Source organism: Mus caroli, unplaced genomic scaffold (assembly GCF_978045245.1).
Source record: "Mus caroli unplaced genomic scaffold, Mus_caroli_1 scaffold_3, whole genome shotgun sequence".
Classification (NCBI taxonomy): Eukaryota; Metazoa; Chordata; class Mammalia; order Rodentia; family Muridae; genus Mus; species Mus caroli.
This window is the reverse complement of record NW_028227258.1, coordinates 133369574-133441662: the sequence shown is the minus strand read 5'-3', so window position 1 is coordinate 133441662 and position 72089 is coordinate 133369574. Positions and strand designations below refer to the sequence as shown.

The following is a 72089-nucleotide window of genomic DNA, read 5'->3' as shown; positions in this document are numbered from 1 at the left end:
TTGGCCATAAGGAAAAGAGCTGTATTAGGGGAAAGCTTTGCTCTCTGCCTGTCTCTGATCTGGATGCTGATCTTCCTTTGCTTTGGGTTTTAGCCCAAGACTAGAGTTTACTCATTAGCTTTACTCTTTCTTAGTCTTGGGGCTCACACTGAAATTCCTGAGTAAAATGAGCAACACTGGATCTGTCACAATATGTTGTTCCAAGTCTAGAAAGATACTAGAAAGATACAGGACACAGTCACCATGGCAGAGACACCTAGACCAATGAATTAGAATAACAGACATAAACATAAGCCCATGAAGCTATGACCTCTTGGTTTCTGACAAAGATAAAAAGCATACACTGAAGATGGCCTTTTCAACATATACTACTGGAGAAACTCAACTTCTACATGTGGAAGAACAAAACTGCATCCACATTCAGAAAAAAAAAAAAAGTCACAACAGATTAAATGCCGTAAACGCAAGACCTAAAATGCTAAAACTGCTGAAGGAAAACACAGGGAACCACTTCAGGTTAGAGCACAGGCAGGAGCTTTCTGAAAGGTACTCTAATGGTCCAGGAAACAATTCCAATGGTAATAAATGGAATTGTATAGAAGTAAAATTTCCCCTGTAGAGCAAAGGAAACAATGTGAAAGAGACAGCCCATAGAATGAAAGAAGCCACCTACACAACTGATGGAGGAAAAATATTCAGAATACATAATCCAAAAACATAATTCTAATCCACAAACAGGGCATATGACATGAATTTCTCAAAAGACAGAGTATAATAAGGCCAACTGAAGCATGGGAAATCTGCCATTATCCTTATGTATCAGGGAAATGCATATCAGAACCACACGGATTCCACCCTAATTTATCAGAAGGGCTGTTGTTGTTGTTTTAATGCAGGTGAGGATGTGGGAGAAGAATGGGAGAAGAATATCAGCACACTACACAGTTGGAGGGAACATAACTAGTGTAGCCACCTCTGAATTGAGTACAGAGGTTCCTCAAAATGGAAAGAATGGGGACTGGGCATGCTGATGCGTACCTGTGGTCCCTGAACCTGGGAGGCAGAGGGAGCTCTGGTCTGCATGGTAACCTCCAGGTCATCCAAGGCTATATAATGAGACCCTGTCTCAAAACAATAAACAAAACAAAAGGATGGCTGCCCCAACATCCACTCCTTAAAAAGCTAAGATGGAACTGAATCTGAGTTAGCTGTACCACTACCGGGAATACTCACAGGAACCTCCATCAGCATCCTCCAGAGATCCTTGTCCATTTATGTCTATTGTAGCACTACTCACAACAGCCAGCACAGACAGCCATCAGCAGGTGAATTTATAATGAAAATGTAGGATAGAAACACCAAGGAATTTTGTTCATTTACAAAGAAAAATAACATTCTATCATGCTCGGGAAAATATATAGAACTGGAGGTGATCATATTAAGCAAGACAAGCCAAACCAGAAGAACCTCTCCCTCATCTGTGAAACCAAGACTACACACAGACCAATAACACAGGGACTGTTAGGAAGGGAGCAGTACTGTTTGGGTGTGGAATAAAAGTCACGGGGGACCAAATCCAGAGGTTAGTCATGGTTCCCCAGTTGAGGGATGGGGCCACCCACCCATCTCCAAAATTTTAAGCCAGAATTGCTCCTGTCTAAAGGAAATACAATGGAGAAGAGTGGAGCAGAGACTGAAGGAAAGGCCATCCAAAGGCTGCCCTACCTGGGGATCCATCCCACATGCAGACACCAAACCCAGACACTATTGCAGATGCCAAGAAGTGCTTGCTGACAGGAGCCTGATATAGCTGTCTCCTGAGAGGCTCTGCTAGATTCTGACCAATACAGATGCGGGTGCTCACAGCCAACCATCAGACTGAGCACAGGGACCCCAATGGAGGAGGTAGGGGGAGGACTAAAGGAGCTGCAGGGGCCTTATCTGGCATCAATGAGAGGGGAGGTCCTGTGGAGGCTTGATGCCCCAGTGTAGAGGAATACTAGAGTGGTGAGGTGGGAGTGGGTGGTGGGGTGGGGGAACACCCTCATAGAAGCAGGGGGAGGGGGATAGGATAAGGAGTTTGTAGAGAGGAAACCCGGAAAGGGGATAACATTTGAAATGTAAATAAATAAAATATCCAATTAAAAAATAAATTACAGTATTAAAGTTAAAAAAACTCATGGGGGTGGTGAATATAGCCCAATTACCTGACATACTTCAGCAAAAACATGATTGCAAGCCCTACAGCCTTGTACACAAATATACACTGATACAAATAAAGAACATGGGCTATCACAGGAAGCATCCATTCTGCTTTCCATGAAGTTGCTCAGAAGTACTTTCCGTCTTCCTCATATGAAAGTTTGTGGTGATGAATCGTTTGCATTCCTCACCTCAGTGTATGGGTTTGGTTTTTTAAATCGTGATACAAAGTAGAGGCACACAGTATGAGAAACCCTCAACTGAGGAAATGTCTCCATCCGATTGGCCAGTGGGGACATTTTATAGATTAATGGTTGGTATGGGAGGACCCATGTCAAGGGGGCAGGGTCATCCTTGGGCAGGTGGTCCTGGTATGTACAAGAAATCAGGTTTAACAAGCAATGGAGGAGAACCAGTAAGAAATATTCCTCAATGGCCTCTGATTCAGTTCCTGCCTGGCCAGTCCTGTATATTAGTCAGAATATAGAGGTATAGAACTGTCAAAGTTAGGGTTACTATTGCTGCAACTTGTATGTGGGGGGTCACTTACACTTCCATAGAGCAGTTCATCATCAAAGAGGGAGGGCAGGATCTCAGGTAGGGCAGGATCCTGGAGGCAGGAGCTGATGCAGAGGCTATGGGGAGGTGCTGCTTACTGGCTTGCTCCTCATGGCTTGCTCAGCCTGCATTCTTATAGCACCCAGGACTACCTAGCCAGGGGAGGCACTGCCTACATGGATCTGGTGATCAACTAAGAAAATGCTTTACAGCTGGATCTCCAACAAAAAATTAGTCAATACAAGAACTAATAGTATATATATATATATATATATATATATATATATATATATATATATGTATGTATATATATGTGTGTATATATGTATACATATATATACGTGTGTGTATATGTATACATATATACACACATACACACACACACACATATATATATATGTATTGCGTAAAAGTGAAACAGCTCTCTGGCTGTGAGTTGCTAGCAGCTCTGTTGGCCAGCAGTAATTGGTCTGTGCTCTGGGTGAGTATGGGATGGCAATCCTAGAGGACACTAAGATGGAAGGGGGAATCCTGTGCTCTTAGTGGAGAAAGTCACTCCCTCCAGGCCCCAGGGAACAAGTCTGCCATAGAAGAACAGAAGTCCTTGTTCAGAGGTGGAGTTGGTGAAGTCTTTCTCCAGAGAGCAGGGCTGCCTGCTGCCAGTGGGTCCTCCTCCAGGGAGCAAGAGTACCTTGGAGCTACCTCTACCTCCAAGCTAAGCTCTGGCTAAGACAGGGAGTGGAGTGACCAAAAAGCCTGTCCCCAAGGTACATAGACCCAGGCTCTGACTGGCAGGGTGTAAGCAAATGAGGGAGGAAACAGTGAGTATTATGGCTCCATGGAGAACCTACAACCAAGAGGGATCTCATGCAAGGCCACGTTCCATCTCTTTTCCACCTACCCCCACCCCTTGATGATGTGGCAGAGGCAGACTCCATGATACGACTCCATGGTTTTCTGTTTGTTCCCTGCTGCTGGTTCTTGTCACAATCAGCGTTTCTGTGTCCAACGTTCCTATCTGGGATCACAGCCAGGGCCTCTATCATCTTGCCTCTTTTTAATATATTTTTTTAAAATGTCCAATTTTAAATTTCAGTCTTATCGTCTCTTATTTATACTTCTTTGAGTTTATTTTTAGTGGCCATACAGCAACTACAATGTATATTTAATTTATACCTGCCTCCTGACGTATGGAGTCAACCCTCCCCACTTTCCATTAAATGTACAAACTGTGATTTTAAGACATGTGTATGGCACAGTGGGAGACATCAGCTTTACTCTTTTCAAAAACAAAGCAATTAGATAGTTATCCATGAATGAAAATATTCACTGAAGGGCTCAAGGGTCCAATTAAGAACCGCAGCAACCAAGTGGGGCAAAAGAGGAAGGCGTGCCTGGAATAGACTGATGGGCCTGTCATCATGGAGAGTGACATCTGGTGAAGGACAGAGGGAAAGGAGGCTGTCAGCATCTGCCCATGCCACCACATTCCCCAGTGGCCTGTTCTAGAGCAAAAAACTACCAGTTTTCATCACCCGAGATAACCAAAAGCCACTGTCACCATGAGCTCCATGAAGAAGCTACCACTGTTCAAAGAAGCCACTCTTGTGCCACTGAAACACTTTACTCAGCTCTATGTGGAGCCTGGGTCTGGAGCTGTGGTATTTCTACATAGACCCATGCTGCAGACACTAGAGCCTCTGCTGTTCTGAGCGAGCTTTACCCTGGACCACACAACTGTCACTACTCTGAAGATGCCCAGACCACAGGCCACGGTGCCTACATCCCTCCGACATCACAGTCACTGTCACAGCAAGGCAGCCTGCACTGGTGCCTAGAGCCACTGTCTCTGCCTATATACGTGCTCTAGACTCTGGATCGATGCCTCTGCTGAATGTCCCAGCACCTGAGGTGTGAACCTATTCTAGCCTCCAAAGCTGTAGGCTGTGTACTATAGGCTGTGTAGCTGTAGGCTTTGGATGCCGGTTCAACCATATCCCTATGAGCACATGCTCCTTGCACAGCATTACCAGTTCAGCAGTAAGGAAGCATGCTGCCTTCCAGACGCTTGTACTACCCCTCCCTCTACAGCTCACATAGGCATCACTCATCAGATGCTGGCACAATCACTGCCCATAAGCTGGACCCAGCGCTAAGAGACACCCCAATCATGAATTCCCCTATGGGAGAAAGAAAGTCAGAATCCCAATGGCCTTCACTGTTAAAGGCCTGCAGAGTCTCTGCTGCCATGCACACCCTTATGGACACTCAGAGCCTTCACAACCAAGGACCTGTGCAATCTTCATCAGTCTCAAAGGACAAAGCTGCCTAGAGACTACACTATTGTTCCCTTGCATGCACCAAGGCTGGCATGTCCTACCTAGCCAAAACCCTCACGCAGTGTGCTTAAAAGCCTATAGAATCTGTTTCTCCGTAGCACTTTCAAACATCCGCACTGTTATTTATCCCTTCCTCCCTCTCCTTTCGACGACTTGCTTGAATTTAGTTCACACATATTTTTAATCATGTGTCCTGTTGACATTGTGTATTGTATGTTTTTCATGTCAGGTGATAGTCTATAGCTTCAGGATTTCTGTTTGGTTATTTTAAACCATTGTTTCTCTGGATAAATAGATGGGTCAGCAATTCTGAGTGCTTCCTTCTCTTGCAGAGAACTGGAGTTGGGTTGCTAGCACCCATGTTGGTGATTACCCTCTGAAACACCAGTTCCAAAGGATCTGATGACCCTTCCAGCCTCCATAGTCACCTGTACACACACACATACACATATAGACACACACACTAAAAATTAACAAAATCCTTAAAAATATTTCTATCTCTTTGTTGGAAAAAATGCACATTGTTTTTGTGATTTTTGTTGTTTACTTTTGCTCCTTAGGTGACTACTAGGCTACCTTTAGTAGTCATTTTTGATTAACTGTCAAGCAATTTGTCACTTTCCATGTTTTTCAGGTTGGTTACAGATAAAAACCATTGCATTCCTTTGGTGCTTTCATATTTTGTTTTTGTTTTTTGTTTTTTCATAGTTCTTATTGCCACATCTGATGTCTGTGGATTTAATGGAGCAGTTGTCTCCTTCAGGCCTTGTGGACTGGTTTCAATGGGAGAGACCTTTATCTACACATGGAGCAATTCCTCCCTGGGGACCAGCTCTCATAGCATCTGAATGAGCTCTGGGAACTGACAAAGGAAAAGAGCGATTGCCAATCATACACAGCTATAAAACCCATAAACCACAACAATGAGCAGACCAGCAAGACTTCCCCTAGGATACTAGAGCGGCACTATTATTCTGGGGTAACAAACAGCTACCTAATTGGATCTAAGGCTCATTCTGTAAGAGAAAATTCTGCCATAAAATTAAGACCTAAGTAAAATGAGAAATATCTTTTCTTCATGGTTAAACAGACTCAATATTATCAATTCTCCTTAAACTGACTCTTTAAAAACTAAATATAACCCAAAATAAGTCTGATTAAGAAGAGCAAAGTTAAGGAAATGTATGTCTGGTACTGTAATCCTAGACAACTACTCATGGCTAAACATGTCATAGACCCCAGAGAAGGACCTACAACTGCCATTTTCACAAACCAATATAACTTCTAACTGTATTCTAACTAAGTATCCTTCTACACTGAGATTTACAGAATATTTCTGCCATAAAATTAAGACCTAAATAAAATGAGAAATGTCTTTTGTTCATGGATGAGCAGGCTCAATATTATTATGATATCAATTATCTTTAAACTAAGTTACCATAACAAAACAAGTTTGATTTTTAGAAAAAATGCAAATGTGAAAGGCTAACATTAGATATTCTCATGAATTATTTTAGAACTACAGCAATTAAACCAAAACAATATTGGAAGGGGGAGGGGGAAGAGGGAAGGGAGTGGGGGGAAGAAGGAAGGGAAAGGGGGAGAGGGGAGAGGGGAGGAGGGGGAGAAGGGGAGGTAGAGGGGGGAGGGAGAGAAGTATAGCTTTGGGAGCATAACAGAAAGAGTAGAAGCAAATCTACACATATAAGATAACTGATGTTGGAAGGTTAGAAGCAGCTTAGTGGAGAAAGCAGAGCCTTTGTAGTGATGAAGACTAACAGGATATCCACCTTTCTAAATTGAGTTCATATCCATACCTTGCACAATAAACAAAAAGAAACAGAAAAAGGGAAAGAGAAACAGAGGGAGGGAGGGAGGGAGGAGAGATAAAAATTCATTACAAAACAGAGATAAAGATTCCAAACAAAATAAAAAAGACAGTAGTGAAAGACCTTTGGGAAAAGCATGCAAGAAAACCTAGCCAAGCACAGTAGTCCCAACTACTTTGGATGCCTAGGGAAGACAGAGATGGTTTAGAGTCCATACATAAGAGTCCATACTACAGCTCAGGTCCCAGTAGCTACATTGGTGAGCTCACACGTGCCTGCAACTCCAGCACCTGGAACCCTCTTCTGGCCTCCAAGAGCATTTTTACTCATGTGCTCTTCATGCACACAAACACATGTGCACATAGACATAAATAAACAATACAAATAAAGCTGGGCAGGGGTGATGTGCACCTTTAAGGCCAGCACTCAGGATGCAGAGGGAGGCAGATCCCTGAGTTAGAGGCCAGCCTGTTTTACAGAATGAGTTCCAAGACAGTCAGGGATACACAGAGAAACCCTGTCTTGGGGTGAGGGTGGAGTAGGAGGAATGACTGAAAAATAAGTTCAAGAACTACTTGGGCTATGTTATAAGTTCAAGGCCTGCAACTTATCTCATTATATCTTGAGACTTTGTCTCAAGATAAAAAGGGAATAAGGCAAAGTTTAGCAGCACAGTGTTTATCCAGCATGCACATATCCTAGATTCATTCCTCTAGAGTAGACATAAAGTCTATGCATAAACGTACAGGTATGTGTATGCACACACATACGAAGAAAAAGTCTGATGCCAAGAACAGAACACATGTAAGAATAAACTAATAGGGGCTGAGAGGGTGGCCTGGTCAGTGAAGTGCTTGCCATGGAGGTGTAAAGACCCGAGCTTTCCCCAGCACCCACATAAAGACAGGCATAGTGGTGTGCACATGAAATCCCAGGGCTGGGGAGATGGAGAGAAACACATCTGCCCAGATGGCCTAGCTTAAGGTCAGTGAGAGGCAGTGCCTCAAAACACAAGGTGAACAGATCCTCAGGCCTGATGGATGCCCAAGGTTAACCTCTGCGCACATGTGCACATGCATACCCACACATACATGTGCACACAAACACCAGTACACACATGCTGAGCAAACTAACAAATCAAACTCTATCACACATAGCCTGAGTTAGGGATATAGCTGAGTGGCACCGCTCTTGCCTCGCAATGCATAAGGTCCAATGTCAATCTGTAGCACCACTAAAAGGGCAATGGGGAGAAGGCTGTGTTCAAGGCCAAGAGAAAGCAGAAGGGCTAAGCCATGGGCTAGAAGAGAGGTTTTATGGCACACATCTGACCCAGAGCTCATGGGAACTATAAGGAAACAGCTAAATAAGAAAGTAAATGCAGATGTGAGCAAATGCTTCAATCTGCTAGCTACAGGGAAAGAAACAGCGCCGTCATGATTAGGGGAATACAAACAGTATACCAAAAATGCAGTGTATCAGTTGTGTCTCTGTGATAAAAATGCCATACCTCAAAGCGAGTTAGAGAAGAAAGGGTTTACCTCAGCTTACAGTTACTGTCCATCATGTAGGAAGTCAGGCCAGGAATTCAAGGCAGGAACCTGGAGGCAGGAGATGAAGCAGAGGCCATGGGGGCATACTGCTTCCTGGCTTGCTCTGCTTGCTGTCTTACACATTCAGAACCACCTGCCCGGGGATGATGGCACTGCCCATACTGTGTTGGACCCTTCTACAGCAATCATTAAGAAAATACCCCAAATGGGCTTTGCCAACATGATAATCTGATGGGAGCATTTTCTAAATTGAGACTCCCTCTTCTCAGAGGACTCTAGTTTGTGTCAAGTTGTCAAAACAAAACAAGAACCAAAACCCAAAACCAAACCAAACAAACAAACAAACAAAAAACCCCTAACAACAGAGTAGCTGAAATAAAGATATCCAGTTATTACAAATGCTGACAAGAATACAGAACCCATGCTCACGTGCACAGCCACTGTGGAGAGCCCCTTCTGAATACAGGATCCAACAGCCCCAGTCCCAGTTAAGTTTTTCAAGAGAAATTAAAACCTAGTTTGTACTAATTTCATACACAGTTGTCTATAGCTTTATGAATAATCTCCAGAAACTGAACAATATCCTGCAGCCAATGGATAAAAAAACACACTACTTAATAAAAGAGAACACAGAATTGATTTGTGTAGCTAGATAGATTAAATGTAAATGCATTTTCCCAGACAAAAGAGCCAGACAGGTTGAGGAGACTATTATGGTTCATGACTCCATTTATCTGGCATTCTGGAAAACACAGGACAACAAGCATGGGAAACATGTCGATAGTTGCTGAGGATTGGAGGTGGAAGGTGTCTGATTACAATGTGACAAGAAAGGAAGCTTTAGAGTGGTGTCACTAAACTGGGCAGTTTATATTTACCATGTATCACAGAGGAAACATTACTCTTAGCCAGTATTTAAAATTCAATCAGTATTTTGGAGAGTTCTAAGATCGAATGCAGACGATAATGAAAGAACATAACAAGACTATAAGTATACAACTTCACTAGGCAACCTCAGAAGAAAGGAGCTAAACAGCGTGGAACCTGTAGGGCTAACAAGACAAAAATCAACTATGATTTAAAAAAAAAAGTTATGTTTCTCACAAGAGTAGATGCTGGCAATTTCAAAACTACTTTACAAATATATTAGAGTTAAACAAGTGAATATATTGTAGCTGCTAGGAACCCTGTGTCTTGCTGTCAGAGAAAGAAGCAACTGGAGCACAGAATAAACCTTGTATTAGCCAGAAATATCAGTATGAGCCATGCTTAATAATAGTTGAGAAAATGAAATAATTATGTCTAGATGTATGTACAATGAAGAAGTGGCTCAGCTAGGCTATTGCTTAAACTTTCTAGAAAACCCATTTCCATGACTGGCCTTGGTCTGCTCCTGGAGACTGAGTCCCGGAAACGCTTTGATGAGCATATTGCCTCCTGGCAGCTCTGAAGCCGAGCACTGTTGTGTTAAGACGATATGTGCAACAAATCAAAGCAATTCGTGCAATCAGTGTGATTTATGCTAAATGCTTTCTTTCCAGACATTGAACTTTAGAAACCACTTAGTGTACAGAACTCTGTACAGCGAATCAGAACTCTGATGTCTAGGCTCAGGCAGACTTCCCTGGTAGACAGCACTGTGCATATTACTGGGCAATTGTGGTGCATGCCTGGAGCAATCAGCTTTGCTTTCTAGGGCCAATCTCCTAGGAGACGTTTCCCACTAAATTCCTCCAGACTTCACTTCAATGTGTTTTTGCCCTTTGCTTATTTTGATTTCTATTCATGAGCATCATGAGCTCTGTCTGCATTTTATAAGTACCTCTAGCAAAACACTGAATCTAGGTACTTGTGGGAGTGTCCAACCCATGGGAAGTAGACATAATGGGCTTAATACATCTACCTTTAGTTCTCTTGCACTGCCCATTGAAAGGGTCTAGAAGCATGCCTAGTAGCAACAAGATCTTTATAAGCAAATGCCATTGTTTATCATACACAGACTATTTGAATATTTGATCATAGGGCTGGGCAGGGAAAATACAAGATGCATTGAATACAGTGAATAAGTTTAGGAAGGGAGGAAGGAAGAGAAGAGGAGAGTGAGGGAGGGAACGAGGAGGGAAGATGGGAGAAAGGGGAGGCAGGATGACCAATACCCTATCCCATGGCCAAAATGAATAATATTTTGCAGTTTAAACAAAGAGATCAAGAATCTTAGTGCCTAAATGCACACAAAGGGATTAAAAATGAATAGCCTTGAGCATATACTGCTCTAAATGAATAAAGGTAATCTGGTGGCAAATCTTTACAAAAGAATTTGAAGGGCCAGTAAGATAACTCAGTGGGTAAAGGCATTTGTCACGATGACCTGAGTTTGATCCTCATCCCACTACTAGGATTACAGCTATCTATCACATATGGCTTTTTCATGTGGTTTCCAGAATTCAAACCAAATCATCTTTCTAGCCAAAAATGTTTTGTTGAAAATTTTTTTTTCATATATTTTCATAGTTTCCCCTCCCTGGTCTCTTCCTAGATCCTCCCCACCTCCCCACCAACCAACTGCACACTTTCTTTCATTCTTTCCCTAAAAAGCAAACAGGGCAATAAACAAACCAACAAGCCAGAATAAAACAAGGCAAACAAGTAAACAGAATTATAAAAAGAAAAAGCTGTAAGAAACACATATATACACAGACATACACATGCATGTACATGCAGACACACACATGCATGTGAATATACATGCACACTTACATGTGTACATACACAAAACCCATAAAACCACAAAATTGAAGATCATAACAGAGAAGCAAAAGCCAAGTTAAAGTAATAAGAAACAAACATCTGCAGAAATATCATGGACTTGGTGTCTGCTGCTGAGCCTGCAGCCTCCCTTAACTGTGGCTTAATACCCTGTTAGGCTCCCTTGGAGAAAACTAACTCTTCCTTTGTGAGTGGCTGACAGGAAGAGCTTTGGGGTTAGGGATGGGGGCTTGTGTCCACTTGCTCTCTCAGCACTAGGATGTCATCTAGCTTAGCCCTGTGCATGCTGCCACAGTCCCTGAGGTCATAGGTGTGACAGTCCTGTTGCGTCTGGAAGGCACTGTTTCCTTGATTCTCCTATCCCCACTCTCCCATCCAAAACTTTAACACTTTTCCAGAACACGCTTCATTTACTTCCTGCTGTTACACATACCTCCTGTCCGGATACAATCCATTCTAGAGCAGTGGTTCTCAACCTTCCTTAATGCGGCAGCCCTTTAATTCAGTTCCTTGTATCATGGTGACCTCAACTATAAAATTATTTTCATTGCTACTTCATTTTGTATTTTTGTCTTGTATTTTGTATTGTTTCCTATTATCATTTTGTATTGTAATGTAAGTATTTGATATGCAGGATATCTGATATGTGGCCACTATGGGGGCCACAACCCAAATGTTAAGGACCACTGCTCTAGAATATGCTGCAATGTGTTGTCATTTTTGCTTTAATCAAACATGATTTAAAGAAATCAAGAAAGAATAAGATCCTTTCTGTTTACCTATATAGCCGTCCTTTCAGAAGCACCCTCCTAGTACATTTCTATCTGTTTCCCCCATCAAGCAGTTTATAACTCTCATCATTGTACTTATGAAAATACCACTTAAAACTGATTTTATGTAAGGTTTTATGTGAGTGTTCTCTAATTCGCCCGCGAATAAGGACACCACACACAATAGGGTTCTTCTGCAGCAAGCTTTATGCGTCTTGAGAGGGAGAGCATAAGCTTCACAACCGGAGACCCCAGGCAGTCCGAGCCCCTCCTTTTTATAAGAAATTCTCCCTGCCTCGGACGTGGCAAGCCATGATTGGCTCAACACTGATTGCCCCATCCCTGAGGCGGAGCTGCCCGGGGCGGGGATTTCCAGCACAGGATGTTTACGAGTTGTTATTGAGGAAATGACTCAGCACAGGATGTTTACGAGTTGTTATTGAGGAAATGACTCAGCACAGGATGTTTACGAGATAGTACTGAGGAAATGACTCAGCACAGGATGTTTACGAGATAGCGGCGCTCCACATCTCCCCCTTTTTTGTCTAATAAAACCAACTGGACACCCAGTATGAGAGGACGGGAACATTGGCCGAATCCTCTTACTCAGAGATGTAAGAACTATGTCCGCAAGCAACAACTAGGCTTGAGTGGGACCCGAAGTTGCTCCGACCTGTCCCTCTGCCATTTTTTCGAGGAGGGGAAGACTAGGGCAGGAAACCCCCACTAGACGGCATATTCCCCAGGTGGGACGGGGGGACCACCTGTGCGATGCATTGCTCTACAATCCTCTAGGGCTGCTGAAGCTCACCCGCTAAAGCGCGGGCAGCCAGCGACCAGTGGTGCAAATCGATTTTGTTTAAGCGCCGCCAACCATACCTGTGCAGATTGCCCCTGCTCCAAGGCAGCAAGCGCCTGGGATATCATGATTTTATCTCTATTATTTTTCTTATATAATTTGCAAATTAACCATAAGCTAGATACCGATCCGAAGCAAAGGAGAATTCCAAACAAACCCACCCCCACCCATTCCTTAAAATAAGAAACAGCAGAAGAAATCCATGACGAAAAGCCTTCGGTCAAGGAGAGGTCAAGTCTGGTGGAATTGATTTAGACGATGGCCAATCTAAGTTTCTGGAGGGTTTGATCAAAATCAGACGTCCAATTATATAGCAGCTGTTGGGACAAACTCTTAGAAAGATTAGCGGCATATGTGAAATTATAGCATCATGTTTTTTGCCTTGTTCAACCCTTCCTCCGACACGATTTTTTCATTGGACAGGGTTAGGCCCAAATGTTGCATAATGTCTCTCCCCCAAAGGTTTACTGGGAGCGGGAGCACATAAGGTTCGAATTTACCCTTTTGTCCCTCAGGAGCCTTCCAGGTCAAACTCATTGAGCTTATGGCAGGGCATGAATGATATCCCAGACCTTGTAGAGAGTGGGACGATTTTGTAGTGGGCCAAGCTTTTGGCCACCAGTGCGTGGATATAATGCTTTTGTCTGCCCCGGTATCAAGAATACCTTCAAACCTTTTTCCATTTACTTCGAGGCAGAGTTTGGGCCTTTCATTCAGGGATACAACAAGGTAAGCTGAATCAGTTCCTGACGACCCCATCGTTTTGGGACTGGGGCCTGGGGAGTCCTCCCAGAGGGTGTCGGGGAGGAGCAGCAATTGAGCTATCCTATCTCCTGCACTGATGGAAAACACACCCCTGGGGCTGGAACATAAGACCTGTATTTCGGGGGAGTGTAGATGGTTAACAACCCCAGGATGGACCACTAGGCCCCGTAAGGTGAGTGATCCTCGTCCGAGGATAAGGCCCATGGTCCCAGGGGGCAAAGGTGACATTGGCTCTATAGGTACTGGTTGGATACTCATTTGGGGCATTAGTAGGAGGTCGGAGGCGGCACGCAGGTCCACCCTTGTGGGTCTTCCTGGGTCGCTTCTTCCGCCCTCCCGGATGTTCTGACAAACCGGTTCCCATATCTTTGAGGGCCCTGGGACCGTGGGCCCAGTGACCCGTTTTTTGACACATTGGGAGCAGGAACATTTAATGGAAGCAAAAGCCTTCCCTGTATATCTCGCACTGAGCGACATTGATCTGCTCTGTGGTACCCTTTACCACACCTCGTGCAGAGGGTCAAGACCCCCCCTTTCTTGTCTGGGGCTTTGCAATCTCTTTTGAAATGTCCAGGCTTACCACAATTAAAACAGGTCCGTTCACCGGTCTTCTTTTGTGGAGGATGCTTTTGTGCTAACATGATGGCGGCCGCGAGGCCAGTATTGCTAAGTGGACCTCCAAGCTCTCTACACACTCTTAGCCATTCTTGCAACCCTTTTGATTTTCTAGGAGCAATGGCATTCCTGCATTCCTGGGTGGCTTGTTCAAAAATCAGTTGCTCAATAAAGGGTCCTATCCCCTCTGGGTCCCCAAAGATTTTTCCTGCCGCCTCCACCATGCGTGCGACGAAGTCGGCAAAGGGCTCCTGGGGCCCTTGAACAATTTTTGTAAGCTGATTGGTGGTTTCTCCCTTGTGATTAAGTGACTTCCAGGCCCGTATGGCTGTGCTGGAAATCTGGGCGTACGCCCCCCAATGGTAATTAATTTGATCTGCGGCCCACGGGCCTTGGCCTGTTAAAAGGTCAAATGTCCAATCCCGCTGCTCTTGCGTAAGGGCTATTGCGTTGGCCCTGGCCTGGGACTGGGCTGCCTCATGCCACAAGGCTTTCCATTCTATGTATTGTCCCATGGTAGGCAAGGCGGCCTTAACCACCATTTGCCAATCACTAGGTGTCATGGCAGTTTGTGCCATTCTTTCAAGAATCATAATAGTAAAATTAGCATTGGGACCATATTTTCTTACTGATTCTGCAAGATCTTTTATCTGACTATAGTCTACAGGAGCGTAGATTCTCCCCCCTTCCTGTTCATAAACAGGAAACGCTAAGTGTAGCTTGCGGAGGATCCTTTGGGGAAAAAAGGAAGTTGTGGATGACCGGGCCTCATAAGGTGGGGGAGCGGAGGGAATGGCGGCAGCCAACAATCTCCTATCCTTAGAGAAGACACCGGACGCGGGCTTACTTGACTCAGGTCGCCCACCTTCATCTGGGTGATACCTTTCTCCTTTATATCTAACTGCTTCTTCTTCTAACTCGCCCTCTTCCTCCGAGGTCAGCTTACTATCCTCGGTTTCAGAAGAATCCGAGGTATCTCTTAGGTGGAGGGCAGCCAGTTCTCGGGTCGGATATAACCCGGGCCTGCTGCTCCCCTTCTCTCCCTTTCTATTTCTCCCGGGAGGTCCTTTTTCACTTCCCTTTTTTGCCTTTTTTACGGTTTTTGTGCGCACACCCATCCTCTCACTACGCTCGGATTCTGACATACCTTCCTGCATAGCTTCTAAAACCTTTTGCCCTTTCTTTCGGGCTAGGAACCATACAACCAAAGCCACGAAGACGATAATTAAAGCCTCGGGCAATCCCTCCCACGGCCCAGTTAGTTGAAGGGAGTGCGAAAGGGTCAGGTAAAATTCAGGCATACCTTTCCGAGACGTAGTTCCTGCAGTTCTGGACCCTCCCCGTCACCGAGGGATCTCCGACGGTGCTCACGATGTTCTTTGTTTTCCCGGGTTTTCGGCACCAGATGTGAGTGTTCTCTAATTCGCCCGCGAATAAGGACACCACACACAATAGGGTTCTTCTGCAGCAAGCTTTATGCGTCTTGAGAGGGAGAGCATAAGCTTCACAACCGGAGACCCCAGGCAGTCCGAGCCCCTCCTTTTTATAAGAAATTCTCCCTGCCTCGGACGTGGCAAGCCATGATTGGCTCAACACTGATTGCCCCATCCCTGAGGCGGAGCTGCCCGGGGCGGGGATTTCCAGCACAGGATGTTTACGAGTTGTTATTGAGGAAATGACTCAGCACAGGATGTTTACGAGTTGTTATTGAGGAAATGACTCAGCACAGGATGTTTACGAGATAGTACTGAGGAAATGACTCAGCACAGGATGTTTACGAGATAGCGGCGCTCCACAGTTTTAATTGGTTCTTGTTTCCAATTATAAATCCAATTAAACATATTAAAAATTATTGATCGTACGGTAAAGTTCAATACACTTAGCTTTTGAGAGGGTTTGCCTGTATGGGCGGGTGGGAAGGAAGCACAACGCAGGTGTGTGCACTCTTGTGTGTGTGTGTCTGAGTGTAGTGAGGACACCATCTTGAGTGTCATTCCTTATCATCCACCTTGTCTTTTGAAACAGCCTCTCACTGGCCTCAAACTCACTGGGTTCCCTGTAGGGACTACTTGATCTCACACAGTTTCTCATGTGTGGCATAAAGTGCCCTCTTCATGTGGCCATGAAGGGCCCTCACCAGGAGAGTTGCTTGGAATCTCAGCCTCTAAAACTGTGTGCCGAAGAAATCACTTTTCATCCTAAGTGACAGACTCTCAGCTACTTCACGGTAGCAATGGAAATCTGGTTAAAGACTCCAGTAAAGAAACAATCAGGCCACCTGACATTAAACCTGCTGTGTTGAGACCCACCTATTGTCTGCTTGACTCCTTTCTGCCCCATCTTCCTCCATTTCCCTCAGCTGCTGCTCGCATCTCATACTCCTCCGTTAAATTCCAATTGTTTTCTTTAACTTTAAAGAAAATCAGTTTTCTATTGCAACTAATCCTCCTGAGCTGAACTCATAGAGCTTGCAAATGTAAAATGAATCTGTAAATATATTTGCAAATATAAATAATATATGTATAGCATGTAATAATTATATATTATATGGACATATAATATATGATATAATATATACTAAGATTAGGACAGAAAACAAAGTTTAGACTTAAATTTGTGTTGAGAGCCAGAAGATTGAAAAAGTAGAAAGGGGACTGTGAGCAGGGAGTGAAGCGGAAACTTAAGGGTTCTATGGGAAGTCAATTGTGTTGGGTGGTGTTCTGCTGAGGCATACACGTGAAGGAGTTTTCCTGAAGTGGACATGGGTGAAAAGATGTTTCTGTAAGGCAGACTCAAGAAGGAACGTTTCACTGAAGCAGACATGGGTGAAAGGATGTTCTGCTAAAGCAAGCACGTGAAAGGATACGTGATGAAGGACTCTTCACTAACTACACACATGTATTGGTCCACCTTACATTGTGTAGTTGAGCTGCATTGTCAGGACTCCATAGAGAGAAATGCACCAAAATCGTCCAGTTGTATGCAGTGGCTTTCTGCTGCTTCCTTGGACTCAACCAATTGCAGAGTGATGTCAGCTGATACAAACTCATGTGGAGTTTGCTAAGACAGACTCATGCCATGAGACTCATGCACTGAGGCTTGCTTCCAGGCTTGCCTCTGCATTTTCCCTCAGAAGTGCTTCCCCCTACCCCTACCTCCCCCTCCTGCCTTGCAGGGGGTTCTTTCTATCTCCCTGGCCCATGCTTAAATCATAGAAAAGAGGTAATCAGAGGTCACAAACAGTTATGGCTGGCCATAAAACTAGTTCCTGATAGCCCCTCAAAAGTCAATCTTTAATCCCCCTCTCAGCCTCTTGATTCTGCCCTACCAAATGGTATTCTGTCTGAGTTATGACTTACCTAACTCGCCTACCCTCCCCTTCACCCCAAACATTCAAAGAATTTCTAACTGCTCTGTATATAAGTCTTAAAGCACCTGAGCTTGGGGTCAACATTGCGGATCTACACTGTGGGGAGGTTTGAGATCCACATCAAGACTGGAAATAAAGGACTCTTATGCAAACTGCAGTGGACTTCACAGTTCTTGAACTCTCCTGGGATTTGCCTCGGAATTGGAGCATAACAATACAATAGACTGGTTCTTGACTGTTTCACAAAAGCCCACTTGTTAAAAGCTCCACCAGGCTAGCAATGGTGGGAGGCAGTGGGAGGAAGCCTTGAGAGTGGGGCCTTCAGGTCACTGAGGATGCCCTCTTGAAGGAGTATGCCTTCTTGTGTTTCTAGGCCATGACACAGTGTGTCCGTTGTACCACACAGTCCTCCTAGCACATAGCCTCATCTTAAACTTAAAAGCAATGACGTTAAGGTGTTAACTGACATCTCCAAAACTGTGAGCCAAAATAAACCATGTCTCTTTATAAGGTGACTGTACTATTTGCTATAGTGACAAAAAGATAATAAACTGATTTAGTTAATGCTATTGAGAAACCTGTGCCATTCTGGTGTGTGTGTGTGTGTGTGTGTGTGTGTGTATCAATACTGCAGAAACTGTGATATAATTCAGAGTTAGAAAGATGACCCTTGAACAAAGCCTTGTTAAGGAGTGGCTGGAAAAGCTAAAGTGATTGAAATTCCGTCTTCTCAAACAGCAGTTTTTCAACCTGTAGGTTGTGATCCCTTTGAAGGTTAAATGATCCTTTCACAGGGGTCACAGAAAACACAAATTCATAACATTAGCAACTTTTACAGTAGCAACAAAATAAATTTTATGCTTAGTGTCACCACAACATAAGGAGCTATATTGAAGGGCAGTAGCATTAGGAAGGTTGAGGACCACTGATCTAGAACATTACCACCTCTCATCTGATACATACGTTGCTCATTATAACTGCATCAATGACATGGTTCTTTCTATAGAAATGAAAATGCTGAACACTTTCTGTCCCACAGGTCTCCCTTCCAACTGGGAGTCCTTCTGTAACATTCCCTCATCTCTGCTTCCTGTTTAACTTTGTTGTTCCTACAATTCTGCCTGCTTTCCTGGAGCCCCTGTCACCAGGGACCCCAGAGAAGACCCTGCTCTATGATCCATGCCAACCAACTCCCCGCTAAAGCACACTCAACAGCCATAACTGCACTCCATCTCCTGGGCTTCCATTTCCTGGCCCACAACTTTGGCAAAAGACCTTTACTTTCCTGGAGGTCATGACGGTTCTAGGGACCCCAGAGACAGGGTTAACATGGAAAATACTCAAAAAATAAAAAAACTGCACCCAAATGACATCTCAATTCTGAATATCTATACACCAAATGCAAGGGAATCGCAATTGTAAAAAACAAACAAACAAACATTACTACAGCTTAAATCACATATCAGTCCTTACACATTCATAGTGTAAGACTTCAAGACCCCATTCTCACCAATGGACAAGTCATCCAAACAGAAACTAAACAGATCACCATAAATGAAAGCTAGACTTCAACAACAGAAACAACAAAAAGCCTACAGATTCATGGATACTGAAAAACTCTCTACTGAGTGGCCACTGAGTCAAAGAAATAAAGAAATTAAAGATTTTCTAGGCCGGGCGGTGGTGGCGCATGCCTTTAATCCCAGCACTTGGGAGGCAGAGGCAGGCGGATTTCTGAGTTCGAGGACAGCCTGGTTTACAGAGTGAGTTCCAGGACAGCCAGAGCTACACAGAGAAACCCTGTCTCAGAAACAAACAAAAATTTTTTCTAGAATCAATGAAAATGAATGCACAACATATCCAAACTTATGAACACAATGACACTGCTGCAAAGAGGAAAGTTAACAACATTAAGTGCCTTCATAAATGTCATAGTCAGGGTTTCTATTCCTGCACAAAACATCATGACCAAGAAGCAAGTTGGGGAGGAAAGGGTTTATTCAGCTTACACTTCCATGTTGTTGTTTATCACCAAAAGGAAGTGAGGACTGGAACTCAACCAGGTCAGGAAGCAGGAGCTGACACAGAGGCCATGGAAGGATGTTACCTACTGGCTGGCTTCCCCTGGCTTGCTCAGCCTGCTCTCTTATAGAGCCCAAGACTACCAGCCCAGGGATGGCACTACCTACAGTGGGCCCTCCTACCCTTGATTACTAATTGAGAAAATGCTTTCCAGCTGGATCTCATGAAGGCATTTCCTCAAGGAAGGCTCTTTTCCCTGTGATAACTCCAACTTGTGTCAAGTAGACACACAAAACTAGCCAGTACAATAAAAAAATAAATACAAACAAAGAAAACAATACAAAGAATCAACCAACCAAAGAGTTAGTTCTTTAAGAAATCCACCAAGATAGATAAACCCTTATCCAAACTAACTAAAAGGCAGAGAGAGAATATCCAAATGGACAAAATCAGAAATGAAAAGGGAGACATAACAACAGACACTGAGGAAATCTAAAGAATCATTAGCTCTTATTCTAAAAATCTATAAGCCACAAAACTGTAAAATGTAAATGAAACGGACAGTTTTCTTTACAGATACTACTTACCAAAGTTAAATCAATACAGATAAACATTTAAATAGACCTATAACCCCTAAGCAGCCATTAAAATTCTCCCAACCAAAAGGCCCAGGGCCAGATGGGTTTAGTGAAGAATTCTATCCGACTTTCAAAGAAGAGCTAATACCAATACTCCTCAAATTATTCCACAAAATAGGGACAGAAGGAACATTGTCAAATTTATTTTATGAGGCCACTGTCATCATGATAAAAACAAAACAAAACAAAACAAAAAAAACACATGAAGACTCATAAAAAAGAGGACTACAGAACAATTTCCTTCATGAACATTAATGCAATTATACTTTAAAAAAATACTCACAAACTGAATTCAAAAACACAGAAAAATTGCCAGGCATGGTGGCACACTCCTTTAGTCCCAGCACTCCGGAGGCAGAGGCAGGCAGATTTCTGAGTTCAAGGCCAGCCTGGTCTACAAAGTGAGTTCTAGGACAGCCAGGGCTATACAGAGAAACCCTGTCTCAAAAACACCAAAAAACAAACAAACAAACAAACAAACAAAAACAGAAAAAACATTAACCACCATAATCAAGTAGGCTTTATCCCAAAGGCTCAGGGATGGTTCAATATATGAAAATCTATCAATGTAATCCACCATATAAGCAAACTGAATAAAACAACACACACACACACACACACATGCACACATGCACGCACACAATCATCTCATTAGATGCCAAAAAAGCTTTTGACAATATCCAATACTCCTTCATGATAAAAGTCTTAAGAGAGATCAGGGCTACAAGACATATACCAAGCCAATAGCCAACATCAAATTAAATGGAGAGAAACTTACTACTTACTACTTACTAGAAACCAATTCTAGTAAAATCAGGGGCAAGACAATGCTGTCTACTTTCTCTGGATCTATTCAACTCAGTACTTGAAGTTTTAGCTACAGCAATAAGACAACTAAAGATGATCAAGGGGATATAAATTGGAAATGAAGAAATCAAAGTATCACTATTCACAGACAAAATGATAGTATATGTAAGTGACTCCCCAAATTCTACCAGGGAACTCCAACAACTAATAAACACCTCCAGTAAAGTTGCTGGTTACAAAATTAACTAAAATAATCAATAGCCTTCCTATATACAAATGATAAATAAACTAAGAAAGAAAGTAGGGAAACAACATCCTTTACAATAGCTGCAAATAATATAAGATAACTCGGTGTGACTCTAACAAAACAAGTGAAAAAGCTGAATAATAAGGACTTCAAGTCCTTGAAGAAAGAAATTGAAAAAGATATCAAAAAAATGGAAAGACCTCCCATGCTCATGAATCAATAGGATGAACATAGTAAAACTGACCATCTTACAAAAAGCAATCTACAGATTCAATGCAATTCTTTCCCATCAAAATTCCAACACAATTTTTAATAGACCTTGAAAGAGTAATACACAACTTCATATGAAAAAAAAATCAAAAAACAAAAAACTCAGGATAGCTAAAGCAATCCCTAACAATAAAAGAACTTCTGGAGTTATCACCATCCCTGATATCAAGCTGTACTACAGAGCTATGGTAATAAAAACTGCATGCTATTGGAATAAAAACAGACAGGTTGATCAACGGAATTGAGTTGAAGATCCAGAAGTAAATCCACCCACCTATGGATGCTTGATTTTTGACAAAGAAGCTAAAATTATACAATGGAAAAAGAAGAAAGCATCTTCAACAAATCTCACTGGTCCAACTGGATATCTGCATGTAGAAGAATGCAAATAGATTTATATTTATCACCCTGAACAAAACCTGAATCCAAGAGGATCAAGCATCCCTCAACATAAAACCACGTACACTAACTAAACCTGATAGAAGTGAAAGTGGGTAATAGCCTTGAATGCACTGGCACAGAGACAACTTCTTAAACAGAATACCAATAGCTCAGTCACTAAGATCAACAATTAATAATTGGGACCTTGGGGGCTGGAGAGATGGCTCAGTGGTTAAGAGCACTGACTACTCTTCCAAAGGTCCTGAGTTCAATTCCCAGCAATCACATGGTGGCTCACAACCATCCATACGCCCTCTTCTGGAGTGTCTGAAGACAGCTACAGTGTACTTGCATCTAATAAATAAATAAATAAATAAATAAATAAATAAATAAATAAATAAATAAATTGGGACCTCATGAAACTGAAAAGCTTCTGTAAGGTAAAGGACACCATCAAAAAGATAAAATGGAAGCCTACAGAACGGGAAAAGATTTTCATCATCCCCACGTCCAACAGAGGGCCAATAATCAAAATATATAAAGAACTCGAGAAACTAAACATTAACAAACCAAATAATCCAATTTAAAAACAGGGTACAGATCTAAACAGAATTCTCAACAGAGAAATCTAATGGCTGAGAAGCACTTAAAGAAATGTTCAACATCCTTAGCCACTAAGGAAATGAAAATCAAAACAACTCCGAGATTCCATCTTACACACATCAAAATGGCTAAGATCAAAAACTCAAGTGACATGTCATGCTGGTAAGGATTTGGAGCAAGGAGAAGACTCCTCCATTGTTGGTGGTAGTGCAAACTTGCACAGATACTTCGAAAATCAATATGGTGATCCCTCAGAAAATTGGGAATAGATCTACCTCAGACCCAGCGATAACTGGGCATATACCCAAAAGATGTTCCGCCATACCCCAAGGATACTTGATCAACTATGTTAATAACAATTTTATTCATAAAAGCTAGAAACTGAAAAGAACCTAGATGTTCCTCAACTGAAGAATGGGTAACAAAAATGTGGCCCATTTTCACAGTGGAATGCTATTCACCTATTAAATACAATGTCATCATGAAACTTGCAGGTAAATGAATGGAGCTAGAAAAGATCATCCTGAGTGAGGTAACCCGGACCCAGAGAGACAAATATGGTATTTACTCACTAATAAGTGGATACTAGCTGGAAAATAAAGGATAGCCACGCTAGAGTCCGTGGACCCACTGATGCTAAGTAACAAGGAGGGCTTATGGGGGGTCAGGAGGATATGTGAATCTCACTAAGAAGGAAAAATAGAATAATGTCTTGAGTGAATGGGGAGAAGGGACTGGATGGGGCTGGAGGTGGTGATAGGAGGCATCAGGTCAGCGGAGGACAGAGGGAGAGACACCTGGAATGGAGAGGGGAGCAACTCTGGGGCAAGCTAGAAACCTAGGGCAATGGAAACTCCCAGGAATCTATGCCGGTGACCCTAGCTAAGACTACTAGCAATGGAGAATATGGAGCCTGAACCAGGTATGTAACAGTTGTGCAGGGTGCGACAACAATGGCACAGTGTTACAGAGGAAGAATCAAGGGACCTTCAAACCTGGATACCTCAAAGATGAGGACGGCAGGAGTTGGCTACCTTCTCTTCCCAACCTGGTCCCATAAAGCCAGCTCCCTCACCATCAACTCTAGTAAGAATGTATCACCCTGACAGTTATCAGGCATCTTGTTTGACCTTATAAGGTTCTCCGTTACCACCCCCTCCCAATCCTACAACTCCTGAGTATGTAGATGAAGCATCTTCCACCACCTCTTCCCTGGTACACAGGTACACAAAGCTTGCCCCAGAGACCCTGACATAAATATCCCTTTCTCCTCCTCAATAAATGAGCCAGTTCTCTCAAGCTATCCCTGGGTGTGTTCAGTGCCTGTGCCCTCACTGCCCACTGAAATCCTGCACAGCACTTACCCATGCCTGACTAAGCATCCCTCCCTCTAGTCCAGCTCAGTACACAATGGGCCTGGCTACCCCCAGGAAAAAGCAGACATGGGACAGGGGTGCAGCTTGGTCCTCGTGTGGGACTCCTAACAATGAGAGCAGGGGCTGTCTCTAACACTGTTGCCTGCTTTTGGGACCCTTTCCCCTAACTGGGCTGCCTTGTCTAACCTTGATAGAAGAAGATTCGCCTAGTCTTACTGCAAGTTGATATGTCAAGTTAATAGATTCGTGGGAAGCTCTCTGTTTTCTGAAGAGAAATGGAGGAGAGGTGAATGCTTCGGGGTGGGTCAGGGGGAAGGATCGGGAAGAGAGGAGAGGATGGAGGAGAAACTTGGGTAGGGATGTCAATTAATTAATTAATTAATTTTTAAAAAGAAAAATAATAAACCACTTTACAGTTTCAAATAAATAGATAAATAAATACTTGTTTACCGCCAAAGAAATTCAATATAGTTTCTTAGTTTGTTCTTTTCTTAATGTTGTGGTTTGAATTAGAATGACCTCCACTAGCTCATGTGTTTGGAAATTTGATCTCCAGATGTTGGAGTTGTTTGTGAAATATTAGGAAAAGTGTTGGGCATGGTGTGCTACTAGGGCAACCTTTGAGGTTTCAAAACACTCATGCCAGTGTGCTCGCTGCCTCGTGCTTGGATTTGAGATGTAAGTTCTCGGCTGTTTCTGCCATCTGGAAGCAAAAGCCCAGATAAGTGCTTTCTCTTCTAAGTCACCACACTCGTGGTCTTATCTCAGCGACAGAAACACACTCTTCCTTTGGATAGCCCTTAAACCTGTCAAGGCACTGTTTTAGATTCTCTTCTTATAGTCACTGTTGTACCGAATAGTTTTAATGTCAACTTGACATAAGCTAAAGTTGTATGGAAAAAGAGAATCTCGATTACAACACGTCCACTGGACTGGCCTATGGGCAAGCCAGCGGTGCATTTTCTCCGTTGTTGACTGATATGAGAGGACCCAGCTTACTGTGGGAAGTGCCACCTCTGGGCTGGTGGTCCTGGGTCCCATAAGAAATCAGGCTGAACACACCAGGAAGAGCAGGCCAGTAAGCAACACTCCCCCATGGCCTCTGCTTCAGTTCCTACCTCTAGGTCACTGTCGTGAGTTCCTTTATGATGTTGGAACATGTAAGCTGAAATAAATTCTTTCTTGCTCTTGGCTATGGAGCTTTATCAGAGCAATAGAAATTGGTACCAGGTCACAGAATAGTGCTGTGGTAGACCTGACCATGTTATTTGGGGAGGAGTGTGATAGCATTTGGACTTGGAGATAAAAAAGCCATCACATGCTCAGAGCTCACTGGACTGTTCTGTGCGAACCTGAGGGATAAGAAGGCTGACAGTGGAGATAAGGAGCCTTGGCTTGTAAAGTTTCAGAGGTATCAAAGACTTTCTCAGCACTATTTATAAAACTCTGGCTCTAGTCAGCTAGACCTAAATAATCTGAGAAGACTAGAACCACTAACACTGAAACCTTTGCCTTGCTGGGTCCATTGAAATTATATGGGAAGTGTTTCCTCAGACTCAGCCCACAAAAGCTGTGGTCCAGAGATAGCCGGAGCTGCATCACATTCTGGCAGCCAAACTTAGGATGTGTTAAGAGTCTCTCACATTATACTGGTTTTGAAGGAATGATGGTGTCATGGAGAGCAGCTGAGGCTTGTCACCTTAGGAGACCAGGACAGGCCATTGGTGAAGGTGCAGACTCAGTAGCAGTAAAATTCACAGTCATGGAGAGGAGTTGAGTGTTAGCACCATGTGACAAGGTCTGAGTCCGTGAGGAGGGCCTATGAGAGTGCAGGGCAGTGTAGACCCCAACATTTTAGAGATGCCAAATACCATAGGACCATCTCCCAGGGCAGCAGCCAGTGTGGTGTTGGGCTGAACCTAGGAGATAAGCTGTGTGCTGCAGAAAGCAGAGCCAGAGGAGCCAAGAGGTCATGAGGGAGTCCCAGATTAGCAGGGAACTTCTAGTAATGTTTCTTGTTTGTTTGTTTGTTTTGTTTTGTTTTGGCTTTGATTGTGATGATACCCTGGAAATCACAATGGAAAGACTTTGAACTTGTGAAGAGGCTTAGGACTTTGAGAGAGACTGGAGAAATTTTAGGGAAACATTGAGCTTTGAAAGGGACTTTGAGTATTTTTAAAAGACTGACCTTTTAAAATGTTGGGAATTTTAAGGTCTGTGAGACCGTTTAAGTTACTCATCCTTTATTACTTACTATTAACATGCCATCTTGGGGACAAATGAGACAGGAAAGATTCTAGTTGAATAGTGATGTGTCACCTTGACAAGTGTTCATTGTGCCTGCTAACTTTATATCAGTTTGCTGAAGTCATTTTTGAAAGAGACTCTTTTTTTTTTTTTCTTTTTGGTTTTTCAAGACAGGGTTTTTCTGTGTAGCTCTGGCTGTCCTGGAACTCATTCCGTAGACCAGGCTGGCCTCGAATTCAGAAATCCACCTGCCTCTGCCTCCAAAGAGTTGGGACTAAAAGCGTGTGCCACTACTGCCTGGCTGAAAGAGACTCTCAATTGAGAAAATGCCCCATCAGATTGGCCTGTGGACAGGTCAGTGGTGCATATTTCTTGATTAATGATTAATGTGAAAAGGCCCAGATAAGTGTAGATGGTGCCACCCCTGGGTTGGTGGTCCTGAGTACCATAAGGCTAACAGGTTGAGCAAGCCATGAAGAGGAAGCCAGTAAATAGCATTCCTCCATTGCATCTGCTTCGGTCCCTGCTTCCAGGTTCCTGCCCTGACAAAGTTCTGCCCTGCATGATGGACTACAAGCTGTAAGCTGAAATAAACCCTTTCCTCTCCAAGCTGCTTTTGATCATAGTGTTTCACCAAGCAACATAAGCACTAAGACAACTTTGCCTACTTACTCCAAGATAGCTCAAGCTATGTTATAGCTCCAAGCTTCACACCATCACACCCATGCCAATGATCACACATATCACCAATGTACATCATCCCTATGTCAGAGATCCCATTGAGACATGAATTTTCATTCACTTTCTCCAAAGTGAACTCAGTTCTCCTTGAAACCCACTTCTGAATTTTCTGTGTCAGTAGATGGTATATCGATGCCGTAAAACAGTGTCTTAAATTCTTTACATTCTGTGCCTCTCCATCTTGACTTCCAATATTCAATTATGACTGCTTTTCCATTCTTCCGTTAAAACTCTCTTGATCCTGTATCTTCACAGTCACAACTTGTTCACGAAAATAAACTTCATTTTACTTATTATTAATGTCCTACTTCTAACAGTTTTCTCCCCTATAAAGATATCTTACTGAGTGGTCTTTCTAAAATTTTTTTTAAAAAGTTTCCATTTCATCATCTGTATGATTTTAGGGTTTACTGCTCTTAGAACAAAGTAAACATTCACCCATCTCTTTACAGAACATACTAAGCCATTCGCAGTGGAAGATAAAGCCATGATTCTGTCATTTGGGCTCTTGTATTCCTGCTGCATTTGGTTTAAATGCATTTTCCAAACACCTTCCGAGCTGACATTTTATCGTTGTGCCCCAATCCCTGACGTAAGCATCTTAAGGGAGGAGGTACGTATTTTGGCTCATGGTTTGGCCCCAGGTGCTCAGACAACGTCATGACCCAGGAGTTTGTATCAGAAAGCATCTCCTCCCCATTACGGTAGGAAGCAGAAAATACAGAAAGATGAAAGGGACAAGATAACATCAGACACACACCTTTCATGGTCTTCTTCCTCCAGTCAGGTCCCAACCACTCAAATTTCCAGAAATCTCCCAAAACTGTGCCACCAGCTGAGGACCCAAGGTCTCAGTCTATCTGTCTGTTGGGAGAAACTTCATATTCAAACTTTTTAATAGCGTCTTACTGCTAGCCTCTATCCAAACTTCAAATCTCAGGTTAGTTTGTCACACCCAGAGAAGCTATAGTTATACTTTCCAGTCTGTGATGTCCACAGCCAAGCCACCAGCCACATACATAGCTTTCGGTGCACCCAAAATGTGATTACTATGCATTTAGATGTTGAACCAAAAATACACACCAGATTACAAAAAGTTAGTACTAACTTAAAAAAAGAAAAGAATGTACAATAGCTTAGTAATAGTTTTATAGTTACATGTGAAAGAATTTTTGAACATATTGATTAGGTCAAACTAAATATATTAATGGGACTTAATTTCAGCTTTAAAAAAAAAACTTTCAACCTCTCTGTAGGAAACTCTTGGATCCCCCCTCACCAACACCCAGGCTGAAAAGGAGGAGCTCCTTTTGTCAGTCCTATAGTTATGTCTGTCCTATTTATCCTTGGAAATGACTAGACTGACGGATGGCAAGCAGCTTATGGACAAGGGGCTGGCTGGAAATTCCAGAAGTAAGAATGCTCAAATAAATAGTCAATAAAATATATAAATAAATAAATAAGATGCTCAACCCTCACTATTTCAGGATTCTACATTTGTGGGTTTGCATAAAGATACAAGGGAAAACATCCAGAACAACATGCTTTCTGCATCCTTCCACTGTGCACGTGCAGAGAGCTGAGCTGAGGCCGAACATGGTTTCAACTATCAAACTGCGCGTACATGTTCTATTTGCTATGTTTTTCAGAGCTCTGCTTTCTGATTTGCATGTTATGCCTTCTGTTGGTGATTTCCCTGCTTAAAATGCACTCCCCCATCCCCACCCCGACCTCCCAAATCCCATGCTGAAATGTCCTTTGGTGTTCCTATGCACAAGGTTCTGTTGTGCCAAATAGAGAAGACAAGTGGGTACATCAAATACCTTCAGGCTTAGTGCTTTTAGCCACACACCCAAAGTTAAAAAATACATGTGAAATAACGTGCCTCTTGTAGAACTAAACATACCAATCACTTGTTCACCATGAAAATGTGGCCACCGGAACCTACAAGGAACCTAATACTGTAACTCTCCGAGAATCAAGGGCTGAGAATTTGCCACTTCAGTGTTCTGGAGACCTCGGGAAAAGTCACTGTATTTGTCGAATTAAATAGTCATTTGGGTCTACATACAAATCTTACATGAATATGGTGACAGACAAAGAAGTGATTTCAACTTTAATTATGACTGGCTCTTATACCCTGCCTTATACCCTGCCTTGTCCTGCCCGGCCTTTCCCCATAATTCAAAATGAGGATTAAAAGAGTAACTGTTAATGGTTGGGAAGGTCAGGCTGGGTGTAAGGTAGGGGTAAAAAAAGAGGGCTGATGACCAAAAGACACAGAAAATTTTGGAATGTGAAAAATTCTACTATATCCTCACAATGGAGGTGATTGTATATCTGATTTCCTTTTTCGAACCTCTGAAATCCTATTTCATATATATTCTAACATTAACATTAGTTTAAACAAAAACTTTAGTAGTCAAGATTTAATAACAGAGATGAAACAGTACACCATGTAATTCTTAGCAGGAGCAATAGTAACAACAACAACAACAATAGGGAAAAGCAGAGGGAACTCAGAAGCCTGGGGTCCTAATTTGGCTCTTTCATACTGTAACAAGAGGCAGAGTTTACTTTATAGAAGCCATGTGCTTATTGCTTCTAAACAACACAAATGAAATGTGTTCTGCATATACATATAAGTGACTATGAGACTAGATTTGTTTATAGGACAGCAATACCAAATCACTGAACAACATGAACTGGGTTGTGGGGTGGTAAGTTAATTACCTTTCCAAGGTGAGAGATGAAGCTATGATAAAACTGTGAAAGGAAAGCACACTTCTCGAGAATCTTTGTCTTTAATCATTAGCAACAAAAACAAAACCTCAAACTCTAGGGCACACCGATGCCAAGAAGACCAAAGGTCACCGTAGAGTCTCCGGGTACATGGGATTTTCCGCCCCTGGGAACACTGCTGACTCTCCAGTCTTCACCAGCACCTTGCCATTGAGTGTCTGGAGTCCTCTGAGGATCTACAATGCAGAATCATGAAATAGCATACCACACCTAGCACTCTTCGAGCTCCAAGCACGGATTCCAGCCCCAAGGAGGGCTGCAAGCTGTACCAGAAGCTTGAATCAAAGTTCCACTCCACCAACACTCGGGACTCTTGCAAAATCAGCAGGACTTGAGAGTTTGAAGACCATTAAGTGACAGCATCCACGCACCTGCGTGCTAGGGCCCAGAGCAAGCTACCTGGTCCTAATAGTCGTCCCCAAGGTCAACTGGGCCCCGAACTGAAGATGAGGATGCATCCCGCCTGGGAACACAGTGAAGCTTCAAACAGTAGACTGCAGGCAGCTCTGCACGCCGGAAGTGCACTAATCCGCAGCACGTGGGGTTGCCAGGGCGAGCTTCACGTGACGGGGCGGGACCTCGGGAAGCTTCGAACCAATGGGCGGCCTGGAGGCGGGGCCTGTGGCGCGCCGGGGCCTATCCCGGAAGTGTGGTCGCGGCGGGGCGGGCCCGGGCGGGGCGGGCCGGGGCGGGGAGCCGGGTGTGGGAAGCGTGGCGGCCCCGCCCCGTCTCCTGGACCAGCCGCGGCCGCCAGCGCCGCCGCAGCCGCAGGGACCGGCGGACGCAGCAAAGGCGTGCGGTGCGGGGCCGGAAGGTGAAGACCTGGGGCCGGGCCGGCGGGGCGTGGGGGATGCAGCCGGTGATGCTGGGGTCCGGGCGAGGGGAGGAGCCGAGATGCTTGGGAACTAGAGGGCGGCAAGCGCGGGACCGCCGGAGCTAGGGCCCTTTACCGCTGGGCCGAACCGGGATGCCAGGGCGGCGCCGCTGCGGGTCCTAGGCGCACTGAGGGCCAGGTGCAACCGGCCGGGTGCTCCTGTCCCAGTCTTCCCAGAACCTGCGGCCTGGCTGATGCCTTGGCAGCGGGGATGGGACGGAGGGAGGCGCCGGGCCCCGCATCCCGGCGCAGGAAGGTCGTGGGCACTTATTTGCGGTGGGGTGGTGGGGACTGGACCTGCCGGCTGGGCGCTGCTGTCGCCTTCACTCTCCGGCGAGCTCTTCTGCCGCTCCCTTCCCCACCTCCCACCAAGGGCTGGAAAAGTTTTCAGAGGCCTGAATGGCAAAGTATACTCCTCTCAGAGTGGGTGTTCTTTAAATGCAAACATAACGGGCTAGTGATGCTCGGCTACCTGTCTTCAAAATGAGACATAACCCCGCCTGCATGCCGGTTATTAAAAAGCAAACAAACTTTTCGCATAGTTCCCTCAGAAAAACCGCACATCTCCCCGGTCCACCATGGCAGACGAAATTGATTTCACTACTGGAGATGCAGGGGCTTCCAGCACTTATCCTATGCAGTGCTCAGCCCTGCGCAAAAACGGCTTCGTCGTGCTCAAAGGGCGACCATGCAAAATCGTGGAGATGTCAACTTCCAAGACTGGGAAGCATGGTCATGCCAAGGTAGGCCCTTCCAAGTCATTTTTTGGCTTCACCGTTAAGATCATTCGTGTTCCATTCTACATCGTGAGGTTTCTATATTTTCTTTTCTTCCCCTCAGTCTCTTGAGTGGTCAGAGATTACTCTTAGTAAAGCTGTCGTTTTAATCGGGCCCTTAGAATGTTTCATTAACTGGGAACTAAAACTTCTTTAAATCCTTGTTTAAACAACCCTTGAAGCAAGCCTGTTCTTCTGATTCTAAGAGACTTGCTTCTCACTTTCTGTGGACTCTTGTTCATTGAATTGCTGAGGTGTGTGGCGTGTTGAGTTTTGATGCCATGAAACTGTTCGGGTTTTGGGTACTTACTGAGTCTCAGTTCTGTGTCACTGCAACTTTTTTTAAAGAAAGTAAGATGACCTTGGAAGAGGTGAAAGGCTCCATTGCACTCAGAGCTGGGATTGTGCTCCTGTGTAGGGAGTGACATAGCTGACAGATTAAACATGTTTCCTGTGGTTCTCTCCTCTGTCAGGTACACCTTGTTGGAATTGACATTTTCACAGGCAAAAAATATGAAGACATTTGTCCCTCTACTCACAACATGGATGTTCCAAATATTAAGAGAAACGATTATCAAGTAAGTACTGATTTCTTTAACAGCATTTCAGAAGTGTATAAACACCCTCTTTAGTAGTAGTTTGACAAGACTTGAGTGTAGTTTTATAGAGTATGTTCCTTACCAGTTACTAGACTCCACTTTTCTTACAGATTAGAGAAATAGTGCTTTGTTTAGTTCTGTTGTTGTTAATATTCCCTGCTTTTTTCTGTTGTGAAGTAGGGGATCATATGTCTCAGGCTGGCCTTGAACTCACTATTCAAGGATGATCTTCAGTCTCGGACACTCCGGCCTCTGCCTATGAATGCTGAGATTGTAGGTTGCATCGTCATGCCTGGCTATCCTGTGTTGGAGGTGAAACCCAGGTTTGAATCTGGTTCTGGTACTTTCTAGCTAGATGGTCTTTTACAAAGTGTGTGTCTTCTCTAAACCTCTGCCTTTCCAAACAAACCAGGGTGACATGTGGGTTGGATGAGAGAGTGTGCGCCCATAAATAGCTGTGCATAACAGCAAGTACTATTGTTTTGCTTCACATTTCCTATATCAGAATCCTATTTTCATTCTTCTTAGTTCATTGGCTGTAGATGTTGTTCATAGTAGGTACTCAGTCAACACTAGTTAAACAAATACACCTGAATTCAGTGTAGTGGAGTGTGAGGTTAACAGCAGATTAAGGCTAAGTATAAAATATACATTGGCCCAAATGGGTTTCTTTTCTTATCCTGCTTTGTGAGCTCTTTGAATTCTCAGTACGCATTATAATCAGTAGTTTTTATTCCATGCTTCTACCTGTTGGATGCTTCAGCAGTTTACACCAGCAGTTCAGATAATAATATTACCAAATTAAGGAACCATTGATTGAAGCTTAAAATTTAACATCAGGTGACTAACTTGGTTTGGATTTTATTTGGGTATTTACTAAGGTCCCAGCCTACTCCTCAACTCCTGTGTGAAAGCACAGTCTGGTAACAACGCCAAGTCCCATGTTAGCCTCGGGCAAAAGGAGAGGTAGTCATTGTCTTCCTGTCTCCATCTCCGAGTTTTGTTTCGTCATGTGAGTTTTGCGTTCTCAATTTTAAACTTTTCTTGAAGCGTTCTGTGGTTGAGGTGCTTGGCTGCTTCCTCCAGCATGTGCACAAGACGGTGCCTTGCTTAGTCCCTAGTCCTGGCCCTAGAAGGCCACATGGCAGAGCAGATAGCCAAGGATGGTGTCAGTCAGGCCGCTGGATCTGGGTCTCTGCATTGGGACTTCTATGGTATGGCCTCGGTTGGCAAGTTATTTGATCACTTTTACTTCATAAAACTGGGAATTCTGTGAAATCAAACCTCTCGCAGGTTTGTTCTGAGGCTCAGTGGGCACCTTGGACATTGGAAAGACTCTGTTGCCCTGTTATAAAACTGCCATCAGATATTTATTTCTGGTCACTCATTTAGAAACTTAAGTTCTGTGAGCTTTCTAGTTTATTTATTATGCCCTGGCGGTCTTTAGTCATCTATCCATGTGCCTTTGTTAGATCCTTGCTTCTGTTATTATCTGGCTATGTGCAGTTCCTTTACATCTGCTGAATTCAGTATTTTGAATGCCAGTTTGGCAGCCAGCCAAAGTGGATTGTGAGCATCTATTCATTTTAATAATTTAAAAAATAAGAATAATTGGGAGAAAAATGTTAATATTTACAGATTTAATTTGTGTCTTCTTAAAATAAGTTCAGGATACAAGAAAGTGTGTCTCCTGACTCCAATTCCAAGATTGGCTGAGATTTGAATTGTTAATTTTCATTAGTTTTCTCAAAAGAATGCATACTTGTCTGGGGCTCTGTGGTGGTGTAAAATAGAAAATGGTTCTGGATCCTTTGAGGGAGTTCCCAGTTTGTTAAATGTAGAAATGGCATGCTTGGCTTCCTCTTTGGCATTTTTTTTTTTAATGTCTGAACTGCTGTACACTCTACTCTAAATTAAATAAATTAAATATTTCTGGATTTATTGCACTTTTATCTGCCATTTGAAGACCATTTCTTATAGGGAAAGCTATAGATCTTCAGATGATCAGTGGATTGGCAGAACTATGCCTTTTAAATCCAAATTATACAGTTATTTCATGTATATTTGTGTGCCTGCATGCACACATACACATGTGCACACACATACACATGTGGAAGCCAGACACAGACTGTGCCTTTGTGTATGTGTGTGTGCGCGCGCGCGCGCGTGTGTGTGTGTGTGTGTGTGTGTGTGTGTGTGTGTACCCATGGGCACACACACATGTAAAGGTCAGACACTTAGTGTCTGTGTGTTCCTGCATGTACACACACATGTGGAGATCAGAGGCCAATCCCAGGAGTCGGCTCTCACTCAGGGATGGGGGTTGTCAGGACATCACCTTGTAGGCAAGCACCTTTACCCCCTGAGCCATCTTACAGACTCCATGTTGCAAATTAAAATAGTAGTAATAAAGAAAATATTGATGCTATGATTTCCCTGTACTTTAAAACCTTTTTATCATTTTAATGTGTTTATGAAAATCTCATGTTCTTCCTGGGACCATTCTTTCTCTGGGTTTTAGTGGAAAACCAGTAAAGCAGAAGAGCCCAGTATCTTAGGGAGGAGCAGCAATGTGCTACAGGATCATTAAGGACAACAGTGAGAAGGCCATGTTAGGTTCCTAAGTCTGTGTGTTCTACTTACAGGAAAAAGAGTAGCATGCACTATACTGTACCCTGTAACACAGAACCCTAGGCCCACAAACCATTCCCCAGCAGGTACCGTGAGTCTTCAAGGTCAATCCAGTAGGCAGGCTTTTTGTAGAGGTGGAGTTCATGAACCCTCGACTTCTCAGGGCAGCATCTCATGGTCTCATTACTTTGCCTGTAGGCAAGTGTTTTATTCAGAAAATGTGAGGTGCTGTAGCAGAGATGAGGCATACTCTAAACCCTGGTGGAGTTTTAGCAGAAGCACCACAGGCAGGAAGAGCAAAGCCATGTGCAGACTGGGTCTACTGCAAGAAGTGTAGCTCCCTGCCTCTGCAGTGCCATCGGGGACTAGCTGTTCCCACTGGGGAAAGCTGCCAGATCAGGGACCCCGCGCCATTCCTTTCTGTGAGGCCCTTAGTGCTCTGTCAGCCTTAGTGCGAGAAAGCTGTGTCATTAAGCCTGTTGAGCTGTTGAGACAGCAGTAGTAAAAAGCTGAATGTCATTTGCTACCTTTTTATCTAATTGAGAGCCTCAGATAGCTGGCACCCATCACTGAACATCTGCTAACATTTGGAGAGGTATATGCACATACCACTACCCTAGACCTCACTGACAATTTCTGTAGCTTGGTTTTCCAGCATCCTTGACTTTGCAACCCAGCTCTTGACTCTTTGTCCAAATTCAGTGGGAATCCACACAGTACAAGTTTCCACACCCCCACCCCCACGATTTTTTCATAGTTCTCTCTGAATTATTATCTCATATTATCTCATATTATTATCTCATATTATACGTGGCTACTAGAAACCATTCTGATCTCCATCGAGCCATTGGTATAAGTTCCAGAGGAGAAGTACTCAGTGTGGGAGAAAGTGATTTCTGAGTTTGAGCCATTCTCAAGCTATTGGAGCTTTGGGACCCGCTCACGTCACCTCTTGTATGTTCCTTCCACATGCTGATGATGTGCATCGTGTGCACCCAGCATAGTGGACCCAGCTGGGTCAGAGAATACCCCAGCTGATGGGATCTTATTTATTTAGGTGATGTAATAATGCTCAAGAATTCTCTGAATCAGGGGCCAGTAACTTCTGGGAGGCAGCTGAAGAGTGCCAGGGGACGAGGGCAGATGTTGACAGAAAGAACTCTTAAGATGCAGAGTGATGGCTGCTGGCTTTGGAATAGAATGTGAAGCCAAATTCAGAAGGTAGGACTAAGGAAGCACTCATAGTGATAATCTTCCCCTGTGGTCTGTAGTATATTAATAATACAAACACAGGCCAAAGGAAAAAACACCCTTCCCATAATCCCTGTCTCTATGTTCTTACTTTGGGCACATCACTGGCAGGACCTGTATCTACTCGTGCCCCTGCACCCTTCCTGTTATGCCTTCTTTCTCAGCCCACTGTGCCTTCCAGCGGTTAGTAGTTTCTGTCCTTTCGCTTTCTACAATCCTGCATCCTTTTTTCCCCCTCTTACTGTTTCATTTTGTTATTTCTGTGCGTGCGCGCACGTGTGTGGGCATGTACGCACACTCGTGCCATGGTAGGAGTCAGTTCTCCCTCCACCATGCAGGTTCCAGGAATCAAACGAGTCGCCAGGCTTCTGTAGCAAGCACTCTTACCTGCCGAAATTCTCTCCAGCTAAATTGTACTCCTTTTGTGAGAATGTTCTAAGTTTCAAAATTCCCTATACACCTCAACCGGGCTTTATACTTATCAATATATGACAAGTTTTGCCTTATCTGTACCCCACTCCTTTGAAAAGCATTTTATTTATTCTTTGTTAATGTCATACACTAATGCAGTGGAGTTAGATGATAGCCACTCCTCTCCTCCGATTCTTTCTGGGCCCACCCCTCCCACAGCTCCTCCCAACTTCACATCTCTCTCGATAGATAGATACATAGATGCATAGATACATAGGTACATAGATAGATAGATAGATAGATAGATAGATAGATAGATAGATAGATAATAGAAGACAGGTAGATGGTAGATAGATGATAGATAGGTAAATAGGTAGGTAGGTATACAATATTATATATACCATTAGGTTAGTGCTGCCATATGCACATGGCAAAGGGCACCATCCACAGTGTCTGGGAAACCAACCAAGGTCCACCCTGCTGAAGGAAACTGACTTTCTGTTCCCTAGTAGCCGTCAGCTGGCTTCTCAGTTAGAGGTGGGGCCTCGTTTGTTCTTTCCCTCTTTGTGCTGGAGTGTTGATGGCTTGATTGTGTTCAGGTCTTATGCAGGCAGCCAGAGCTGCTGTGAGTCCATAGGTTCAAGGTTTTTATGCCCAGATGATACTATTCCACACAGCAGTCATCCTAGAGAACTGCCTCTTACAGTCTTTTCTTCCTCTCCTGTAATGTTGCCTGGACCTTACCCCAACTCTTTTTGTTATGTTTGTTTGGTTTTGAGGCAGGATCCTATTAGGCACTAAGGTTAGTCTTGAACTCACAAACCTTTTGCTAGCTCCCAGGTGCCAGGATTAAAGGCATGTGCTTCCATGCTGGTATTTCTTCATATGTTCTCTTCCTCTGGATTATTTTGAAGCAAATCTCAGATACTTAGCATTTTACCTATAGTTTATTATATATCTCTAAAGGTTAAGGACTGTGAACAAAGCCAGACACACTATTGGGACTAAAGCAGTTGTGAGTTTCTGGAGAGGGTCCCATTGTTGTTACAGTTTGGTCCTTGCTTCATGTTGCTTTTATGAGTGTAATAGTTTCTCGTTCTGATTTATAGTGTAGTAAACTACTGCAAGGCCTGAATAAGGTCTTCACAATGAAGTTGATGTATAGGACTCTTGAATTTGCAATTTCTCTTACATGCACTATATTTTCTTCTCCCTCGGGACCCCTGTATTATCTCCCTGCAGCGTCTCAGTGAAGAGACTGGATCATTTGTTCTGTAGACTTGCAGGTGTCTAGATGTTGCTAACTGCGTGTCCTCACCATCTCATGGTCCTCCTCTGGATCTCTAAGACCATGAGTTCAGAGTCAGATTAGCTCGTTTCCTTCTTTGTGGTTGTTGCTTCAGTAAGGCTAAAGGTTACTCTATAGTTCAAGTTCTCTACACCAGCCGAGCAGTCCCAGCACTTGAGAGGCAGAGGCAGGTGGATTTGAGTTCGGGGAAAGATTGGTCTACAGAGTGAATTCCAGGACAGCCAGGGCTACATAGAGAAACCCTCTCTCGAAAAGCCAAAAAAAAAAAAAAAAAAAAGGTAAATTACTTTTTTGGGGTTTTGTTTTTGTTTGTTTTGTTTTTGAGTATCCCTGGCTGACCTGGAACTTGCTGTGTAGGCCAGGAGGGCCTCAAACTCAGATCCACCTCCCTCTGCCTCCCGAGTGCTGGCATTAAGGGGTCAAGGGCATGCCCTCCCCCCACTAGAATCTTACATTTTCTGTTAGGTTATTACACACATATCATCATTGTCTCACTCTGCTAACTTAAAGGAAAGAGTGATCGTTATTGGCACTCCTCCATTTCTTTGAGAGGCAGACTACTGCTATGGAAACGCCATCGGGTTGTTCTGTTTTTACATCAAGGACCTGGGCATCTCCTGAGTACATCCTCATGCATGTGTGTACACATACATACAAGGAAGTCAGGATAAATACTTCCCTCTGCCTTTCATTTGAGAGATTTTAATATTTTAAAAAACATTTATTTGTGTGTGTATGTGTGCACACACATAATGTGTGCAGAGAGGGCCACAACATATACCGTGATGTAACTGTTGAGGTCAGGAAAACTTAAGTGAGTTCTTGCTCGTTCTACTGGATAAACCCTAGACATTGATCTCAAAATTGTCAGCCTTGGCAGCCAGTTCCTTTACCCACTGAAGCATTTCACCCTCTCCCGTTATCACTTTTGAGATGACCTGTTCCCAGTACCCACTGAAGTTGACTAACAAATTGATATTTTACTCTGAACTCAGGCAACACAACACACCTGAGTTTCAGTACATTATCTTTGTCACCTGTATTGATTTTTGGGTTATTTTGTTACTGGCCAATAGGAGCTTAGTCATGCTAATCCCTGAGTCCTTTGGAATGTACTTAATTCATGGTCTTGATAGTTCTTCATATTCCAGTAAGCAGCTCGTTCCAGGTTCCCACTCTGGATGTAAAATCACCTGTTTTCCCAAGTAGCCCTCCATTATTTTAGTAAGACCTTTCAGTAAAGAAAAGATGCTACATTCTTGTGCCATGCTAGTCAGGAGTCTGGAAAGGCTGTGAGGAAAGGTGGAATTTTGTACAAAACATACTTGAGAGTTAATGGTAACACCACTGGCTTTTACCTTCTTTTTTTTAAGAGCAAGAGTTATAGAGAGTTTTAGAGATGGGAGAGATAGGGAGACACAAGGAGAAGGAAGATGGAGAAAGAGAAATACGAACCAGCTTCTCACGGCTTTAAATGGCCACAGAAAAAGTGACTAGACTCTGGACACCTTCCAGAGTTATATGCATGAGATATGACAGCGGGAGACCCCCAAGGAACTAGATCCAAGAGACTCAAACAGAAAAGGCATGCTGAGCTGACCTACTTGAACTCCTGATCTCATGGACTTTTAGCCAGATCCAGTCAGGACACAGACATTAGAGACTCCCCTACCCCACCTTCAAGACGTCTCGACGCCATATTCAGCAGGAAGAGGTTATGGAGAGTCGCTGTCCCAGTTCCCTGGGCTTGGGGGCTGGAGTGGTTATTCTAATCTTGTCTTTCTGGGGGATAGTAATGATCAGACTTTAACAGGATATAGCTATAATTGATTCTGTAGCCATAATCTCATTTGGTAAAAATATTTATAATGGTTACTAAGTTGAAGTTATGATTTCTTATATTGGTACATAATTTATTTTGATGCAGAATCAAGGTTTTCATTGGTGTAAATTTCTTCTATTGATACAAAAATTTTTAAAATACAGAGTTTAGACCCAGTCCTTCTATAACTGCCATTACAAACTGATTTGAAATGATTAAATGTATGAAATAAGGGCCAGATAGCAAGTTCTTGGCTCTGAGTTAATTGCTAGGTTATTTACAAGATACTTTGTTTAGAAATAGCCGAGAGTAGTTGATGGACATCAGTCCCGATATCTTTACATAGATAGACAGTTTTCAAAAATGTCAGGAATCCACAGAATGTGACATTTAATGTTATTTATTCATTTGTTGTTGAGACATGTCTGCTCCTGACAGCATCCCGTTTTGGATTCAAAGAAGGAAGTGAACATCAATAGGGTTGCTCCGGTTGTGGGGAGAGAGCTCCTAGGCAAGAATTGCCTCTGTTCATCTACAGACCTCTACTGTTCCTGAGAGGGCACAAGTTGCAGGATAGGACAGCTGAGTTCTGCCAAGACAGAATAATCTAGTCTTTAACATGTCCTGTTTCAAAGGTCTGTCAGATGATCCTGGGCCAGAAGGCTGAAGACTGATGCTCCAACCTCCTGACAGACAGGGACTGTGTAGGTAGGCAGCTGCCTCTACAACTTATCTCAGTTCTGGAAGCTGTGTTAGGCTTCCTGTATTTTCAGATAATATTGTTCGTTCCTGGAATTCTGGCTGTATTGAAGACTAGTTATAGTCTCATAGACAACCTAGGCTATTAGCATTGAATAAATATATTTGAGAGGATAGTTTTCAGATAGTATACAAGATAAACTGAGGTATAACCAATATGGAGTAATAAGCCTCTTTAAAGTTAGGTAGATAACTGAGTGTTCTATTTAATTGACAAAATGATGGACTGGATGTTAGATATATCTTATACTTTGTAAATTACAAATGCTAATAGTGGTATTCAATTTCTTTTTGAGAGGAAAGAGCCTTTTAACTGAACAAAAGGGGAAAAATGTGGATTGCTTTCTATATGCAGGTGAGGGCAGGCACAAGATAAGGCTAGAGCCTGTGATTGGGCAGTGGATAAAAAAGGCTGGCTGACAATTTTAGAGACAGACGAGTTAGGGAGATACAAGAGGAAGGAAGGAAGATGGAGGAAGAGAAAGGCGAACCAGATCCTCATGGCTTTAAACAGGTAGCTATGAATATCTTATAAGGGACGGATAATTACAGTACAATTTGTCCAATCTAGGTGAGCAGCTTAGATCAGTATCTGTTGGCTCAGAGGTCATTATATAGGCATTTTGTGGGTTGAGAATTTACTGATATAAACCTGACTGATAAATTGGAAAAAAAAGGTTATATTTAGACTATACAGATACCACCCCAGTTGGTCAGAGTTAGTGTCACCATTAGTGGGATAGATACATTTCCCTTCTGATGTGGTTGGTACTCTGAGGACACCTTATTTAGATAGTATTTCTTCCAAAACACACATTACATGAATTATAAGGCAACAAAGCAGATCTAGACTGAGAGACATTTTATAAACCAAGTGAGTGTCAGTGCCTTGAAAGACAGGGTGATCAAACTGCTCCACGTAAAATAAAACAGCCCACATGACAGCACTAAGCCACAGGTGTCATCCAGGAGCAGATCAGAGCAACCTGCACATTTGGAAATGGATAATAGATTAGTTTGAAAAGTTACATAAGAGTGTGGTAGCCATACTGTGGAATTTATATCTGAAAAATGATGATCAGAGAGGTGGTGCCGATGGTGGAGCACTTTGACACTCCTCCTGCGTGGCTTGCTGCCTTCTATCGCTCTGGTTGGAGACATCAGGGCCCACATCTCATTCCTTTTATGTGCACTAGGAGCAGATAGTGTGGTTGAATGGGTTTTGCAAAGTCTCTTGGAATTGTAGGCATTCCTCGTTCCTGAAATAAAAGAGTTGTGGGAAGGGGCTGGAGACACCTCAGCAGTTAAGAGCTGGGACAGCTATTCTGCACGACCCAAGCTTGATTCCCAACACACTGCCTGTCACTTTGTCTCCAGAAGATCTAGGTACTTCAACTACTGCGACCCGCACACAGATGCACACATAAATAGGAAAACTAATGTTTTAAGCATTATATCAAAAAGTATGATTTCTGCAGGTTAGATCATGACTGGATTTGTTTCATCAATACCATAAGATAAGGTCATGTTAAAAGTCTGTCACTACTACCCTTCCTTGAGGGTCTATAGATGGTCACTGGGCACTAGTGGAGAGAGAGACGTTTTCTTCTGTCATATAGCCACTGAGAAGGTGCCCAGGCTCCTGTAAAAAACTTCTCACCCAGCTCCCATAAGCAACTCTAATGAAACTTACCAGGTCCCCAAGAAATAAAGAAGACATAAAAATAGAAGAGGCACTAATGGAAATCAGCTGCAGAGGAGGGGTCAAGAGATGGTAATGTGGGGAAATAACAAAATATACACTGTAGATAAGTATGTGTATAATATATATGTACATATACATATGTGTATATATATGTGTGTGTGTATATATGTGTGTGTGTATATATATATATATATATATAAGTGTTTTTTTAAAATCTGTCATCAGTGGCCTGAAGACGACCACTGCACTTTGCTTGTAACCAAATTATAAAATGCATCATTTTAATAGTGAAAACCTAATTTATGCCCACTAACAGGAAAATTTGCTCACAGTATATTCATACACATGTGTGGTGGTAAGAGGAAGATAGGTCTATATTTTCTGATTTGGAAAGTTTCTACAGCATTTAAAAACTTACTGAAATACATGATTTTTTATTAAGAATAGCTCTGTGTGTATCGTGTATGTAATATAAATACCTTGGCAATGCAGAGAGTGAGGAGGCTGGCACTGGGAGTGAGTTACACATCTCTGCTAGGTGTATTCCATATGCCTGCATTTTCCTGTTTGTTTGGGGTTTTGTTTGTTTTGTTTTTTGTTTGTTTGTTTGAAACAAAGTCTCACTATTTAGTTCTGGCTTTCTGGTTTAGAGATTGCAGTGTAGACCAGGCTAGCCTCTGGCTCCCTAATGCTAGTACTAAAGGCTTAATCTATGTTAGCATTTTTAGATGCCACAAATCTGTTAATGGATTGCTGTGTTCTTATGCAAACTAATGTGTGTTGCATTTGAGCTGTGTAACCATCACAACAAGGTGGATATGATGTAATCAGTTCGCACCTATACTTTCTTCTAACAGCTCATATGCATTCAGGATGGTTACCTTTCCCTGCTGACAGAAACTGGCGAAGTCCGTGAGGATCTCAAGCTGCCAGAAGGTGAACTGGGCAAAGAAATAGAGGGGAAATACAATGCAGGTGAAGATGTGCAGGTAAGGCTGATAGTAGGCTCTCTCTGTGTGTGTGTGTGTGTGTGTGTGTGTGTGTGTGTGTGTGAACTATTGCATAAACCTTGGCCCTGAACCCATTAGCATGAAAGACTGTGCGCAGACTTCAGCTTCCCAGTGCCCGCTACTTTGAGGGGTCTTTCTTTCTGTGCCTTTTTGTCTGTGTGCTTCTTCACCTTCAATCAAAGGAATTTTTGTCTTTTCACATGCACAAACATATTAATATATAAATTTCAAAAACTATGAGCTGTAACTTCAAACCACTGCTGAAATGTTGAAAGGATCTCTGTACTCTTAAAGACCTGGGACCAGAGAAAGCATCAAGTTTGGGAGGTGCTGTCAGTTGCTTGGTTTCTTTTCTTTCTGGATTGTCAGGGAACTCCATATTGTTTTGGAGATCCACCTATGAGTTTAAGAAATAGAAAGGCAGATGGGGAGGAGAATTTCTGTGGATTGCACCTTTCCCAGTTCACCATAAAAGGCCCACAAGTATACAGTGTTTTGTGAACACATCTTTCCTGTGTATGACTAACTCTGCCTGCCCTTTCCCCTTCTAGGTGTCTGTCATGTGTGCCATGAGTGAAGAATATGCTGTAGCCATAAAGCCCTGCAAATAGACAAGCCCTGCAAATGGACCATCAGCATAAGCAGGTCCATTGGTCTGGATCTAGTTGCCCCAAAGCTATGGCCTTCATAAGAAACCTCATGTTTGTTGTTATGTTTTTATTGTTTTAAAAAAGTGCTGGCTTAGGTTTGCAGGCAGTTAGTAAGTTTAAACAAATATACCAAAATGTATAATTTTATAAGTATCTGTCCTATAACACTACTGTGGTTTTCATCATGTGACCATAAGAAACAAATACAACAGCTTCAGTAAATGTCACTTTTCTGAGCAAATCACTCCTGATCTTAAGTGGTTAACAAACCAGGGTTTTAAATCAGCAATGTAGCATGTAGGCGAATGGAAGTATCATGTATTTCAGTTGAATTGCTTTGTGCTGATTTCAGACTTTATATCTAGCATTCATAGACTATAAGATGGTCTGTGTGGCAGACACACACCTTGAAATGAAACTCTAGTTATCAAACAGTGTCATTCTCTTGGTGGTCAGATGTCCCATATTATCTTCATCATGTTTATCTGTGCTGTGTTGATGATGTCAGCAATGATACATAGTAGTTTCAGTTGACAGAGGAAAGGGAACTGCTGCGTAAGTCTGAGCTAGTCCACCAAGCAGTGGAGATTCACAGGGGCAGAGGCAAAGTGCTGGTTATCGCTGTAGAGTTGACTCAAGACCTTTCAACCAGCACACAAAGTGACGGAGCTCTGGTTGTATTTTTGCTTTTGGCTATGTCCCCAGCCTCTGCCTCTGCACAGGAGTGACCTTTGCAGAGAAGCTCACTACTTCCAGCCATAATGCCTAAGTGATCATGATGTTGCCCTCCCGGCAATTGTTTTTAAGTAGTTTGTTTTTGACATTAGACTAAAAATGGGAATTTTAAAGTTGCTTTGAAATTCTTGACTTTAAATTGATTTGTTAAGTATATGTACACTTTCCTAAAGTGTAATAGGTGTAAACCATGGAAGAAAGGTTACCTTATTTGAAAATTATTTTAAGTGTGTATATACTTTTATTCTTTTGTGACTTAGTTCTTTTACCGATGTAAAATACAACTAGGAAAGGATTCTGTGGCCTGGATTATTTTACTGCATTGTAGATAATGCCCCTCCATTTTTGTTTAGACTTCTGGATCGTGTGTAAATTGTGTCTAAAATTGTAGACATAGTTGTGGGCCTGAGAGGAACAGGTAAAATCACAATCATGGCCTTGAAGTGCAGCTTTGAACAGAATCCCTCTCAGTCCCACCTTGATTCTCTGATGCTGGCTCTCGGGTTCCTTTCCTCATGTCTGGACCCTTTGTCCCCATCTAGAAAAAAATGTGTGACAATGTAACTCACCTAATCAGCAACTTGAAGTAGCTTTACAAATGGAAGATCCCAAGATTTTAGTTCCTTAAGTTGTATGCAGTTTTAAATCTTGTCTTGTTATCAAAAGGTATCATTCTCTTTTTGATAACAAGATAAACCAATCCAGAGCTGAAGCAAGATACCCTAAGAGACGTGCCAGGAAGAGATGTCTAAAGCACAAGAATATTGACGTTGTAGCCAGTTGACTTTAGTGTGACCCTTTAGCTTCTGCCCATGCAAAGCACAATTAGGAATTGGGCTCAATTTTTCCCAGGTATCTGCTCTATGCTGCTTTCAATTCCTGCTGCTGGGTGTTCCTTGGTAGGACTGATTGACATGTTAGCCCCAGGAATTCCAGGAAGTGATTTCTTTCTGCTGTCTTCTGGTCATTGTCTTGCCAATAAGTAGCCACACTGGTGTTTTGATTTCATATTTCTTTAGGAGTTGCATGCTCTTATCCTTCCTAACTTATCAAATTTCACATGCATCTCTATTTTTCATTGTAGTATATGCATATAAATTAGAGCAGTGTACCTCTAGCTCCGTACCTTGAATGGCAAAAACTACTTAGGCCTAAGTATTTCATTTTAAATAATATATAAGTGTACATACTCCAACATGTAACTATAGATTTTAAAGATACAGGACTGTTTATTTTCACATAAGTCAGTAGATGTTTCTCTTAAAGCAAAATGTTTCATTTAGTAAAGCTTTATCAATTATATTAAAGGGAAGCAGGGATCATGTATTTTTTAACAGAAAACAGAAATTACTTCTTTTGACATCAGAAAAATGCTACCAGCTGATTCCTAATATTTGTTGTACTTGTAGCAGATCTCCGGCCTCACAGGCACCATGTCGAGAATGGAATTCGTTCTGACGTCACCGCCATCTGCGTCTGTACGCATTTCTTTCTTTCTTTCTTTGCCATGTAGGCAGTATTAACAGGTTGAACGTTTTTGTTCTAGAATAACAGCTTAATTTCTATTGTGAAGATTTTGCCACACTGATACAATTGTGTGTCCTCTGACGTAGATCAGACCCTTTTGGCTTTGACTTGGCCTTTGCATCCTTGATGCCCTCTGAGGGGCTGCCAGTCACTTGAAGTGGACCAAGCGCTTGACTCTGTTCCCCTCCATAGTACAGATTTCTATACCAGTGCTTTTATATCAGTGACCAAAATACTTGCAGCCAGATGTGATATCTTCAAGAGAACACACTGCAATGCAATGTTTAGAGAAGTTGGGGATGCATGCTTTTCATTAGCGCATAGTGTGTGTGTGTGTATAAATACACACAGCTTTGTTCATTTCATTAGCGCACAGTGTGAGTGTGTATACAGATACACATAGCTTTGTTCATTTCTCAAGTCCTTCCAACTACTAAATGTACTGTAGTCTGGTAGTGCCTCAAATGTTAGTTTGATATTCATTGTTTTTAATTTGTAAGTTTTTTAGAATTTGTTTTGTATTTTTAAGGCTACTCAATTAGATTGTTTCTAGTTGAGCTGGAATTCAAATGCACTGTTCTCAGGGCTGCCTGTGCTAGAAACTGAAGTGTCATTATTTTAAAGATAGCTGCCTACAAATTTATTGCAAGTTTTTCCCAAGTCGTAATACTGTAATACATACAAATAAAACTTAGTATAACATATTTAAGCTATGTGGTAAGCATTTTTTTTAAGTGGGAGCATTAGTAGCAGCTGTACTGGAATCTTGCTGTAGTTTTTGCTTCAGGGTAAAATCCCAGGGGTCTTACTGTGGAACCCTGTCCTTGGTGGTGTATCTGAGAGCATGTTTTTGGCACGGATGCAAAAGAGAGTTTTGGAGCTAGACATTGATACATTGGTTCTCAGACACATTCAAGAACAGACAGGAAATTCCTAACTCTTTTGGGTATCTTACAATGCTTACATGCTGAATTCACACTTGCTATGAGGAAATATGGATGTCTGGTATAAGATCAAAGCTATTAAGGTGTATTTCCATAAACAGTATATTATACTGATAGGAACTTGTAAATCTTCTAATATTTAAGTATACTATTGCATAGTTCTCAAGACTTTTTTCTGTTAAGATTTCGAAGAAGGCAACAAAGACCTTTTTTTTTTTAAATCTAAGTGGACAAATCTTAAAATTGAATCTAATAACTTAAATCTATTAAATGTGTTCTCTGAATTGGACAAACAACATTATTATTTGATTGTAGAGAGAACATTGGGACTTAGCTTACGGAGCACAGATGTTCTATGGAAACAGGGTTTAAGTCACTATGTAATTTAATTTTTCCATTAATCCAAACACCAACATAACTACCAAGTGAGGTCATGCACCTGAAAAGAGCTGTAAATATTTAATAAATATGTTTCTTCATGTGGAGGACATATCTTAGGGTCGTGCACACAAGGTCATTCTCTGCTGTAAACGTCCTTACTGCCAAACTTCTCCATTACTACTGTCCACACTTAAAACAGGCCTGGACCTATATTACAGTAACAAGGGAGATTCTTTTATGTATATGACATTCTTAGAAACCATTTCTAGATGTTGGTGGGATTTGGTTCATCTTAGTTTGAAACTGTAGTTTTAAAAACACTGAATAGTAAACTATTCAGCAATGGCTGAAGAGCCTATGAGACGCTGTGGCTGTGCTAGTCCTTAAGCCGATTCCTTATTGTGGCTAATCTACTACAAATAAGCACTCATCATTATTACAAAGACTACTTCACATTACTAGCTCTAAACCATGATAAAACAATGACATTTCCCTATTCTCATGTACTGTTATCCCCCTACCTAGAAGAAAACAGATAAATGGCATTGTCTAATCCATTGGCACTTTGTTAGTATTATTTTCGTCTTAAATATAGGACACGTCTTGAATTTACTTGCAAACGTTTTGTTAAAACTTTAAAATTGTAAGATCTGAATATTATAATTGTGCTTTTTACATTTTAAAAGTAAGTAAACTTTAAATGTTAAATCTCTGGCTATACTAAAATATCCTTATCAATGATAACATTTTGTTACCTTAAAATATACATCTGTTAACTTCGTGTTACATTAAATGAAAATAAACTTAACAGTGCACAGTTCTTATATGTGTATGTTCTTAAAATATTTTTATACCACAAAATTGTGTCCACTCTGTCTAGAGCTTCTAAGAGAAAGTCTTCTGGTTAATTGCTTCATAGACGACGGGACCCTCGCGTTCAGGGTACTGCCTTTATGGTTAGGAATAGTCATTTCTAATGTTGACTTCCAGGTTCGGTTTGAGCTTGTCTTCCTTTCAAATTCTGAATTTCCTTGTTAGCCAGGCATGGTAGTGCACAGGAAGTTAGAGCAGGAGGGTTTTCCTCAGCTGAAGGCCAACCTGAGCTGTGTAACAAAACTCTGACTCAAAAAATAGACTGTAGACTCAACAGAACCGTTGCCATCATGTTCACAGCCATAGTCACTGCACTGAGCCCCCACAGAACTGACCGTATCAACTGTCGCTCATGGAAGAAGTGCGCACAGGACCATCCTCTTTTCTGCTGAACTATATTGACTATTGATAGTTTCTGGAAGAGGGAAAAGTCGTTGTTTCTGTTTCATGCACACTGCTGAGCCCACTAGGCTCCAACTTAAATTGGCCCTGGTTAAACTCTGTAAAGAAACCTGAACATAAGGAAAGGGGTAGGAAAAGTTAGAAGGCAGGGTCCTGGGACATGAGAGTGCTCAGTGTGTGTTATGTACAATGTGTCATGTAGTCAGATCGTTCTCATTACAAATACATGGCTAAAACTAAGAGGGGTGCTTTCGTTTGATCTTGGGGTTTTTGTTCATTTGTTTGGACTTTGATATGTGCTCTTCTTGTATATCACAGATAGACCTCGAACTTCAGATCCTTCTTCCTCCAAGTTCTGAATGCTGGGGTTATACTAGTCCCATATGTGGCCATTAATGTTTTGTAAGTATGTAAAACAGTTGCTTGGCTTAAGAGCCACCATAAAATAGAAAATATCTTGCCATCTTCCTACCCATCCTCTCCATCACTCCAGAGACACCGCTGGCGTCCCTACCTTGCCAGCAGGAATTGCTGTTCTCTCCACAGTGGTCTAGTGATGAGTCCTTAAAGTGACCTCTCCCTCACTGTGGGAACCATATGACCAGTGACCAGAGACACTGCAAGTAGCTCTGGGCTTCAGTTCACACACTTTCTCTGGCACTATAAGCCATGGCAGGTTACTATGTCAGTTATCACTGACCATGATCATTGCTACTAAAAACCTTAACCTTCCAGATATACAAACCAGAGATATACAGTGAAAGAAATGGGCTCCCATCCTCTGTCCCCACATTCTGTTGTCACTTGCAGATACCAGGATCCCATTTCCCAGGAGTAATGGCAGAGAGGAGAAAGGTAAGAAGGCTAGATTATGGATTGTGCGTCACTGTCTTAGACTCTCTCTGTTCCCTTGTTAAACATCCAGATGGGGAACCTTTTGTAGAGTCACCCTCATGTTAAAGGTATGCAGCCATGCTCCCTGGGAAATTAAAACATCTATTCCCACAATACATTCAGCAGATGTTTGTAACAATCACTGGGTTGTGTCTCAGAAGGCCAACTACCAAGGTCTTAGCCACCTCTTGGGAGTTCTTTCTAAAAGTAATCAAAATAATATTCTGACTATATCCAGAGATGATTGCCAGTACTCAAGTGGTTTGGATCCTGAGTTCTGGAGAGCCCAAAAGGCTTGGCAGCCCTGGTTACCATCAGATCCCAACCCATTCTTGGTGGGAGAACAGCATATGTGTAAGTAATGTTCATAGTATATCAGTCTTTTTGTTTTCAACCATGTGTACTTTGATTTAAATTATGGGTGCCACCATTTTCATTTATGTATAGGCACATACATCACTAACGTCCTGATTTAGAGAAATAACCTTCCAAATCAAATGAAACTTTGACACACAATAATAATAATAATACTGAGATACTGAGAACACAAAGGAAATGCAAGGTTCTGTAGAGATACTAAAATTAAGTAGAAGAGAGGGCTGTCTTTCTAATCCTAATGCTCCTTAGTCTGAGGCAAGAGGATGGTGGGTACTGGGCCAGCCTGGGCTACATAGCAAGATTCTTGTCTTTCACATGCAACTTGCATTGTGATACCAGTTCCAGATGGAATTAAAAACAAAACTGGAAAAATAAAAGGAGTTTCTGCTTGAAAAATTTTGGAACATATACAATGAAACGAAAGTCTGTAATTTTTTTCTCAAAGATAATAAAGCATTATATTTCAGAATCTTTATAAAGTAGCACCAAGAAAATGCATAGCACTTCTCTCTATATCAATAAAACGTGAACATGAGAGAGTTCATGCCTGAAGCAAACAGCCAGCCAACAAACCAGAAGGGAACACAAAGAAGCAAGTAACAAAGACCAAAGCAGGAACAAAGGAGTTAGAGAAGGAGAGAAGTCCAATTGAACTTCTAGTTTAAAAAAAAAAAAAAAACAGGAGTGGGGTGGGGGTTGGGAGCGGGACAGATCTTTGTGAGTTCAAGGCCAGCCTGGTCTACATAGCAAGTCTTAGGCCAGACATAACTGTGTGATGAGACTGTCTCAGAAACAACAAAAAGCTAACAAAGTGAACAGATCAAAATAATTTAAAGAAAGTGAAGGGATGGTGTCACAGCTCAGCAAGTAAAAAGTGCTTGTCATCAAGCCTAATGACCTGAGTTGAACTCGCAGACCCACAGGATGGAGGACTCAATCCACAAGTTGTCCTTTGTGTGCCTTGGCTATGTGTGCAAATTCATAGATCACAATACAGAAACATGAAGCAAGTATATGTGACAGTTTACCTTTCCCCTTAGGGTTTGCTATATTTTGTGCTCTTGCCAGCTCCTAATTTGTTTATCTTCTAGAAGTTCGGGTAAATCCATGCCAATGCCTATTAGCTCTATATAGCTGGTTTACTTAGGAATGATCCAAGGTGACAGGATTAAGGAAGTAGGAGGCAGCAGAAGCAACTAGCAATACACTAGTGACAAGCCAGGCCCAGTCCTGTGGGATCTCCCACACAATCATGCAGAGTACACTTCTGAACTGCAAAGATGTAGCTTGGCCAAAACGCCTTATACACTACTCACTTCTACCTAAGGGATTCCGGGGCATGAAGCATGGCAATGGCGTACTCATGGGAACTCGCACTTCCTTCCAGAACCCACACCGACAGCAAGGGCTTAACTCCTTAAGGGCAGCACTTATCCTTGGAGGGCAGGAAACTGGGTGAATGGTCCCCTCCTCTAGAAAACAATATGACAAAATGTAAGTTTGGACATAAAGCTAATATAACTGGTATTATTTCTTCCTCAAATGTTTGTTAGAAGTAACCTTATTTACAGTTTGATCCATTTAAGAGATACGGGACTATTCAGATATTCTGTTTCTTCTTATGTAAGCTCTGGTAAGTTGTATTTTTCTGGAAATTTTATATCTAGTTTGCCATATTTTTCATATAACTTATACTTTTAACTGTTTTGATTCACATGGAACATTTGTGGGGGGGGGTTGTTTGTTTTGTTTTGTTTTGTGCCTAGTGTTTCTGTGTAGCCCTGGCTGTCTTAGAACGCACCCTAGACCAGGCTGGCTAAAAAATATCTTAAATGCATCTTCCAGTTTTATTATTTATAGCTGTCACATTGCTAGCTTTATTGCTGCTTGTGTGATATTTTGGATCCCTCTCTGGACTGTTTGGAAATAATTTTGTCTTTGTACCTTGAAGGGCTCCCTAAATCTGAGAATTCTGACATTTCTTTGTCTTTTCCCAGTCTCTCTGGTTCGTCCTACGGGATCTCCTAGCGAGTGCATTTGCAAATCATAATTCTGGCATTCTTGTTTTCACTTTTTGTATCTATAATTTCTTTGCTTGTTTGCCTCCTTGCTTCCTTTCTTCCCCCTCCCTCCCTTTTTTCCAACTTTATTACTACTGTGTGTGTCTGTGTGATATGTGCAAACTTGATAACCTATGTCAGAGGAGTCTCCTTTCACAATGGGTTCTGAAATTTAACTCAATAGGCTCGCAGAAGTAGCACCTTTACCTGCTAGAGTCTAATCAGTCTTCCCATGTCCTTCCTTTTCCTTCTTTCTCCTTCCGACTTCATTGTTGTTGTTTTTCTTCTTCAAAGTTTCAATGTTGTCAGCTGATATCAAACTTACAGAACCAAGGCATCCTGCTACAACCCCATCAGTAGCTGGAATTATTGGGATCACTCTCTAGGCTCGTCTTCTTTAATTTTCTATTGCATATTAGTAGCTGATTTCTTAATTTTCTCTTCAGCTTGATCCATCCTCTTGTACAGCATAAAATAATTTAAAGTCAGCTTTTGTATTTTAAATGCAAGAAATACTTTTTGAGGATTCTGTTTCAAATACTGACAAAATTTAACTATCTCTTGTTCCCTCATACTTTGAAATATTTTAACTCTTAGTCATACTGAAAGTACTTATTTTATGTTCTGGTATTTTTCAATATATGTAGGCTCTGTTGATTTTATTTTATAGGTATAGTGATTTGTTTTCCTATGTATTTAGTGATTTTAAAAGCTGGCAGCTCATATTTCTGAAAGCTTAGCTCAGGGAATTCTTCCTGACAATATCAAAGGTGCATTTCTCCAGAGAATACTTGTACTTCTTCCTGGCATCAGTCCAAGCACATATTAACTGCAGTTTTAGGAGGTTTTTTTTTTTTTTTCCTATCTTGGTAGGGCTAATTCAGACTCCATATATGTATGAGCAGAGCTTGCTTTTTGGCCTCCAAAATACTCTTTTACTTTGCTATCAGCTTAACCATACATTACAAGTCATTTATAACATTGTGTTTTATCCCATTTGAGGTGGCCATATTATATGGAGTTTTGCAATAACCTTAATCTACAATATCCTGCATTTTTAACTGATCCAGCTATTCGTGATCCAATATCAAATACATCCAATGAGTTAAGCTTATAATCTATTAAAAATATATCTGTCCACCAGGCATGATTGAGCACATCTTTGATCCCAGCACTTATAAAGCAGAGGCTGGAGTATCTTTTTGGGTTCAAAGCCACAACCTGGTCTGTGATAGCCATGGCTTCATAGTGAGACCCTGTCAGTGAGAGAGAGAGAGAGAGAGAGAGAGAGAGAGAGAGAGAGAGAGAGAGAGAGAGAGAGCACATTTGCCCTCATTCTATTTTTTTTCTGGGCTTTTTAAAGCCAAAAAAAAAAAAAGAAAAAAAACCCAAACAAGCAAAAAAACTGATGGTTTAAATGACAATGGCCCCCATAAGCTCATATATTTGAGAGCCCCAATTTGGAAGGATGGAAATGTGAGCCTGTTGGAGATGTATCATTGAGGGTAGGCTTCGAGGATTCAAAAGCTCACATCATTCCCAGTTAATCTCTGCTTTGTGCTTTGTGGGTCCAGATGTAAGCTTTCTGCTACTGCTCCAGTGCCATACCTGTCGCCTGTCCACCTGCTGTCATGCTCCCTGCTCTGATGGTCAGGGACTCACCCTCTGAATCTATATAAGTCACCAACAAACTTTCTTCCACAAATTGCTTTGGCCATGGTGTCTGCACACCAGTAGAACAGTAACTAAGACAGGCATATATGCCATGATGCACTCTGTAGGAAATCCAGGGCTTAGAAAGAACTATTGACAACATTAATTCTTGCTATCTGGTTAATATTTTTTTTAATCCAGAGAAAAAAGTTTAATCATTTTCACCCATTATGGTTTCTAATTTAGTATTTGGGGGATGACCAATTATTTAGAATCATTTTTAATTTTTTTCATTTTCCTCTAGTCTATTTTTTAAATTTTAATTTAATTTTTAATTTTTTTATACTCCATATTCCATTTCTTGCCCCCCATCCACCCTCCGTCTGCTTCACATCCCACATCTCCTCCCTACCCGGCCCCGTCTCCACGTGGATGTCCCCACCCCCCACCCCACCTGACCTCTAAACTCCCTGGGGTCTCCAGCCTGTTGGGGGTTAGAGGCATCATCTCTGAATGAACACAGACCCGGAAGTCCTCTTGGTGGTCCAGTGTTTGAGAGATCTGGGGGGGGGGGGTGTGTCCAGATTAATTGAGACTGCTGGGCCTCCTACAGAACAGACCCTCTCCTCAGCTTCTTTCAGCCTTCCCTAATTCAACAACAGGGGTCAGCTACTTCTGTCCATTGGTTGGGTGCAAATATCTGCATCTGACTCTTTCAGCTGCTTGTTGGGTCTTTCAGAGAGCAGTCATGATAGGGCCCTTTTTGTGAACACTCCATAGCCTCAGTAATAGCCCTGGCACCTCCCCTTGAGCTGGATCCCACTTTGGGTCTGTAGCTGGACCTTTTTTTCCTCAGGATCCTCTCCATTTCCATCCAGGTAATTCTTTCAGACAGGAACAATTACGAGTCAGAGGTGATGGCAACCCCATCCCTCACTTGATGTCCTGTCTTCCTGCTGGAGGTGGGCTCTATAAGTTCCTCTCCCTACTGTAAGGTGTTTCATCTAAGGTTCCTCTCTTTGAGTCCTGGGAGTTTCTCATCTCCCAGGTCTCTGGTGCATTCTGGGGGGTCGCCCCAACTTCCTATTTCCTGAGGTTGCCTATGTCTCCTTTAAATAATTGGCTTAAGTGGTTATTGTTATAACACAGAAAGTTGCCAAAGATAAGCAAAACAAAATTTTAAAATGTCAATTAATGGCCTATTTTCAAAATATCTAATGATCATTTTGATCTGCAGAACAGGAAGCCCTTTAGGAAGAAATGTCAACCCTGGCCCCTGGCTGAACATTTGGAACGGAAAGTTTTTGTGATTCTTAAGGCAAACAGATTTTAAAATTTAATGAAATTGATTTCTTCTAAAACCTCAGCACCACTAGCACCATACCCTACACTATATTAACGCCTATTACCGATCGCTTGGATAAAACACAAACACAACTCTTACATTCTAGGGCCTTTTCCAAACCAACAACTAAGGTCCATCCCATCTCCTGTCCCTAAATACTAGAGTTTAACACTCACAGAAACGTATACTGCTGAACACCAACAGCCTCACCACTTTTCTAACCTGGCGTCAATTACAACCGCTCAAAACTCAAATGCTTTTTTTCTTTCTGTCATCAAGGTACCTCCATCCCAGTGTACTTTGTAAACATTGATAGTTAGGTTTCAGCAGATTGTGAGTCAGTAAGTAGAAAGTACAATAAATTATGCCCATCCAGTAAACCCAAAGCGTACTCAACTCATTCTTCTCAGAAGGACATCCTCTACCTTAAAAGCTAGGCAAAGCATAGAACTTTTTCTCTAGAGGATTATAATCGCCACATAATAGAGACGATCATAAAGCAACATTGAGATTCTGCCTTGCCCTGAATTATATATAACAGATAACTCCAGCATCCCTTGAACATACTTCACTCTGGTTTGTAAGTTTGCAAAGTCCACAGCCAGAGCAGAGAATCAGTCGACTCCGGCGTCCCACTAGATGACGCAGGCAGAAGCCAAACGCCAGGGCATCCCCGCCCCCCAACGCCACGCCTCCGTTTCCTAGGTGACTGCCAAGCACTCCGTGCATATCCGGTTCCGAGTTGCGTAGTTCGCACGCTCTGCGTATGACGCAGCACGTTTTTATATAAAAGCGTGCGTGCAGCGCAAGCCCGTTCTCTTCCCACGGCTGCAGCTCAACATGGCGCCGGTGAGTGCACGCGCGTGTGCGGGGCTAGGGTGTTACAGGTAGCTATTGCGTCTAGCGAGCGGGAGCGCCGCAGGAGAGAAGGCGGTGGGAAGAGAGTCGGCCTGGGCGGCTCGACTGGGACGATAGAATCCGGGTTGCGGAGCCATCCGTGACTGCCGTGCGGCCTGCGCCGCTGGAGCCGGGCCCGCGACTAGCTTAGTATCGGCGGGCGCGGTCGGTCTCTGGGCCTCTTGGTTTCTCCATGGCCTGTGGTCACCCTGTCACCGGAAGAGAGCCTAGGTGGCCAGGTCCGCGGTTGCAATGAGGTTAGCAGTTTGAAGAGTGTGGTTTAAACATTTGGAAAGTCACTATACCCAAAATTATTAAAAAATAAGGTTGCTGAGTAAGGATTCAAAACTGAGTGACGTCTGATGGACCCATCGGGACTGCCTGTTAATTGCACGGCAGTGAGCGAGTCCAGTCCGTCATTCACTGAAATGGCAGTTCCGGGTATGCGATAATTGGAGGGTGGTGAAGGCGTAGAGTATTATTAATTGGTAGCCATTTAGGTGACTCTGTTTGGACCAATTACAATAAAGCATAAAGAGACCCATTACCCTAAAAATGGTGTTTTAAGTTCAGATAGAACTTGAAAAGCACCTAGGTGGGTGTTTTGATTTGAAATTGGAAATAACGTCAGTTAACAGTAGGAAGCAGTTCTTCATAATCAAGCAAAATTTCTCACTATAAGTTTACACTTGGACTTGGTACTTAACTGGAAATGATTCCCATGAAGTTTCATGGGAATGGAAACATTGGTTTAAACCAAGTTAATGAGTAACCTTTACATATATAGTACAGGATCCTTTAAGTGCTGGTCAGGTCTGTGTATAACCCATTATACCATATGTATGCTGCGTTGGTAATTTTTTTCTTGAGAATTCAGTGTCTAAGCTGAATAAACTGCTTTAATGGCATCATAATTATGTCTGTAGCAGAAAGACAAGAAGCCTAAGAAGTCCACCTGGAGGTTTCATTTGGACCTTACTCATCCAGTAGAAGATGGAATTTTTGACTCTGGAAATTTTGTAAGTGTCTTACTGTGATTGCATAGTTGTTGGCATTTAAATGTAGTACTTGATATTAACCTAAGCTGTGCTCCTAGGGTAACTTCCCTAGTGACTAGGGTTTTCTTCCCTAGTTTTGCATTCTTTCTGTTTGAAAATAGGAACAGTTTCTACGGGAGAAGGTTAAGGTCAATGGAAAAACTGGAAATCTTGGAAATGTTGTTCACATTGAACGCCTGAAGAATAAAATCACAGTTGTTTCTGAGAAACAGTTCTCCAAAAGGTGAGTTCTGTTTTTAAGTTGTGATGGAATATCTTATAGGCATTCTGCTAAAATGACTGTTAATCTGTTTAAAGGTACTTGCATATAGGGTCAGGATGACTCTTGCTGTCTATTTCATTTCAAAAATGGGGAATATTAGTATATTTTGCGTCAACAGACAGCAGATTTCATGGTGTGTTGTAGGGGGTTGAGAGGCTGCTCTTGTCCTGTTTGCTTCTTAAAACCAAAGTCTAGTGAACCGGAGTTACAAATGTGGCAGTGCGTGTTTTCATGATAGGATTGATCACACATCTAATAAAATCATGGTTTTGTCTCAAAGGTATTTGAAATATCTTACCAAGAAATACCTTAAGAAGAATAATCTCCGTGATTGGCTACGTGTGGTCGCATCTGACAAGGAGACTTACGAACTTCGTTATTTCCAGATTAGTCAAGATGAAGATGGTTCGGAGTCTGAGGACTGATTGGCCTTTGCTTGTAATACAGTTGAAGTATTCTAAAGAAATATAAAATTGGACTTTATGAGAAAATAAAAGTCATTGCACTCTATAAAAACATGTATGGTTCATCAGTGTGTTGGATGCCTAGAGAAAAATTTGGGTTGTTGAGTGATTCAGGCCTCTTCCTTAATGAACAGAAAGGCTCCTTGTGGGTGAATTATTCATGCTTACTGTCTGTTAACAGCCTTAGTTGACAAGACCTGTGAATTTTCTTAGCTTTGTACCCTAATCCAGCTTTCTGCAAAGTTAGATACCTGCTTATGTATGTATTCCTTTGTCACTGGGCTAGTTGGTGTAAGACTATAAATGAAAAACATCCTGTTTGCTTACCCCAAGAACTGGCAAATATTTGGCACTACAAAGGAACCACTGATAAACATTTTGTTAATGAAGGCAACAAAAACCTGGGTCTGTCCTAAGCAGCTTAGGCAATGGGGGAGGGAGTAGTAAGGGAAGAGGAGTAGCTCTTAGGATGATTCCAGGGTGTCGCTTCTGATAGGCATGTCTGTGAACTGCATTGAGAGCCAGGCTGGTGGTTTGAAGTGTATGCAGTGTTTTGGTATAAGGGTGGGAAAGGAAAGGGTGGATTCAATGGATTTTTGAGAGAATTTACTGAGACTGATTTAGTCTTGCTTTGCAGCTGTAACAATTCTGTAGTGCTGAAAACAGGAATTTACCTTACAACTTCTGGAGGCTGGTCAGAGTCCAATTTCTAGTCCATAGAACCAGCTGAGTATACCCTTAACTGGTAGACAATATGAATTTAGAGTTAGGTTCCATAAGAAATCCTAACCAAGAGTCTGTATTCTAATTAATCACGTCTGAAATGCCCACCACTGTCACTTGGTTTCAGTGTGGGCCCTGGATGAAGGGAGAAACATCAACAGGTAATCTAGACCCTCTTTTAAATGTCACTGCCAAAATGATTTCATTTCAGACTGAAATGATTGTGGAGTGTTTCTGCAATGGCCAAATGATAAGAAATCCAGGTATAGGTTTGGAGCAGTTGAGGATGTATGTGAAAGGATGTAATCTTCATAGAACACTATGGCATGGTGGGCCATTTCTGTTAACTAGTGCTTCTAGAAATGGAGGCAGGAAGATTAAATGTTCAGGCCCCTCCATCTTTGGTTTCATTGAGTTTGAGACAAATCTGGGCTCTCTCAGACACTATCTCAAAAACTAGCGAATGCAGACAGGATCAAGGGCTCCCACTTAACTACCTCCTTCATGCCTGCCTTACAAAAAGCTTTTGAAGCATGTCTGATAGTTATGTATTTAAAAGCTTCCAAATGAGTCTTACATTTAATATTATGTACTAGGGCCTGGGTAAACTTATAAAATACTCAGGAGTTACAAAATTTATTTAGTTAATTTGGTAGCTGCTGCTAGGTATTATTTGGGATACTACCTTAATCAGAAATTTCTGCCTTAATTAAGCCCAGTTTAGGAAAAGGAAAAAAGTAAGATTGTGTATTTCATGGCCGTATGCTATGAAGAAAAATACAGGTAATGGGGAACCGGGTCTGGGAGAAGGGGTTGCTTCTGTAAGTGCAAACAGGAAGGCTCTGATCCTTGCAATATAACCCCAAGAGATGCTGTATCCAACCAAGTAGATAATCTGAGGCATTCCAGGGAGAGAACAGCCAAAGACCTGGGGGCAGAAAGCCCTTGCTACCTCCATCAAACCCTTTTTGATCTCAGCAGGAAGCCTGGTAGGAAGGAACTAAAACTTGAGAATTCAAAGGCGTGTTGAGGAAAAGAGTTCAGAGTGCTGTATTAAAAGTAGAACTTGAGAGCTTCACAGTTGGGGGGAACCCAGGCAGTCGAGCTGAGTGGCTGAGGTTTGGTGAGTGCCAGCTAAGCTGTGACCTCTTACCGAAGTCACACTTAGTTGTTGTGCCAAAATACTTACAGACACACCAAGTAGTGTGGCTATATGGCTGGGTCTTACAGGAGGCTACTAATAATTGTGAGTGCCCTGACCTAACTTTACACTGTAAACAAATGATTATAGTGTACTTTGTTAGTCAAGAATATTCAACCCATCATTGGGAAGAGAGGCCCCTTGGTCTTGCAAACTTTATATGCCCCAGTACAGGGGAACACCAGGGCCAAGAAGTGAGAGTGGGTGGGTAGGGGAACAGGGTGGGGGGAGGGTATAGGGGACTTACAGGATAGCATTTGAAATGTAAATAAAGAAAGTAATAATAAGAAAAGAATATTCAAGACAAGAACTCACATTGATCCAAAGAAAGCTCTCACTTGGGCTATGCATTTTGGACATGATATTCTTGAGATCTTTTTTTTTTTTTTTCCCCTTGTCTCTAGCTACATCAAAGAGTATTTTTTTTTTTTTTTTTTTAACAATTGAGTGATTGGTTTTTGGTGGAGGCATTCTCCTTTGTGTGCTGTTATGGAGGCTGATGTGTCCTGCTTGATCTGAGTAGACACATGTATGTTGTGCCAGAGGAGGCTGCAAGTGTGTATCGGGTGAAACTGGAGGTAGGGATAGCTCCAAACCCTAGTTGTGGTAAGCTTGTGTGTCCTCTGCCCAAGATGGAAATAAATAAAATCTGGTAGGAAAACAAACAAACACACAAACAAAACAAACACCAACCTTTTAAGGAGTCTTTCTTTCTATTTTGTTTAAGGATGTGTGTAACAGTAGATCAGAGCCTAAAACATGGAATTTGGTTGGGGAGAGGACTAGTTTGGGGACATTTTGGGGAACACACTGGCACAGAGGTACTAGTTCTGGGGTGACATCCGGGTATAAGGTTCGAAGGACATACAGCACGTGGTTTGGTAATGACTTCAATGTAATAAGCATTTGCTCTGGTTATGGCTTCCAGGAAGCACTGGTCATCCGATGCTTAGACACTGCATTAGCCAGGGTTCTCTAGAGGAACGGCAAGACTAACTGAATATATATTTAAAAGGCACCCCTTTTAACACACTATGGCTGGAGTAGCCCAACAATGGCTGTCTCTCCCCAGAGCGGCTGACAAGTCAGTGGTTTGTCAGCAAAGGGTGAGTGTCTCGGCCATTCCGATCTGGCCATACCAGAGGATTGGAGGATTCCTGGAGAGCTGCTGGTCTAGGGCTATGCTGGAAGCAGGTAGGAGCCAGTTCTATTAGCAAAGGGATCAACAGAGAGAGCAAGAGCAGGTGAATCTCCAGTGAGCACAAAGGTAAGCATGGACCAGAAACTTTTCTTTTTCTATCTTCTTTTCTATGTGCTCCCACCACAGGGCGCCCTCCACATTTAAACTGGCCTTCTCACTTGAAATAATCTGACCAAGAGAACCTCTCACTGAGCCAGGCAGTGGTGGCACACGCCTTTAATCCCAGCATTCTGGAGGCAAGGGCAGGGAGATCTCTGTAAATTCAAGGCCAGCTTGGGCTAGAGAGCAAGTTCCAGGACAGTCAGGACTACACACAAAAACCCTGTCTTGGAAAAGGAAAACAAAACAAACAGACAGACAAACAACCACAAAACAAAAACCCTCACTGGAGTGCTGCAAGTGGCTAGCCTGATTCCAGGTCCTGACAAGTTGCCATCAAGTTCAGCCATCGAAGTCACCTTTATGATTTTACCTCACAGAAAATTTTACCTCAGATCAGTCCCCACGGCCATCCCACTGAAACAACTGCAGCTCCTTATATTGGGTGAGAAGGAATATAATTTGTTCCTTTTGTGGGTGTGTCAGCATTCTTGATTTTGTGCTCAGACAGAATTCTGAATTGCTTCGTCTTATTGCTCTACTGCCTCACAGTTATAACGCCTGCGTCTGCAGGGCAGGTTTTATGAAAAATGCTGTGTTTTACAGAATATGTGGATGTAGCTGAGAGTGTCAAGCTATCTCCTAGCTGCTTTTCTGTCTCTCAATGGCTAAGCACCAATAAATTGCAAACAGTACAAAAACAAAACAAATGAACAAAAGAAAAAAACCAATCTGACAAGCAAAAAGGAAGTTCAGGGCTAAAGTCTCCTTGGTTGGAACTAGGCCAGGTGTCCTTCCCTAAGGCAATCCTGAGAGTAACCAATGTGCTTAATCCAGTCGCCGCGGCATGACTCTGGAGTAGACAGGGCAGGTGGAGTGTCTCCCCTACCCCCACCACGTGTGAAGTGGTAGCCCTTCCTAAGGAAACAAGGGCCCATTCATTTTCACTCGAAAAAACTGAATGCTAAAATTTAGATGAAAAGAATAAGGACCTGTAACAGTGAAAACATATTGAACTGGAGTACAATGGAAGAAAACAGTGTGCCCAATTTCTAAACTTTTTACCCAGGTACATGAATCATGACCATATAGTGTTAGTGGAGACAGTAAAGCCCAATGCTATGTACAAGACTATATATATATATATATATATATATATACACATATACATATATACACCGATTAATTATATTGATATACAATAAATAATATCTTAATATATTAATATATATCAATATATAATGAATAACATACATATTATATATATTAATTTATATAATACATGTATGCTTTGTATATACATATACGTATACATGATATACTATACTATATATATTTCTGTTTGTGTGCATTTTGCATTGTTTGGATGTGGATGCACACATGCGTATGCCAGTGGACTTATATGTATGAACATGTGTGTGTGTGTGTGTGTGTGTGTGTGTGCACACCCATGGAGGCCAGAGGTGGAATTTGAGTATTTAACATTTATGTGTTATTTTTTTTATGCATCTCTGTGTTTTGCTTGTCTGCATATATCTCTGTCCCTGGTGCCAGCAGAGGCCAAAGAGGGCACTGGATCCCTTGTAACTGGAGGTACAGACAATTGTGAGTTGCCACAAGGGTGCTCACAACCAAAGCTGAGTCTCTCGCAAGAACAGCAAGTTCTCTTAATTGCTGAGCCATCTCTCCCGCCCCTCTCTACGTTTTGAGGCAAGGTCTCACTGAATTAGGAGCTCACCAAGTCAGACTAACTGTGAGCCCCACCCCGACCCCGCCATGCCCACACCCTGATGATCTGCTTGGCTCCAGGTCCTCCCTCCTCCATACCTCCACTCCCACCCTCCCATTCCCCACTGCCCAGAAGTACTGAGGCTATATCCATTCACAGCCAAGTCAGGCTTTAGCATGGGTTCTGGCATCCAAATTCTGGTCCTAATGCTTATGCGGGTGCTGGATATTCTCTCTAATGCCCATTGTCCTGATGGAACAACCAGCCTTGCAACTCTTGCCATCAGCCTGATACCACACTCTCTCTTCTGCACCACATCTCTGAGGTGTGAACAAACAGGAGGAAATAGAGCAGGGCGTGGAAGGACTGAAGGACTGGAAGAGCATGGAAACGGTGGGGAAAGCCTGGCGAGTTAGCAGAAAGACAGCAAGAAAGCGAAATGGAAATGTGTGTATTTGTACAGGAAAATGTAAGACATCAGGCCGAAAATATCATGCAAAATGTATTTGTAGGGAGACACTAATTAGCAAAATGGCTGGAGAAATTAGCAAAGGCTAAGAAACTTGTGAGCCAAGAAAGATGAAAAGAGAGATAATAATGGTTACTTAGACAGGGACTAGTCAGGGGTTGTCCTAAAATATCATAAGGATGGGTATGGTAAACTTTTGTTTCTTTTTAAAAGTCTTTTACATATTTATTGATCTGTATATATATATGTACACACACAGAGATTACATGTAAAGTACAACAGGATTTGATCATGGGATATAGAGAGAAGTGAACCATGGATGGAGATAAAATTGATTACAGATTTAACTTCTAGATTAAGAAATAAGGACAAAGCTACATCACTGAATTTGAGCTTTGGTATATATATATGGAAAGTTTTACACACAATAGGGTAGAAGGTTGGAAAGATGGCTCAGTGCACAGTGCTCTTGAAAACCTGGGTTTTGTTCCCAGATACACCTGGTATCTCATGATCTCTAGCTTCTGGGGATCTGGTGCCTCTGACCTCTGGATATAAACTGGTACGAGTCCCTATACCCACACACAGGTACTTACACATCAGTAAAAATAATAATCAGTTTTTAAAATTAAAGTAATGGTGTGAAAGATCACTACTGTGCAAACGGGCAAACTAATGTTTCTTTGGTGTCAGAGACTCTAACGCCATGATGACAGATGTGCTTGCCTGCAGTGGGTTCTGGTTTCCTCTGTGCAAACGATGTCTGCTGCCTTGGAATTTACTTTGGTTTAATGCAAGATGCACAATGAAACCACTCCAAGCACTCAAGCTGGGCCTCTCCCTGATGAAGTGTACAAGAATATATCCGACATCTTTTTTCTTTCTTTCTTTCTTCTTCTTTTTTTTTTAACGTTCTTAGATGGGTCTCAGATATGACACAGGACCCCTCGTTTTGATGAATTCTAGTGCCCTTGGCTTCCCTGATTCTCCAAATCAGAAAGTTAAGCGTTGAGGTTCCGGTGTGTAGGCAAACGGGGACCAGGGAGTGGATATGAGCTTAGGGAGTTGATGGTTAAGTAGGGTAGAAACTAGTATATCATAGTCCAAACCACGGAAAAGAGAAGCTCTTAAAAGAACCATGTAGGGTATTTTTAATCCCATATAATTACAAAAAGGAGGCATCCAAAATGGCATGAAAATATGTTCACCTGTGCGGACTGCCCGCACATGCCATTTTGCTAACATTCTGTAATGATGACTCCAGGATACACAGGGGATGCAATTACAAGATCTGCCACTAGATGGGGATACACCTTTGCTGCAGCACATTTTTGTGCTGCAGAAGAGGATATTTTATTGAGACTGAATTTTAAAGCAAGACAGGAAAGAATTGTTTATAAAAGTGCATGCCACTAAAGTTTTTTAGAATGGCCATGTTATTTCAGACACTTGAATTTCGAATCGTTGATCTGGTTGGCTTTGCTGCAGATATAAGCATATTTCCTTTTTTGCCTTTGACTCCTTTCAAAAGGTCTTGAGTAACTATACTTCAAGAAGAGCAATCTTAAAAGTATTTCAATTAAGATACTTCTAGATACACTTTCATAATTCCTCATTTGCAACTTAAAAATTCAACAAGTCATATTTGAAAAACAGAAAAAATACATTGGCGTCACACCTGAATTCAGGATATAAATTGATCCCTTTCAGTGTGTATTACAGTTAGTACTTAGGATGCATATTAACAAATATTTGTCCCCAATGCTCTTACTACACACAACACATATGAATCAAACAAAATAGTTTATTTATTGTTTATATGAAATTCTCCTGATTATTTTTAAAGCTCTATTAAAGAAATGAAGGCTTTTGTAAACATTTGATTGCAAAATATAATTTAAATTGTGATGAAGTTCTTCATATGCTTAAATCAGTTTGCATTGATATATGTATCATAGCAAAGATACTGCTTTTTGTTAGTGAAGATTTCATGAAGAGTATTACATGATTTCTTATATTTGTACCACACAGAGAGAGAGAGAGGGAGAGGGAGAGGGAGAGGGAGAGGGAGAGGGAGAGGGAGAGGGAGAGAGGGAGAGAGAGAGAGAGAGAGAGAGAGAGAGAGAGAGATATCTATGTTTTTATATGGATATACATACAAGCTTTTCAAAAAACAGAGCTTCTTTTTAAAAATCTATTAAACTTTAAAAAAATCAGAATTTTATTCCTATGCATAAAGTTCTTTGATCACAGTGGTCCATTACCCTCCCCCTCACACTTTCCCAAGTCTACACCCCACCCTTTCACATCTTACTTGTGTTTTGTGACCATTATATTAGCATTCAATTAGGATTGTCTGCATGCCCCCCTCCCCCCTGAAGTTAATTTCCTTGAGTGAGGAACTGTTCCAGTGGCCACACCACTGAGGCTACTTTTCTTCCCTGCGCACACAGACAGCTCAGAGCTCCTGAGGAAGCCTGGGTCCTCTGCACCCTCTCTCCTCTCCATCCATGTGGGAGGTTGGTGGTCCAGTCACCATATCCAGTTCTATACTATCTTCTTTTAAATGTGTAAAGTACTGGGTCCCAAAAATGGTATTGTCTATAAGCTACACCATAGAAGGACCGATGGTGCAGAGATGAATGCCTACAGTCAGCCTGTGAAACAGCTTTCGGCTGGCCAGAAGAAGCCACTTCCCTTGGCATGTACCTGTGATCACATATCTAAGCCCATGCTAACCTCCAGGCTCCTTCAGCTTCTAGTAACATGTATTTGTTATGAATATCAAAGCCCCAATGCTAGTCTCCTGACCCTGCTCTCCTCTCACCCCTACTATGCTAGTTCCCAGGCTGCTCCAGCTAACTCACCTTCTACCACTGCAACATTACCTCATAGGACTGACAGGACTCACTCTGTCTTAGAGTTTTACTGCGCTGAGCAGACACCATGACAAAGGCAACTCTTATAGGGACAGTATTTAATTGAGGCTGGCTTACAGGTTCAGGGGTTCAGTCCATTATAACCAAGGTGAGACCAGGCAGGCAGGGTGCAGGAGGAGTTTCATCTGCATCTGAAGGCTGCTAGCAGAACACTGACTTCCTGGCAGGTAGGAGGAGGGTCTTAAGGCCCACACCCACAGTGACACATCCACTCCGACAAGGCAGTACCTCCTGATAGTGCCACTGCCTGGGTCATGCATATACAAACCATAACACTATCCATTTTTGCTGTCTTCTCTGCTCTGAGATAGCCCTGGCAATTGTCAGTTTGTTTGTTCTCTCTCTTGTGTCTACAGTGAAAACTCCCCTACCCATGGAGAGGTCATTTTGGCACTGTGCCCTTGCTTTGCTTATGCATTGTACTGCAAGATGCTGTGCAGACTACTAGGGAGAAAAGCTGTGAACTGTAACAATGACCTGGGTGGCAAGACATGTAAATGGATGTGAATCATGGCTGCAATGTTATATGAGTACTTACCAACCTCATTAAGGCCAACTCCACAGGAGGGAACATATGACTATCAAAACCTCAATGCTAGTACCTGGTACTATAAATCTGACCTATACCAATGGTTAAGGAGCTGACAGACCCCAGGTGTGAGCCTATTACCAATATTCTGTTAAATGAATAGAGTAACAAACTGACCTCTAAATTTATGTAGATTGGTGGCACTCAGTCCTCATCAGAAAGGTCTCTTTGTACAGTGGTTAATGCAGAAACTCCAAACTGGTCAAAGTGCAGGGACTAATTGTCAGTGGAGTAGTCAGGCACAAATAGAACATCAAGATCACCCATCTCTCCAAGGCTTGGGGACCATCACAGGAGAGGAGGTGGAAAGGCAATTAGAGTCCATGGAAGACTGTAGTGAAATGGTGTCCTCTGGACTTGACAGACTCCTGGGCTCATGGCCTCCCGGCAGCTGTGCACAATATTCCAACACTGAGTGGGATGGAGTCCATGAGTCCTGATGCCTGAGGAGCCATGGAGATTTAGTGGGTTCCGAGGGAGGGAGTTGGTTTACTTTAAGGATATGGCTCCTGGTGGGTCAATGGTACTCCAGCAGGTACCCCAGGAGTATAAGGGCAACACACATTGGAGTTGATGGGTTATTGAAAAGACAAAGACAATATGAAGTTGTTGGAGTAGTGGATGGGAGGGTATTTGAAAGGAGAAAGAATTGTGGTGAATAAGATCAAAGTGTATTGACTGAAATTAAGGAATTAATCAAAATATTTTAATTTAAAAAGACAGAAAATAAAAATGACAGCATAAAATGATGGACAAACTGTTTCCTTTGGTGTGCACATCTCTGCACTGTACTGTTTATATGTGGATGATGGGTCTCCGTGCTGCCGTGGATGCACGTAAGAGAAATTAGAATGACACATTAATTACGACAAAATGACTGTTTGCCTGTCTCGCAAACATCCTCATTCTTAAGTACCAACTCATTTTCTTTTCAGGTTTCTGTTTCCAGACATGAGCTCCCTTTATGACTCCTCATTGTAATCATTTCCCAGGGATTATTATTATTATTGTTATTAGCATCTTTTAGAATATGCGGTGGTTCCCTCTTTGTACTATGTTATTTCTGATACATATCCAAGAATTATGCTCATAGCCTTTTTAATGTTCCTAACAGGTCCTATTCTGACATGTCTTTTTTTTTTTTTAATAGCAAACTCATTTCATCTAATAAAATCTTAAAAAGAGGGCTGAAGGTCTGACTTGATGTCTAAGAACACTTGCTAATTGTGGTTGCACACATATGGTACATGTATAGGCAAACACTTGTACACATAAAATTAAAAAATAAGAATTTTTGTAAAATGTATTAGATAATTCCCTATCTAAAAATCTATTTGTTGTTTTGTCTACATGTACATCTATGCACACCAGAATACAGCATTGAAGTTAAAGATGATGAGACTACAGTTATAGATGGCTGTGAGCTGCCATGTGAGTGATGGTAATTTAACTCAGGCCCTCTGGAAGAACAACTCTTAATGACCGAGCTGTCTCTGCAGTCCCCAAACACATTTTCTTAAACCATCACTTTCTACCGCTGGTCTCAAGTGGATCATGTCCAACACTCCATGGAACAGAGTTCCCATTAACTCAACAGTTTGAACATTGTTCAAAAACCCAAGCCCAAAGTCCTAAGTTTTATGTTATAAGACTCAAGACAAATTTAACTGTGACCTCTATAAAACCTAAACAGCAAGTCACAAGCTTCTAGCAAGCAATTTACATTCCATTGGGGTGGAATGAAAAATAGAAATATGGAACCAAAACAGGTACCAAAACAGCAAGGCTGCCATGAAGTCTCACAGATGCATGCCATATAAGCAGGGTTTTATTTAGGGTTTCTATTCCTGGACCAAACATCATGACCAAGAAGCAAGTTGGGGAGGAAAAGGGTTTATTCAGCTTACAATTCCATACTGCTGTTCATCACTAAGGAAGTCAGGACTGGAACTCAAGCAGGTCAGGAAGCAGGAGCTGATGCAGAGGCCATGGAGGGATGTTCTTTACTGGCTTGCTTCCCCTGGCTTGCTCAGCCTGCTCTCTTATAGAACCAAGACTACCAGCCCAGGGATGGTCCCACCCACAAGGGGCCTTTCCCCCTTGATCACTAATTGAGAAAATGACTTACAGTTGGATCTCATGGAGGCATTTCCTCACCTGAAGCTCCTTTCTCTGTGATAACTCCAGCTGTGTCAAGTTGACACAAAACTAGCCAGTACACAGGGTACATGGTCAGATGCCCACTCCGAAGAGATTTGGCATCTTTGTCCCCATGGACATAACATTTGCAATCTGTCTGCTCTCTCATCTGGGCTGGCCTGAAGTATTGTCTGTGGCTTTTCTAAGCAGACATCATGTGATCTAGAATGTCTAGCTTCCTTGGATCTTCATTTCATTTTTAGTGTCACACCCCCACCCCACTCCCCACCCCTATGCTTTACACACCACACTCTCAGGGGCTGGGCTGCCTGCAGGAATTCTGACCCTGTCACACATTGCTTGACTCCCAGGATTTGCCTTGAAACCTGAGTTGAAGCCTCCATCACTTTGTAACTTTTGCGTTTTGCAAAATAGGCACTGCTGAGGTTTGCTGCTATCTCAAGTTGTAACAGAGCTTCTTTTGACCACTGTTATAGCAGCTTTGGGGTTCAAGTGGGACTTTTCTAATTTGCTCTATGCAATCAAGTTACCCTGGAGATGCTCTCGTCCCAAATGCATTTACTTTCTTCATACTCCTGAGCTTCCAATGGGTAGAGTTTCCCTACGTCTTCAGATGTCCCACTTGCCCTGATGCAAAATTCTTGGCTGCATTTTTAATGCTAGTATTCTTTTCATAAACTGTGGTTTGGGGGCTGGGAAGATGACTCAGTGAATAAGAGCAATAGTGTTCTTGTAGAGGACACAAGTTTGGTTCCCAATACCCACACTGGGTTATTCCCAACTACCTGTGATTCCAGCTCCCAGGCGATCTGACACCTCTGGTCTCTGAGAGCACTTGAATTCACATGCATGCTGTCTCCCCCCTACACACACACACACACACACACTCACACAATTGCAAAAAAGAAACCTTGTTTTTCTTAGTCTCAACTTTATGCTGACTTTTGTAACCAAACTTCAAGGGCTTCATGTATTCCAGCGCTCCATTTTGCTTCCTCCCCCCCCCCCCCCCCCCCCCCCGCGCGCTGTTAAAAGCAGCCGACTACAACCATGTGACTGCCTGAGTGCTGGGTTGGATTGATTTCCTTTGTCAGATTGGTTAGGTGATCTCCTTTAACTTCAGTCTCACAAGTCTCAGGACACAGCAAATGTAATCAATACAAAGACCAGTGGCCTGAAATCTACTTTCCAGTTAAGTCCTTCTTCCTGTACGATTCTTCCTCGGCCCAGGCTTCATTTTCTACATTCTTAACAGTGTTCTGGTCTCCTGTGTTTCCTCCAGCTTCTCCACTCACTGCTTTTTCTCACCCATGTCCCTCAATGTCTCTAGTTTTCCTGCAAGACAGTTTCAAAGGCCTGAGAACAATAGATGGCTTAATTACAGCCAGTTTTCTGCTACCAGTTTTCTACAGTAGTCAGACTTGTGGTCACAGGGACAAAGTGCCTTTCAAAACACCTTAATGGGAAGGTGATTCATTTTGGCTTACATTTCCTGATGTTTCAGTTCATCATAAAAAGTGTAGAACCCTTCAGCTCACATCATGGTGGTCAGAAGGAAGATTGAAAAGTGTCTTCATTTCAGGATTTCTCTTTTCCCCCAGTTTATGCTGCCCAGACACACAGACTGGAGGTAGTGAGTGCCATTGGCATTCAGAAAAGTTCTCTCTTACCTTCATTAGTGTGCTCAGAAAACAGCCTCACAGAAGCACTCAGAGGTGTGCTTTTCTAATAGTCCAGGCAAGTTAGAAATTAAGATTAACCATCCCAGCAAATTTGTAGTTGTCTGTGTGATAACTAAGAATATAGTCCAGTATAAAAGTTGTCATATCAAAAGGAAAACAAGACTTGTTTAGCACCATGATATGAAGTACTTTGTTCCCATAATACTCAGACACACAGACACAAACACACCCACCCACACCCACACATATACACACACACACACACAAACACACACACACATCCTCAACCTGGATTTTATTTTACTGTATAAATTTTATGGCTTTTTGAAAATTAATGTTTCAAGAAATACTTCATATAAATTTACGACAATTTCCTTAATAATTCTGCTGCTATTGGACATTTAGGCTGTCTAGAATAATTGTACCAACATATATAGTTTGACAATGAACACAATGGTTCAGTTAAAAACATTTGGTATTCTTTAGGCTGAATTTTCAGAAGATAAATGAGAGAAGGATCATTTCAGTCTCTTCTTTCCAAACAATTGTACCAAACTATATTGCCATAAAAATATATCGAAGTGGGTCTTGCCATATTGGATTATTACTTAAATAGGGTGATCTCTGTCTTAAGAATTTTTGATGAGTCAATACACTACCCAGCACTCCAGTCATAGACCTTGTGTGTTTAGTTTCTTTCCCACATCAACAGAAAAGAATATAAAATGGGAAAATTTGCTTATATATAGTCTTGAGCATGCTTGGGAATCGACCACTCTTCCTATCTCTTTTCCCCATAGCAGTGTTAAAATATATAGAAGGGAGTTTTTAAAGGTCTGGGGTTATGCACAGACAGGTCCATCTGTGAATCCATGAGTGACTGAAGGATAGGCTGTCCTGTCTCCAGGGGTCAGAGTTTCTCGAGATGCTCACTCTCCTCTCATTGTGATGTTTCCCACACCAAGCAGATACTAAATCCAATTTCTTTACAAATCCTAACTTAAAGGTAGTTGCCTTACCATTACTTGAGATTTTTATTTCCCAGAGACTAAGGACATTATCAGAAAAAAAAAAAAAGGCTGAATCTATTTTGCAATGAACTATATGCAGTTAAACTCTTTTTTCCCCTTTTATTGAAAATAGATTTTTCCCCCAAATATAATGAATGTATCCTGATTACAGTTTCCCCTCCCTCTACTCCTCTCAGTTCCTTCCCATCTCCTTTGCCATCTGGATCCACCATTAAAAACAGGACAGGATGCTAATGAATAATCATAAAATCAGGTAGGATAAAATAAAAATGAGTACATTCAAATTGGACAAAGCAAACAGAAGGAAAGGACCCCAAGAGAAGGCACAAACGCAGAGAGCTACTCATCAGCACACTCAGGAATCACAGTAAACTGGAAGCTATAATACATAAGCTGAGGGCCTGGTGCAGCCCTTCACAGGCTCTGTGCATGCTGCTTCTCTCTCTGTGGGTTCAGATATGCATCGATCAGGTTGATTTAGAGAGCCTTACTTTCTAGGTGTCTTTTACCCCCTCAGCTCTTACATTCATTCTGCCTCCTCTTCCACAAGGTTCCCTGATCCCTAAGAGGGATTTGATGGCGATATCCCATTTAGGTCTGACTGTTCTAATGGCCTCTCGTTCTCTGCATAATGTCTAGCTCTGGATTTCTCTATTTGTTCCCATCTTCTGTAGGAGGAAGCTTCTCTGATGATGGCTGAGCGAGGTACTGATGTATATGTAGAGTGGAATGTCATTAGGAGTCCTTTTGTTGCTACATTTTGTTGTTGTTCTTTCCTTTTAAGAACAATAGTATTAGGTTTTCCCCTAAATCTCTGAGCTATTGCCATGCACTCT

The 72089-nt window shown here is 42.2% G+C and overlaps 2 protein-coding genes across 3 annotated transcripts; both read left to right on the top strand.

The window, feature by feature from the left end:
* Positions 1 to 30455: 30455 nt before the first annotated feature.
* Positions 30456 to 48664, top strand: Eif5a2 (eukaryotic translation initiation factor 5A2). Its single transcript, XM_021158044.3, has 5 exons — positions 30456 to 30574; positions 31177 to 31377; positions 31884 to 31988; positions 42755 to 42886; positions 43459 to 48664. The coding sequence occupies exons 2-5, from the start codon at positions 31213 to 31215 to the stop codon at positions 43516 to 43518; spliced, it is 462 nt and encodes a 153-aa protein (XP_021013703.1). The 5' UTR covers positions 30456 to 30574; positions 31177 to 31212; the 3' UTR covers positions 43519 to 48664.
* A 6829-nt stretch (positions 48665 to 55493) lies between these two features.
* Rpl22l1 (ribosomal protein L22 like 1) lies at positions 55494 to 57482 on the top strand. Of its 2 annotated transcripts, none has more exons than XM_021158045.3 (4): positions 55494 to 55598; positions 56573 to 56665; positions 56806 to 56927; positions 57247 to 57482. In XM_021158045.3, the coding sequence occupies exons 1-4, from the start codon at positions 55590 to 55592 to the stop codon at positions 57389 to 57391; spliced, it is 369 nt and encodes a 122-aa protein (XP_021013704.1). In that variant the 5' UTR covers positions 55494 to 55589; the 3' UTR covers positions 57392 to 57482. The 2 variants fall into 2 exon arrangements, with proteins under 2 accessions (XP_021013704.1, XP_021013705.1); XM_021158046.3 differs by having other exon boundaries at positions 55544 to 55598; positions 56576 to 56665.
* The last annotated feature ends 14607 nt before the right edge of the window (positions 57483 to 72089 follow it).

Bases quoted from the DNA above. Each gene is read 5' to 3' on its own strand.
- Eif5a2 (XM_021158044.3), top strand. From the start codon at position 31,213: ATGGCAGACGAAATTGATTTCACTACTGGAGATGCAGGGGCTTCCAGC. The intron at 31,378-31,883 runs GTAGGCCCTTCC...CTCCTCTGTCAG, and splicing joins GGAAGCATGGTCATGCCAAG to GTACACCTTGTTGGAATTGA. The intron at 42,887-43,458 runs GTAAGGCTGATA...TTCCCCTTCTAG, and splicing joins ATGCAGGTGAAGATGTGCAG to GTGTCTGTCATGTGTGCCAT.
- Rpl22l1 (XM_021158045.3), top strand. The intron at 56,666-56,805 runs GTAAGTGTCTTA...GTTTGAAAATAG, and splicing joins TTTTTGACTCTGGAAATTTT to GAACAGTTTCTACGGGAGAA. The intron at 56,928-57,246 runs GTGAGTTCTGTT...TTTGTCTCAAAG, and splicing joins GAGAAACAGTTCTCCAAAAG to GTATTTGAAATATCTTACCA.